The sequence below is a fragment of the Peromyscus maniculatus genome, chromosome 1 (assembly GCF_049852395.1).
Source record: "Peromyscus maniculatus bairdii isolate BWxNUB_F1_BW_parent chromosome 1, HU_Pman_BW_mat_3.1, whole genome shotgun sequence".
In the NCBI taxonomy this organism is placed as follows: Eukaryota; Metazoa; Chordata; class Mammalia; order Rodentia; family Cricetidae; genus Peromyscus; species Peromyscus maniculatus.
In genome coordinates this window covers 152181011-152241314 of record NC_134852.1, presented here as the reverse complement: position 1 = coordinate 152241314, position 60304 = coordinate 152181011, and the positions used below count along the sequence as shown (strand labels likewise).

The 60304-nt window shown below is 50.9% G+C and overlaps 2 protein-coding genes across 3 annotated transcripts in view; one reads left to right on the top strand and one right to left on the bottom strand.

Moving 5' to 3' along the window:
• The window catches only part of Tollip (toll interacting protein), a 22704-nt gene extending 7232 nt beyond the window's left edge, over positions 1-15472 (top strand). For both annotated transcript variants that reach the window (XM_006977241.4, XM_042257624.2), the window contains 5 exons: positions 3944-4093; positions 4663-4845; positions 5937-6089; positions 7069-7159; positions 12499-15472. In XM_006977241.4, the coding sequence (XP_006977303.1) occupies positions 3944-4093; positions 4663-4845; positions 5937-6089; positions 7069-7159; positions 12499-12713 (792 nt within the window). In that variant the 3' untranslated portion in view covers positions 12714-15472. The remainder of the gene's footprint in view (positions 1-3943; positions 4094-4662; positions 4846-5936; positions 6090-7068; positions 7160-12498) is intronic.
• Positions 15473-26497: 11025 nt separating this feature from the next.
• Positions 26498-59928, bottom strand: LOC102919988 (mucin-5B). The gene is made up of 49 exons (XM_076555278.1): positions 59827-59928; positions 57618-57707; positions 57197-57265; positions 56523-56784; positions 56255-56366; positions 55711-55801; positions 55319-55425; positions 54029-54230; positions 53434-53559; positions 52934-53051; positions 52710-52848; positions 52283-52393; positions 51928-51997; positions 51448-51585; positions 50908-51072; positions 50628-50722; positions 49685-49811; positions 49179-49434; positions 48385-48440; positions 48000-48100; positions 47612-47763; positions 47171-47309; positions 46958-47071; positions 45604-45783; positions 44967-45206; positions 42968-43124; positions 42365-42493; positions 42055-42199; positions 41885-41928; positions 41610-41807; positions 35138-41182; positions 34725-34906; positions 34267-34435; positions 33337-33593; positions 32885-33071; positions 32554-32779; positions 32276-32454; positions 32122-32191; positions 31868-31968; positions 31394-31425; positions 30981-31158; positions 30555-30659; positions 30389-30426; positions 29814-29930; positions 29127-29213; positions 28910-29032; positions 28716-28761; positions 28032-28146; positions 26498-27240 (listed from the first exon to the last, which is right to left on the bottom strand). The coding sequence occupies exons 1-49, from the start codon at positions 59894-59896 to the stop codon at positions 27051-27053; spliced, it is 12450 nt and encodes a 4149-aa protein (XP_076411393.1). The 5' UTR covers positions 59897-59928; the 3' UTR covers positions 26498-27050.
• Positions 59929-60304: the final 376 nt, after the last annotated feature.

Sequence of the window (60304 nt, the reverse complement as noted above, 5' to 3'; positions counted from 1 at the left end):
AGCATTGTTAGTGCATTCAAATTGGCTACAGGCCTAGAGTATCTGACAGACCATTTTCAGAAGCAGGATTTCTGAAAGACCATCTTACCCTGTCTTGGCAGAGTACAGTGGTCGCTTTCCTTGTGTCCCGCTTGTCCAGAAAGGACAGCATTGCATTTGTACTGTCAGCCATCAAGGCAAGGGCAGTTCTTTGCCCAGTAGGCCATTTTGTGACAAAAAGATAAACTTCCAAATGGAAATGTCTTAGAAGCCCAACATTCTCTCAGGATCAATTGGTGCAGCCTGGAGCAATTGTGTCTCACGTCAACAGAATTCTAAGTTATTTAAATGCCATATTCTCTAGGTCTATGAAGTGTTTGAAGATTACCTGCCCATCTGACCTATGTATCTGTAAATCTCGATAACCTAACTAACGTAACTATAGAGATGACAGGCATAGGTGACTATAAGCAAATGTATGGTGAAGAACGATGACTTCAAAATTGTGACAATACACAAGATATTTATAACAGAGGTAGGAATATATAGTGCGATATGCAATGTGACAATAACCTTAAATATATATCAATATACCGAATATCCTAAACAGAAGTAGAACATATATAAAGTATGACAGATATAAATTTACATTTGTATCAAAATAAATATGTTTCAAATGAGAGTAGAAATATATGTACATTATAACAAATATAGTTCTGTATTTGTATCAATATACAAATTATCTTAAACAGGAGTATAAAAATAGTTAACATTTGTATCAACATATAAGAATCTATAACAGTGCAAATTATCTATCTACCATTTCTCAGGTACCATTATGTTCCTTCTCAGGTCTTTGATGTGGTTGAAAACTAGATAGTTGTAATTTCCTCAGTTATGATAAAAGATAAGTTAGATATAAAACCTTAAACTCACAAATATAAGATAGATAGGACATCTTCTTTAATATTGTAACTATAATTCTTGCTCGGTAATTGTTTTGTTATATGTAATTTTACCATGTTAAAGTTAAAACCTTCCTTTTAAAAAAAAAGAAAAAAAAGGGGAAGTGCTGTGGATATTGCTCTATATAAATAAAACACTGATGGCCAGTGACCAGGCAAGAAATAGGTTGCCAGGCAGGAAGTAGGTGGGACAAGGAGAGAGGAGAATTCTGGGAAGCGGAAGGCTGAGGGGAGAGACACTGCAGCCACCGCCAGGACAAGCAGCATGTAAAGACGCCAGTAGGCCACCAGCCACGTGGCAAGGTATAGATTTATAAAAATGGGTTAATTTAAGATAAAAGAACAGTTAGCAAGAAGCCTGCCACGACCATACAGTTTATAAGTGATATAAGTGTCTGAGTGATTATTTTATAAGTGGGACTGCGGGGCTTGGGGAACCTGGAGAGAAGCTCTCCAGCAACACCTTGCCTTGCCTTTGACCATCTCTCAGGCTACCCTTTTTTGTTTTGTTTTTTGTTTTTTGAAAAGGTTCATTATTCAGGGTGTTTTTTCATATCCTTTGCTTGAATGATGGTTCAACTGGCTAAGGCAGGGTGAGTTAGCTTTCTCTACCGTAAGGTCGTTTTCCTACTCTTTAGTAACATTGTTAAACTCACATTGTTAAAAATTTCCTTTCCTATTTATAATTTTTATGGCTAAATCCTTATTGAAAAATAGCACATTTGAATTTCATCTTTTTAGGGCAAAGGTATTAAACCTTTGAACCTAGTGCATTGTGCATGTTTGGCAAGTGCTCTACCACAGAACTATACCTCTAACCACATTTTGTCTTAACTGTCCCCCACCCCCAATAGTCTCTTTCTCTATGAAATAGTCTACTATGAAATTTTTGTGTCTGAAGCTTCTAGTCCCAAGAAGGGGACAGATAAGAAACAAAATAAAAAATAGCCCTGACTTGCTCCACATGACCTTTCTTGACTTCTATGTTTGAAGCTGCCCATGACTGCCTATCCTGACCTATCACTGTAATACCTACTGGCCTGTCTGCCCTCCTGGGTGTATCCCTAGGAGACACAGGTGTGCCCTGCTATGGCCCTAAAGCTGTAATACGTGACATACAATTAGTAGTTGTTCCTGTGACAAGTAAGAACTTGACCTATGTAGGTTAACCCCAAGAACCTGACTGAAGAAAGTTTGGTTTTGCTAATAACCCATTTATGATGCGTGGATAAAGCTGGTTATGCATCTTGGAGGTGCACCCTCTAAATTCATTCACTGCAACTAGCACAGGTATGAGCCAGGAATTCCTCTAGGAGGGACCCAATGTTTTCTGTATACCATAGACACTGGTTCTTGGCTTCTTGTGCCACAGCCCTTTCTTGGCTCTTCCTAGACTCTCTGGAAGTCTGTGTGATATGCCTTGGGAAAAGCTGTCTGTCCCAGAGAGGCTTTGGCCTTTGGGAGCTGTGCCTCTCTTGGTAAGAGAGGGTGTTACTGGCCATAGCTACTTTCCAGGACGCCTCTGCCTGTGATAGCCTGGCTCTGGACTGAGTGACCCCAGAGGTGCAGAGGGGCATGCTGCTGAGTAGTTACCACTCACAGACATGTCCCTTACTAGACAGTGTGATAGTGGTGTTTTCAAGTTAGAGGAGAGCAGTGGGAACATCATCAGGCCAACTGTTTAAGGGTACCCACGGAGAACTCTGGGCTATAGTCTTGGTTGGTTCTGAACTTCTGACTAGTCTGTATTTTCTGGAAACACAGAAATGGGGAAATGGTAAGGGGCCAGACTCAGGGATCCAGGAACTTTTGCTCGTTTGTTTTATTAATTTGTATTTGACACAGGGTCTTGGTGTATAGTCCAAGCTGGCCTGGAACTCACTTTGTAGCCCAGATTGGCTTTGAACTCACAGTACTCCCCTGCCTCTGTCTCCCAAGTGCTGAGATTGCAGGAGTGAGCTATCATACCTGCCTTTTTCAGGGACCTTTGAAAAGAGCACCCTTGGAACAGGTGCTTTCCAGGTGCTGTGAGCTGAAAAACCTGCAGAAACTGGAAGTCTATGGGATGCATATCAGTGGGAGACCACAGCTGGGTGGGCTAGGCAGTAGTATATGCAGTGGAGATGTGGTCAAGGCCACAGAACCTGGTTACCCAGAAGCTCTCAGTAAATTCACTTTGCCACAGCTCATATTTATGACATTGGTGCGTCTTTGAAAGTATATGTGCTGGCCTGGAGAACTATGCCTGGTGGGACCATCTTAGGCACCTAGGTGGTTTGGTGCTCGATCTCTTCCCCCAGTGGGTTTTTCAGCCTGCAGAGCTTCATCAGCTGTTCCTTAATTGTGAGCATTTCCTCTGTGTAACCCTCAGACCTGTACCCACTGGCAAGGAGCAGTTCTGCCTTCTGTTGGGTCACTCTGGTTGAAGCTATAGATGCTTGCTCCCAAGGCTGCCCTCACTGGTCCTTGGCCCTCCCATCTTGAGTCCCAGGCAGGTATGCCATTTCCAATTGGTGTTTTCTTGCTAGGAAGCCCTGGTTCAGCATGTATTCCCGTGGTCTCCCTCTGTGGTAGGTTCCTATGGTCCTCTCCAGAATGTGAACCTTAGCTAGGGCCACTATTAGAAGTTTTAGATAACCTTTCCATTGCTCTCCTATTTTTCTTGAAAAACTTTATTTTCTCAGAGCCCTTCAGGTCTCCCTCCAGCCCTGGTAGCCAGCCTTTTCAGTGACTGAGACATGTTCTAAACCTTCCAAGGGCTTTGCCTTGAGCACCCCCTGAATAAGAAGATGTGCATCTTTAGGGGAAACAAGTTCAGATGAGGGCTGGCTGGAAACTCTTGTGGGTGAAAAAACAGGCCAAGCACTCTCCAGGCCTTGGTGAGGTGAGGGTGAGCTGGACTGGGCTTGAGTGAATACTGGTCCAAGGCAAGTAGGATAGTACTGTGAGATTGCTCGGCTACATGCTTTGACTCTACTCTTTTGCATCCTCACTGGAAGGTGTACATTGGTGAACTCCCCCAAGACTTCCTCCGTATAACACCCACACAGCAGCAGCAGCAGATCCAGCTGGATGCCCAGGCAGCCCAACAGCTGCAGTATGGAGGAGCAGTTGGCACTGTGGGCCGCCTCAGCATTACTGTAGTACAGGTGGGTCTGTTTCTTTTTGAAGATTGGTGGGGCTGAGGACAAGAGGTAGTAGGCTGTGCTTAGGCATGAAAATGAGAATTTCAGCCTTTGCAACTCATTTCCCATGTGAACAAATAGAACTTTTTTGATTCTAGTTACTCCTGAAAATATCTGATGATACTTGTTGATTTCCCAGAGATCTGCCTAAGATACTTACAATCACTATTGGTCCATGCTGGGTACTGTCCTCCATGAGCATGGTTTCCCTAATCCCCTTATAGCAGCTGGGGTGTACAACTGCCCTGCAGACCATGGTTCTAAGGTCTAGGATGTACACAGTCAGTGCACAGTTAGATTAGAGACTTTATCTAAGTTGCTCCCTGCCAGGTGTGGCCAGGTTCCCAGAGTTGTGTGAGTCCAGCAGTGACTGGCACCATGTCCAGGAGCCAGTTACTGATGTGGTTAGGTGAACTTGAAGGCTATTTTTTTCTTACACTGGGAAATACCTGTGAGGTAAGCAGTTTAGGTAAGCATATCCCTTCTTCTCTGCTGATGGATACCTCATTTTTCTAAACTTGGTGTTATTTCAGGCAAAATTGGCAAAGAATTACGGCATGACTCGCATGGACCCATACTGCCGCCTTCGTCTGGGCTATGCTGTTTATGAAACTCCCACAGCACACAATGGTGCCAAGAACCCTCGCTGGAACAAGGTCATCCAGTGCACGGTGCCCCCAGGTGTGGACTCGTTCTACCTTGAGATCTTCGATGAGGTGAGGGATGCCCCAGTGTCACAGATCTGCCAAGTTTGGGATCCGATAGATTTAGATGTGCTGCAGTGTGCCTAGCAGTCATGAGATTGCTCTACTGGTGCTCAAGCCTGTGTACCTAGCATTTAGTGGCAGGGTAACAGGGTGTGACCTGCCTGGACACCTGGTATTTAGTGGCTGAATGACAAGGTACAGCTTTTTTCTCTCTCAGCTCCTTTGACAGTGTCCATTGGGAACCATCACCAGTGATAACAAGTGTGGGCAGAGTGTGAAAATAGCTGTTCATGGGTAGGTCAAATTTCAAGCAAATCAGGCTCCACTAGTGGTGGGAGCACTGTTCTTGCAGGCATGAGTCACAGGCTCTGCCAGCAATGTCCCATGGCCATACCAGCAGTTAGGCATGCAGCTTTTTGAGGGCAGTCAGGGCAGGTGGCTGAAGTTATCTCCTGGTAGCTTAGTTCTAAAGACCATGTACCTGCCTCCTTAAATGAGAGCATAGGGAAGTGGAAGAGAATGAGAACAGTGTAGGCCAGAGAGGAGCTGGGCGTGGGCAGCCCACCCAGGAGGATGCAGCCTCCCCCTTGTATTGTCCCTGTGCCTCTTCCTCTGTTTTTTGTGTTTTGTTTGTGTATTGGTTTTGGTTTTTGTTTTGGTTCCTTTCTCCTTCTGTGCCCTCAGAATAGTAGGACCATGTGAAAAGGAGGTTTAGGGATGTGGATGGTGGGTTGGAGCTCTTACCTCTTCTGTACGTTTTTGGCTTGAGACTTGCCGTTCATATCTGGTGGATTAGGAGTAGGGCCACAAGGACTGGGGAGAACAATGCCCATCCCTGAGCCAGGATGACAGCCCAGAGTCCTTTCCTGTCCTTTGGCCTGGCCTTATATGGTTACTCAGAAAGTGCAGAAGTGGTGGTCAGGTTACAGATGATCCATGGAGGTCTGGGATTGTGGTGTGATGGGAAGCTCCTTGAAGGAAGCTGGAGCAGTGGGGAGGGTGGAAGAGTCCAGTTGGAGTTACAGCAGAGGGAAAGCTGGTCTCTAGAACATGGGTCATTGTGGGCCATGACAAAGTCACTTCACTCTTGCCCTCCTCAGAGAGCCTTCTCCATGGACGACCGCATAGCGTGGACCCATATCACCATCCCTGAGTCCCTGAAGCAAGGCCAAGTGGAGGACGAGTGGTATAGCCTGAGTGGGAGGCAGGGCGATGACAAGGAGGGCATGATCAACCTGGTCATGTCCTACACGGTGAGTCCACTGTCGGGAGAGACCACACTCAGAAGAGTTTGTGGAACCTCCCTGAGAGAGCTATGGCGTCCAGAACCTTGGGAAGTCATGGGAGGCAGGGTTGGGGGTCTGGGCTTCCATTGTCTCCTTGGTATCATCTAGGCCTTTTCTTTTTAGTTGCTACCAAGCCTGTGAGAACATGAGAGTATAAAGCTCCCTGTGTGCAGGCCTCATCAGCTGCATGTCTCTCCTTCTGGTGTTTAGTGTTACCTATCTTTAACATGCACTTTATGTAGCACAGGTCCATTTGGTACTAGCTCACCTACAGTTCAAGATTAGCTGGGGCTAGAGAGGTGGCTCAGTGGGAAAGAGCTTTGGCTGCTCTTGTGGAAAGTCCCAGGTTTGATTCCCAGTACCCATATGGTGGCTCACAACCAACTGTAACTCCAGTTCCAGGGAATCCCATGCCTTCATCTAACCTTCACTGGAACCAGGCATACATGTGATGCACATACATGCAGGCAAAACACTAAGACACATTAAATAAATAAATCTAAACAAAACAGTTGAGTACTTCTGTGAGAAGCTACTGATACCGATGCAGTCTCCAAAACAGACCCTGAAGTGAGCTTTGTCTGGAAAGTGGTGGTGGTGGCAGCTCATGTGAAGCCAGCGGTTGACACCCTGACTTTTGTTCTCACTGAAACTGGAGCTCATTTATTCCACTAGATTGGTGGCCCGTCCTGTCCTCGTTCACGTTTCAGTAGCTGTAGTTCTTGTCTTAGCCCAAGTCTTCCAGCCAAGGGGAAGTGGTGTGCTGGAGTGTTGGTGCAGATGGAACCAGCGGCCAGGGCCACTCCATTCTTCCTGAGGACTGCATGTTCTTGGGTGTTCATGGCTGGGCTGTGGCTAGGACTATTATTGTGAGACTGGAAGTAACAAGATTTACATATGATATGGTCCTCCTTGACCCCCATATTTTTCTTTGTTTGTGTTTCAGTCTCTCCCAGCTGCCATGATGATGCCACCTCAGCCTGTGGTCCTGATGCCAACCGTGTACCAGCAGGGTGTTGGCTATGTGCCCATTGCAGGTGTGTGCTGCTTCTTCAGTAGGCAATTCTGAGACAGAGTAGGACTGGAGCAGGGAGGGGGGCCCAGCATCCATCCCTATGAAGTTTGTATAGTGTAGAATTGTGTAAAGATGGCTACTTCAAATGAAGATCCTTTTAAAACTGACTCATAGTGTCATACTTGAATGATTTATGGATAATTAATATTTTTCCTAGTTGCCAGCAGTTTTTGGAGGTGTAGAAATGTGGTCTATGTACATTTTCACACATGAGTCACTGGAATGAGAAAACCTGGTTCCGGTTAAGCAAGGCATACTGCATCTTAAAAAAACATGGCTTCCATTAAAAGTATTTACTTATGTAAATTAACATCTGCTTGGGTCATAAAGTCAAGATGTGGCTTTTATGTATTTTTAAAAATTTTCCAGTCTTTCTGTGGCTTTCACAGTGCCTGGTGCCCAACTGGCCCTCCCACAAGAACAGGGCAAACCAGATGAGACTGGCTTGAGCCAGCAGGAGGACTGTGGCTCTGAGAGTAGGCACCAGGGAAGTACTACAGTCCCACCCTCCCTCGCCCCACATTCTCTGTCAGGGTCCAAGGGACTGGAGTCCAAGCAGACAGTGGTGGTCCTGCTACCACTAGGAGATCAAAGGCCAAGGCAGTGGGGATAGCCAGGGCAGGAGGGAATATGAGGTCCTGGGTAGGATCTAGTCCACGTGGTCCCTGGTTGCTAGTGTTCAGGGTGGATGTTGTCTCAGAGCTGGAACAGCACAGAGGTACTGTGGCTTATCAGTGTGGGGTCTAAGGGTCCCACACAGCCAGAATGGAGTGACTCATTAACCTGAGCTGAGCTAGGGGAGACAGTGAAGGACTGGGGAATGAGATCACCCACACATAGCCCGAAAACAAACCTGACAGAGCTTGGGCCTTCTGCCTGGGACAAATCTGCCTGCAGGAACTAAGGGCAGCACTCTGCAAAGGAGTGCTTCTGGGCCTCTGCAGTATTTGGAGTGGAGTAGGTTGTCACCAGTCCAGCAGAGACCAGAATATACAGCCTGCAGTAGAGAGCAAGCCAGTTCAATGGGACATGACCCAGGACCTTAAAACAGTTGGTTCTTCAAGGAGAGAGCCTTAGAAATCTGAGAGTGGGGTCTCACAATGTGTACCCTCTGGAGTCCTGACCTGTCCTGTTCAGGAACTAGATCCTGAGGTCTGAGAGTTGGGTTCCCAAAGCGGCTCCTGGGTTTCTTTTTGAACTGCAGTACCATCAGTGCTCTGTCCAGTGCATCACTGGAATGTACAAAATTTGCCATTGAACTGTCCTGAGTTGGAGGTCTGAGGAGGGAGAAACAAGTGGAATGTAGTGAGCACAAAGGGTACCCCATTGTAGTAGAGGCGAAGGGTCACAGGTGGGACCATGCAGCAGAAATCTCTTCCCCCAGTTTCTGAGGCCAGAAGTCCAAAACAAGGGCCGCAATTTCTTCTGAAGCTCCAGAGAGGGCCCTTTCTACTTTTCCAACTCTTGACGTTACTTGGTTTCTGGCTACATCTCCCCAGTCTGTTTTCATACTCCCGTGGTTACCACCCTCTTTGTGTGTTTCTGTCCTATATGATCACTGAACAAGGGCTCTACTGCTCCTTCATGGTTTCATCCTAACAAGGGTACCTTCTTTCCAAGTAAGGCCCATCTGCAGGTACTAGGGTTGGACTTGAGCATATCTTTGGATGGTGGCAGATGGGTAGGGAGGCAACAGAGACAAACTTCTATCCAGTTGCTGACACCAGAACTACTTCTAAACAATAGATTAAAAGTTGTTAACCAGCTTACTCTTTCTTGGCCCCTGTTCTTCATTCTCTGTAATGCCTCTAGACTGCTCTAGAATGTGTATGTTAGGGAAGGTTCCTCTATAAATAGACTTTAATCCTTGCTTTTGATGTACATTTTGAAAGTTAAAAACAGTCTCCTACTGACAGAAAAGCTACCACAGAAATAAAAGGATATTTTCCTTTGAAGACCAGCCTCTGAAGTCTGCTCTGTCCCCATGTAAGCATGCTTTCTGGAAGTGAGGACACTTCCCAAGGGGAACCTGCTGCAGGACTGCAGCCAAGTTCATCCCCACTTGTTCTGTGAAGGAGCTCAGGCCATGGGGCTGGTGGAGCTAGGTCTTCCGAGAACCTGTGACGGGCCCTGCAGTTTTTTGTGCTGCCCTGTCCACTGTCTGGCCAGGTGTACCCAGATACTGCTTAGAAGACTGCTCTCTTTCATTACTGCTGCTCACGCCCTAGTGTTTGGTGAAGTGACAGTGTGCCTTTTCAGTTTCTTGAGAACATCTTGGTATCTGCTCAAGGCTTATATTCAAGGTCACAGTTGCTGCCTGTGTTTTTGTCAGACTGAGCTGTCCACTGATAGCTGTAGCAGTTTGGGCTTGAGCTTTGTTTCATTTTCTGAGCTATAATTTGTTCCTATATTGTTTGTCACTTAGTGACCCCGGATTGGCCAGCCCTTCAGTCTGAATTGTGTGCTTTTTGATGTCTCACATGCTGTGTGAACTTCCTGACTTTGACACAGGAAACCTCTGGCTATCTTGTACATTTCCTTCCTCCACCCTGGAATTAGCCACTTCTCCCTGAACCCTGGCGTCCACTAATAGAGAATCAGTTCTAGAAAAGTTCTTGAATTGTTTTTTATTTATCTTAATCATTGGGAGGGTTACTAAGCATACTGCTTCATTAAAACTTGATGCCCAGCTTGGTTCTTATAATTCCTATATGTTTGTGATGACAGAGCCATCCTATAAGATTACTTGGAGTGTCCTGTGTATGGACTGACAGGGGCCGCCATGTGGTCTGTGTGGCTGCTTTCAGGCTCTCTTATGGCCACAGAAGCAGGAGCAGCGGTTCATTTTTATTCCTATTGTTCTCTGACTTCTCAAAAGTGAGGTCAAGTCACATGATGCTTCTTGCTTCATATTAGCTCCATAGCTGTCCTACAGAGTTTGCTCTCTTGGGAAAGACTCACACCCTTGACTATTTAGGGTGCTAGGTACACACATACACAGACCATGCATGAAAAAGGACTGCACTCAAGCACCTGACAATGGGGTGAAGTAAGTCTGTGAGCAATAGAACAGGAATGAGGAGACTCACAAGTTAGCCTGTTCTCATTGTCCATTGGTCCACCCCTGCCATATGCCCAGGGGGCAGTGCATAGCCAGTAGGTGCTAGCTGCCTCTGCATATCAGGAAACATAGACCCTGTTCTCTGTCTAAGGTTCTGGATTCAAAAATCACAGCTGCTTCTTTGCAGAGCTGAAGCTGAAGGTTAAGGATCAAGAGTTATCTGTGTGCTTGTGGATCCACTAGTTTGAGAGCTTAGAAAAGTCCCATGATCTGCAGCCTGCTCCTGAGTCCATGTAGTCAGCAAGGGAAGCTTCAAGGGCCTTTGGCTGTTGGTGTCAGTTCTGGGCTATTGCTGTGAGGCCATTGTGGGCCCAGACTGTCTATGCTGCCATGCTATAGCACCAGTTCTTTTTGAATGGAAAGCTCCCTTGCTTTTGTTTTCTGAGTGGCATTCTATTGGTGAAGAGGCTCTTGTTTCACTGAATTGTGCCTTCCCACTGGCTACATAGCGTGTGCTTTGTAGCTAAGTATCCTGCTGTTGGAAATGAATTGGTCCTACACCATCAGTTTGTGTCTGTTTATGAAGAGGAAGAATCTCGTCACATCACAAGATGGTGTCACTGAGTTTCCCTTATTGAACATGGTGCTTTAGAATGGGCTATGGGTTCATTTCCATCTGTATGGCTCCTCCCTGTACCCACTTGAACCTGAGAGGACCTTGTTTGGGGCCCAGTGCTGCAGGGTTCCTGTCCATCTTTTACCCACAAAGTTGGCTGGTTACCCCAAATCTACTCTCACAACTTTAAGGAAGTTTTGATAAATAGTCCACACTCAGTCATGATGACAGGTCAAACTTGGATTGGGCCTATGGTATCCACTCTGGAAGATGGAAGACACCAGCACCAGAAGTATGCATTGGCCTGCTCCCCAGGGAGCTGATTTACGAGAGCAGATGACTGTAGACGGCTCTCCTGTGCTGACCCTATGCAGTTAGTCTATAGGTTTTACGGAAGTTCCCAGTCCTCTCTTCCCTGTGCCCAGCTAGGCTGAAAAACGTTGGAACAATCTGAGCAGAACCCAAAGGGAGCTGCCTGGGCTGTTTATAGTCATACAACTTTCCTCGTGTTGCTGCAGTGACTGTGTGTGCGCACAGGCACTTTATCCATACACCTGAGGTTGTTTGAGTCCTTTTAGGAAAGGCTGCTGTCTCGGACCTGAGCTAGGCAACAGTCCACTATCCTCAGTGAAGGTGGCATTCCGTCCCCTTTTTTGTTTATCACTGAAAGGCTGAGCAGCATGACATTATGCTAACTTGTGAGGCTGTGTGGTTGCAACCTGTGCAGGTCAGTCAGGACAAAAGCACAAAGGTAAAGACCTGCCCCAGAGGGACTCAGGAAACCTTTTGTTTCTCAGTTTGTGCCCCTTCATCTAGCACAGAGTGCAGGGAGCCATGTAGCATCAGTGCTGAGCCCTCTGGCAGCAGTCTTTCGTTGCTCACATGGCTAAAGGATTGACTCCCCTGGTGCTTTAGGCTGCTGAAGACCAATGCACTTTCTGATGTGTGTATTGTCTTCATGGTGAAAGGCTAGTAGCCTTTCTGAAATGTTAATGTTTAGGGCCTGCTATATGTAGCTTTACCTTACAATGCATGCATGGTTACTGTAATGTCTTAGCTAGGCTGTGAAAGTAAATTCTAGAATGTTGACAAGCAGACTTTGGAGTGTGGGGTGTAACAAGCATAATACTTTGCTGTCCCCATTCTCAGTAAAGACTCACATCTGTGTCAAGTCTCCTAAGTTCTTGAAGTAGTACATATAGTTACCAAATTTTCATCTTGCTCCCTGTAATTTTTGATTGGAAAGATCCAACTTGGATTTTTGTTCAGAAAGGAAATATATCAGAAGAGGAGACATCAGTGGTGAGGAGGATATCCCAGCCCATCTGCCATGGGCGTACTTATTGGGTCTGTTTTCAAGTCAGACTCAAGGTAGCCTTTCCCCTTGAGGTAAATCAAATGCATTATTTCTTCCTTTGGCATTGCAGCTTTGTGACACCACTGTTTTTGTTTTTTTGGGAACAGGGTTTCTCTGTCTAGCTGTCCTGGAACTCACTCTGTAAACCAGGCTGGCCTTGATCTTAGAGATTCACCTGCTATTTCCCAAGTGCTGGAATTACAGACATGCACAACCATGCCTGATTGACCCCACTCTTTTTAACCAAACTTCATCTTTTGTTTTCAGGGATGCCTGCCGTCTGCAGCCCTGGCATGATGCCTGTGGCCATGCCTCCACCAGCTGTGGCTCCTCAGCCCCGCTGTAATGAGGAGGATCTCAAGGCTATCCAGGACATGTTTCCCAACATGGACAGAGAAGTAATCCGCTCCGTGCTTGAAGCCCAGAGAGGGAACAAGGATGCTGCCATCAATTCCTTGCTGCAAATGGGTGAAGAGTCCTAGACCCACCTGTGGCCCTTGGCTTCACACCACTGACCCTTGGACTTGCCCACCCAAGGCTCCCCAGGGTCACCATCCCCAAAAGATTCCAATGAAAGACCATCCACGTACCCCTTCCTTGGACATCTGTGCCGCCCCTTCCCACCTATTTTGGGGATGCATGTGGATTTTTGGTTCTAGGCAGGCAGTCCTCTTCATTGTTGGTGGGGGACAGCTTCCTCCTTGTCTCTAGTTGGGTGATGGTGGCATGGCCCTGTTACTGCACAGACCAGTGGTCCTGCATCTCCCTTCCTCACCCTGTTCTGGAAAGCATTCTTACAGAAAGCAGCTGCCCCTGCCAAGACATTAGAGTTTGTACAGCATCCTTCCGAGTCGATGGATGTCATGAAGTTACTCAGCCTAACTGGGGTGGTTGTTGAAGGTGCACTGAGTTCATGTGTACTTACTTGCAGGTTATTTTTAGAACTTCAAGCTGAAAGCTCCTTCTTTCCTCTGATGTCGTATGTGAACCTGGGCCCTCACCTAGTCCTGGGCCAGTGAGATATGCTTCTCAGTCATATCCAGCAGGTCTGACCTCTTGTCTAGCTCACCTGTCACTGTCTGGCTAGGCTTCAGCCACAGAAATCCAACTTGAATGCAGAAGGTATCCAGACCTGGTGCTTGGCTGGACAGGCCCCATCTTGGCCCTCACTGATAGAGGCTTTTTTCCACCTCCTTCTGTTTAGTACCAGCACTGTGGTTGTTACTCTGGGGGCTGTTTTTGTTGATAGGCCTTCATCACACAGCCCAGAGTCAAGTGAAGGAGAGAGATGGGCAGATGTGGCACTATGTGTTTACTACTAAAAGGCATTCAGGCATCATGACACTACTGACCTGCAGCAGACTCTCTCAACCCCTACTGTCGCTCGGCCTGAGTGATAAAAATCTCACGCGTAAATTAAACCTTCATGGAGGCAGAGGTGCCTGTCCCTGTCTAGTGGGTATTGTGTATTGTATTTTGGGTTGCAAACCTTTGGGCCCATGACCTGGCTATAGATCTGTTCAGGGACAGAATGGGTGACACCTGGTCCTAAGAATCAGAACCTTGAAAGCTTTCTCAGAATTGGTACACTGTACAGGCACCATTAAGAAGCTAGGGAGCATTGTCACATGTTTGTGGTGTTACAGTTTTGCCGTACGCTGCAGTTGCTTCTTGTTTTTCCAAGAATTTGCACCCAACCTTCAGTTATGTGATCCACCAATATGGGCATGAGGTAACTTCTAGAAATTGGAACTATTTGTGAAAGACTTAAAATAAGAAAGTTAGTGCTTCAGTTTTGATCTTCCCCCCTCTAAAAACACAGATTAAGTTTTAATGTCAGCTAAAATATACTACTTTCTGTCATCCATGGGGGTGCATTTTGTCAAATGTATTGTTCATAAGTATTTATTTTTGTAAGCCTGAAAGCAGTATGTGGTGATGGTGAGCATGGGATGGTGGTAACAAGCACTTTTCTTTAGCTGTAGGACTTTAAACCTTTTAACTGCAAAATGGAGAAGAAAGACCAATGTTTGTTAAATAGATTCAACCACTCACTTTAACCCAGCCAGGCACTGGAAGTCTCCATTCTAGACTGTTGTGTGGCCTTGTGCTTGGTAAGCAGATGCCCTCTTGCAGGGTGGATGAGTCAAGCAGGACAGGACCTCCTTAAGTGGTCCACTTAGTGTTACCAGCAGACTTGAGACACTGCAGAACAGAAACCTCAGCACCTGTCTCCAGGTCTCAGGTGTGGCTGTGTGCATCAGCTACTGCTTTAAGGAGGTATGGGCTGAGCAAGGGCCACTTCGTTCCTGTGAGGTTCTGGAGGGAGCATCAACATTTGCTGTCAACCCCTGAGCAGCCCCCATGGCACTCAGAGGCAGCATTCACTAACTTGTGCTTGCTCAAATGGGGAAGAGTGATGGTTTTAAGACAGTTTTAAGACTTGAGCTGAACACAGACTCTTCCCTTTGTCATGAACATTTTATTTTTTTAATAGATTGAAGAAAGATCACATTTTATAAGGTCTGAGTGAGACCCCACTCTCCTAGGTTTTGTGCTGTCTTGTCTTGGAATTTGCTTGTCAGTGCCTGTCTAGGAGCCTAGGCATTAGGACATGGCTTACCTGGCCTTCCATCCCATCCTGGGTCTTCTTGAAAGAAAAGTTGTTAGACCTGGAAGGAGAAGCTCAAAGGCAAAGCCATAGCAGATGTAGATAGGCTTCTGGGTGGGAGCCAGGCTCTCACTGGGTGTTATTGCTGCTCTGGCCAAGAATCTTTGAAGATTCAAAGTGGTAGCAGAGTTTCACAAGATGATCACTGGAGCCCCTGATCTCAAGCCAGCTCTAGGGTGGGTATGGGTCTGGGTATGGCCCAGGCTATTTTCTTCTCTGGACATACTGGTTGGCTGAAGTTGTAACTGCTGCACATCTGTGGTCTGATGTGGCCACTGGCTTTCATCTCGCCATGCGAATGACACCTATCCAATTGAGAGAAGTGTTGTGCAACTGGGTTCTGCCCTCTCCCTCCCAGTCCCTCTTTACAGATACTGGTGTCATCTGATACACTGTCTGGAGGTTGATGGGAATGGTTCTCAGAACTCTGTGTCTGTGGGATGTATCTTGGGGATGGGGTCCATGTCCAAATTTTTCTTTGATTATATGATATATTTTTACTTTTCAGCCTTCTAATTTAATAAGTGGTCTATATAAAATAGAAAAATAAAGCCCTCTAAGGAAATGTTACCATTTTGTTCCTGAGTGGTTTTTAACAAAGCCCACAATAACCCAGTACAGGGGGGCGGGGGGGGGGATGCAGGCCAGTGCTGGGACTGTGTTATTGACTCCTCTGAAAGTATCACTTCCTGCCTTTATTATACTTCTGACTTTTCTTCTCCAGGCCATTCTGGGTGTTCACCATTTCTCAGAGGGCCCATTGTATCTTTCCACATGGTCATCGATCCCCATGTGGTATCCTTCTGAAGCTGTCTTTAAACTCTGAAGGCAAGTAGGGTGCACCCAGCTTACCTGCCCCTCTCCACACTGGGCTAGGCAAGAAGGTGCTGAGGCAGCAGCTGGTACGACCTCTTTTGTCTGCACTCTGAAGTAGGTAAGTAGATGCAGAAGGTACCCTAGCAGTGAGCACCACAGGGGAGGCCACCCTGGGTAGTGAGCGTTACTGCTATATTGGCTGGGGTCTCCCACCTCATCCTGAAAGCAGTACTCTGCAAAGTGTGATCCTCAGCCCTTAATTCTGTGCTCCACACAGCTGACAGGAGTTGTGTTTCAGCACTGGACATGATGCTGATAAGGGGCATTTATTCTTAAAAGCTTTTCTATGACAAATGACACTTCCCTAAGTGCTCATCAGGAAGTGGGGGACACCCTCAGGGTAGAGTGAAAATTGCATTAGATTTGAGCAGGCCAAGAGGGTTTGACCTCTGTTGGCTGCTTCTCTTCAAGACGAGGCAGTGCTGGGCATGTGTGGATGGACACAGGTCTGCAGCCCCAGATGCGAGGTGTTTGATAGCAGTCCTGCAGCCAGTGTAGGGCCTTGGCTCAAGAATGGGACTGTTGTCAAGCTAGGATGTTAGAAGAGTAAGATCCTCATCCCCAGGTCAAGCTAGGTAAAAGCTGACCTGACAGGGACGAGGAGAAGGCAAGTGATGAACAACAGGAATTCATGATTTAGCTTCTTCCTGCTGTCTTAGGTTGTGGTCACAGTCATGTAGTCCAGAATCTGTCCAGGGTGCGTAGAAATAAAAAGAGTGTTCCTTCTAGAGAAAGGGGTTGATACAGGCCTACCAGCATCCAGCACTGACCACATGCGCGAGTGCAGTGGAAAGTTAGGAGCACTAAGAAGCAAGCTATCAGCTGGGATTAGCAGAAGCAGCAATGCCTCTGAATCCCTGCTGAAGCATGGATGCTGCTTTGTTTTTTTAAGGTTTTAAAAACAGGACAGAAACCATTGCAAGCAAAAATCAGCAGACTACTAAAAGCACACAACAGTGGCAAGAACTGAGGTGAATATTGAGAGGTTAAAAACCAAGTCTTAGGGTGAACTTCTTCATGACCAGTTCACTTATATAGGTTGGTCAAGACTGAATAATGAGCTGGAAAATGGAGCCACACAGAGGAGGCACTGTGTGAGTAGATTAGAAACCAGTGGAGGAGACCAGGTCCTTCATGGAGTCTCAGGGTTTAGGGAGGGAGGCAGCATGTCAAAAGGACAGTGACGGAGAACACTGACAAGATGCAAGGATTGCAGAGAAGCTCAAAGGACGGACAAACAAACAAAACAAAAGAGACCACCCTGTGTAAACTGCACAAAGCCATAGTATTTAATGTCTGGCAATAGTAATGTGAAAGACAGGATTCACTAGAGGCAAAGCAGAGGAGATGAGTGTGTGAGATAGCATGTTAAATTTTCAGAGCAGCTACTGAAATGGCAAGACACATACATTGCCAGGCTTCAGCATTTCAACTATAGGCTCTCAGTTATGGTCTATATAGGGACTCCAACATCTTGACTCTGGACCCTAGGCTCTTGTTTACTTTAGACCCAATGTGGACTTGATTTACCTGTTTTGGGTTCTGCGTGGCCTGTCAGCTGCAGTAGTTCCTATTGAACAGGCCAAATGGCCATGGGTACACACCAGCTGCTGAGCATCCAAAGTCATGGGAAATGATCAGGGTTCTGTTATGGGGTAAACAGAAGCAGACCTAGCATCTAACTATAAAGTCCTGCCAGGCATGGGCACAGTGGTGTGCCACATGATCCCAGTGTCAGCAATGGCCTGTCTTTGCACGGACACTCTTGAGCTGGTATTCTCACCCCATGCATACACACATACACAGCTCTGGGGAGGCTGGAAACCCAATGCCTTGTGGTACCTAAGGATGTTTCTCAAGGGAGTCCTGCCTCTCCCTCAGCTATGCTTCCATGACAGCCTGAGGCTTGCAAATGAGTAAGACTCAGAGCTTCCCACTAAGAAGGGTGGCCTCAACCTCTGCTGTCCAGTTGATGCTTGGTTCTGAGTACATGTCCTTGTCAACTTGACCTTGAAAATTATATGGTCCAGGACCAGTTGCCACAGATCCTGCTTGACACACTCCTGAAATGCCTTTGGACCTAGAGCTTATTCAGGGCCTCTGGCAGAGGTTGGCCATTTCTTTGCTAGCTGAGAGTCCTGCTGTCCCCTGCTGTTTGAAGAACCTGATCTTAGCAATACCTCTTCAAAGACCATCCCATATAGGGCAGCTCACCCCCTCGTGTTCTTCACTGCTTTCTTGAGCAAAGCATCCTCCAAGACCTGATGAAGAAAAGCTCTCTTCCCTGTTCTTTGGTCTCTCCCCTCACCATCCATGAAGCAGTTCTGGGATTTCTCCTGGGACACTGTTCGCAGCACACCAGATCAGTGCTGAGTTCATTTGCTGTGTCAGCAAACTCCTGTGTCCCCCCTGCTGTACCCCCTCAGCCAACCGCCCAGGAATTTCAATGAGGCCCATTGAGGCATGTATACTTTGTCCTACTTGCTCTCAGTTCTAGATTGGACTTGAGTCTGGCCTCTTGATCCTAGACACTGGCCTGCACTTGGAACCATCTTGTCCTGAATACAAATAGTAGCATATTTAACCCCATAGGGAGGCTTGTGGGTTTTATTGCCAAGATACCACCTGTGTCCATGGGCCAGGGAAATATGCCAGCAGCACCTCCTCATATTCCATCTTGTCCCGACTCAGCACAGGTGACCATCTCAAGAACCTGCAGGTGGAGCACCTGAGGCCCTTGTTGCTATCTGGACTGGGAGGAATCCAGGTTCTTCCCAGAATTCCAGTGCCACTACCTATTCTCTAGGACAATCCCCAGAAGCACGCCAGAGAAGGTACTCAAGCCGGTGAGGTGAGTCTTCTGTTTTGGGTTTTCAAGGCAGGGTTTCTCTGTGTAGCAGCTCTGGCTGTCTTGGAACTTGCTCTGTAGACCAGTCTGGCCTTGAACTCACAGAGATCCATCTGCCTCTGCCTCCCAGGTGCTGGGATTAAAGGTGTGTGCCACCATGCCAGGCTATTAAGGATGCTCTCCCAGTAGAAGTTAGTAAGAGACAGGGACTGCGGGGAGTGGGGGGGGGGGTGGTCAGCGACACCCAACCAAGCTGCCACTTCAGAGAAAGGCTCTGCTCAGCCAGGTCAGCAGGGACATAGTTGATCCATTTGCAGATCATGGCAAGAGACCATCCCAGCCAGTCCTTGGCGTGAGGACCACTTAGGGTAGGAGTTCTAGACATTTCCAGTTCAGCATGTGAGTGCAAAATCCCCTAAGGAAGTTCCTCCCAGGTGTGAGCCAGAAAAGTGCAGGGACCAGGTAGTGTATGAACAGTATGGGAGCTCAGGACACGTGGATCTCTGTCAAGGTCCTTAGCAGGCTGCCTTGCAGTTAGCTCTCTTGGGGCACATGGCTTCCAGTCACTTCATGTAAGCCATTTGAAGTCACTTTATACGCTGTGCATTTGGTGACATAGGTACATTTGTGGATGTTGGTTTTCAAATATTCCTTGGTTTTAGTTTGGGTTTTGTTCTGTATCGATCATGTAAACTACTATTTGATTCGAAGTCAAAGTGTAAGGGTGGGTCCACAGAGATTGAATTCTCCTCGCCACCCCCCCAGGGCATACCCTGCTATAGGTACCATCTCAGCACTGTTTTGTCCGTCCTTCCTTGATACAGTGTGTGCTGAGTATCAGCAAGCTACAGAGATTTTCCCCTCTTTTCCCTTTTCTGAATATTTTGCTTAGGTGCCCAGAAGACCCCAGCTACCATACAGGCCTCCTCCTTTCAGCTGCAGCTCACACTGCTGTAGTGGCTTGTCTCTTCCTGGGGACTTTTCTGTTGTTCCCAGTGTGGCTGTGACATGTCTGTCTTAGGGACAGATCCCTGGATGATGAGATAAAAAGTTCAAGATAGACCTGGGATGTGCATACCTCTCTAGGTTCTGTGGCTGCCTGTTAGGCTCAAGCAGCTCAGCTGTTAGGTGAATTTCTCTGACCTGGAGCAAGACTGAGCAGGTTCTGTGCATTTGAGGAACATTGCTTTCCTGTGTGAGGTCTCTTCTAGTCTCATGGAAGAGGTCATGTCTCCTTTGAGGCTGTGGTCTCTTCTCTGTTCTCAGCTTCTTTTTCTATGTTGCAGGCACTGGGCTGGTAGTGTAGCTCAGGGATAGAGTGCTTGCCTAGCATGCACAAAGCCCTCGGTTCAGTCTTCAGCACCACAAAAACCAAACCATAGCTTCATGTTGCAGGCATTAACTCTGGCAGGGGCTGCAGGTGTTTTGCCTGCCCCATCTCTTGTCTTTTTATACTGTTGTTGATTTTATTTCGTGAAAGGTTTTCTTTTTTTGTTTGTTTGTTGCCAAGTTTGCTAATCTTTCCCTGTGTTGTTTCCACATTTTTATTCAGTTAGGAAAGCGTTTTCTCTTTCCAGGTTTTAAGGAAATTTATCCATGTTTTCTCCTAATGCACATATAGTTTTTAACTTCTTCTGCCTCTGTCTAAGTTGTCTTAGTTACTGCTCTATTGCTGTGAAAATACAGTATGACCACAGCAGCTTATAAAAGAAAGCATTTAATTGGGAGCAGTTTCAGAAGGTAAGTCTATGATCATTATGGTGGAGATGTGGTAGTAGGCAGGCAGGCAGGCTTGGTGCTATAGCAGTAGCTGAGAGCTTACATCCTGATGAGCAGGCAGGAGGCAGAGAGAAAGAGAGACTGGGCCTGGCATGGGCTTTTGAAATCTCAAAGCCCACTCTCAATAATATATCTCCTACAATAAGGCAGCATCTCCTATCCTTTGTAAACAATCAGGAACCAAACATTCAAATATATGAGCCTATGGGGGCCATTCTAATTCAAATCTCCAGTTTCCAATCCAATGGCTGTTCCCCAGAGTATGTGTGGTTCATCAGCAGAGTGCTTGTCTAGCATGCATGTGTCTGTCCATTCATCACCCACAGCAAAAATGACAACAGGAAGACAGAATATGTAAACAAAATCCAGGTGTCATTTCTTGGCCATTATCCCGTTAGCTACAAATATCCTTTGCCTTAGCCTCCATGTTACTGTACTCTAAATCTCTGCATATACAGGGACTTCATCTCTCCCCTGTCCACGTTCCGTCTACAGGACCTTCACCACTTTAATCTTCTTTCTTACAGTCCCTTCCTTTTCACTTCTTCTGGGTAGGCTATTACTGTTAGGATTCGTGTACACGTTTCATAGTAGATAAGTTAGGCTTTAGGGAAAGCATGGTGACCTTGTGCTGGAATTGGTACAGTCAACATGTTAGGAGGCAAGCCCTCCTCTACAGCACTCGCTCTTCTGTTTATTAGGCTTCACATATGCTCTGAGCGTCATTGTTACCTTCCTGTCTAGACTTCATCATGCTTTCATCTTGCTGTCTTGGGGGATTTTTAAGCCCATCTTCTCTCCTAAGTGTTGACCCTTGGGGTAGATGAAAACACAGGGTGCTGTTAGCAGTATCTACATCTGCTCTCTGACCTAATCCCAAAGTCTCTCTATCTGGCTTTTCTGTAATTTTCACAACCCATGAGCTGAACCCAGAGGTGGTATCCATTTCTCACCAGTGTTCACCATTTTGGCTTTCCCCTAAAGGACATAATGACAAGTTCATTCCAAGCACCAAGGCGGGATAAGCACCAGGAGAGAGAATAGAAGACATAGTTGTTAATTGTCTCATTGCTGTGACCAAATACTTGACAAGAAGTAGCTTAAGTCCATCATGGAGAGGAGGCATAAGTGAGGATGAAGAAGCCAGCCACATGAATCTAGTCACAAGCAGACAGCAGGTCTGGCTGGAAAACCTCAAGACCCATAGCCAGTGCCTTACTTTGAAGATCTACTCCTTAAAGATTGCACAGCCTTCCGGAGTGCTAACTGCTAGGGATCGAGATTTGAGCACACGAGTCTATAGAGAACATTTTGAGTCTGTAGAGAATATTTCACATGTAAACCACAACAGTATCATAGGACTAACAAGTCTTGGGCAGGAGCAGTCACATCCAAAGGGACATCAGAGAGCATGAAGTCACATTGCATCATAGGATGCATAAATGATTCACCATGTCACTGTGTGCCTCAGGCTCCATGACAGTTGAAGTGCCAGAGAAAAAGGAGAGTCCACCTGGCCTCTAAGGTACAGAGTAGGCTCAGCAAGGTGGCAACCCAGACAGCTGGGCAGTGGAGGAACTGAGAAGAAGATTCCAGGAGGCAGGGCACCATCTGCCAGATATTGTGGAGACAGTGGATCAAGGCCATCAGCAATGGGCTGGTAGGAGAATGAACAGAGAGTGCCAGAGCACAGCAGGGAGCTAGGACAGTTCTCCCTGGGAACATCCTGTGGGCATAGGCAGAGCAAGGGCCTGTGTTAGGGTCGGGTGCTGGGTCCGCGTTTCTGTGCTCTGACAGCTGCACCCTATTCCATGCCCCACATTTGTCCTGCACCTATTCAGACAATGCCACATCCCCCATGGCCCAAGTTCCTTGTCTCTTCATCTCAGTAGCTGGCAGAGAGAAGAGAGTTGTCCTCTGACCTCCACGTGCACATGATGGCACGCACATGCCCACACTTACATATACACCATACGCTCACACACAATATTAACAAATGAAAGTTAAAACTAACTAAATGGGAGACTGGGGAGATGGCTCAGTTGGTAGAGGCCTTGCCACATGAGCAGGAGGATTTGAGTTGAGTCCCCAGAACCCGCACAGCAGCAGGATTTGGTAGTGTGTGCTTTAGTACCAGGACTGGGGAGGTGGAGACAGGCAGGCTCCTAGGACTCACTGGCCAGCCAGCCCGGTCTACTTGGTGAGGTCCAGGCCACTGAGAGACCCTGTCTCAAAAATCAAGGTGGGTAGCTCCTGAGGGACAACATCTAAGGTTGACCACTAATCTCCACATGCATGTGTATCAGCACACACACACGTATATACATGCAGGCACACACACACACACACACACACACACACACACACACACACACACACGCATACACACACATCTGCACATACATGCACACACCAAAAATAAAAATAAAAGGAGTCATGTTGATCCTTTGCCTGAACTTACCACAAATATGATCTCTCCTAAGCACTCAGGGGGGCGGGTCTCAAAGGCCTAACATGCTAAGCAGGAAGGTAAGTACTCCAGGAAAGGGCTCTCGGCAACTCTGCCTTGTGTACCTGGGGGACCTGCCCAAGGCCCTGCAATGGGAACAAGTGGACACTGTTCCTTCCTCCCACAAACAGTATTGGGGAATGTGGATGACGAGGAGACACACACTACTCTTGTGAGCTCACAAGCATGGCTGGGTAAGGTCTGCGCCATCAGGGGCAGGGAAGGAGAGAGAAGTGTCTTTGTCACTGTTCTATTGCTGTGAAGGGACACCGTGACCAAGGCGCTCTTATAAAATAAAAGAGCATTTAATTGGAGGCTTGCTTATAGTTTCAGAGTCGGTCTGTTATTATCAAGACAGGAAGCAGATAGGCCAACTGCTACAATGGAGCCATAGCTGAGAGTTTTCCATCCTGACCTATAGGCAGCAGGCAGAGAAGAAACACAGGGCCTGGCATGGACTGTTGAGACCTCAAAGCCCAGCCCCCATGACACACTTCCTCCAACAAGACCACACCTCCTAATCCTTCTCAAATGGTTCACCAGCTGGGGACCAAGCATTCAAACCTATGAGCCTATGGGGGCCGTTCTCACTCACACCACCGTGTAGAGCCAGGCAGGAAGGAGACACTTGTGGAAGGAGGAGCCCCGAGTGGCCCCACAGGGACAAGTGAACAAGTTCAAAGGCCATAAGAAGAGCATGCCAAGCACCCCCAAGAGGAGGATTGTCAGGAAGCTGGGCACTGCCTTTTTGAGACAGGGTCTCTCAGTGGCCTGGACCTCACCAAGCAGACTGGGCTGGCTGGCCAGTGAGTCCCAGCAGCCTGCCTGTCTCCACCTCCCCAGTCCTGGTACTAAAGCACACACTACCAAATCCTGCTGCTGTGCGGGTTCTGGGGACTGAACTCAAATCCTCCTGCTTATGTGGCAAGGCCTCTACCAACTGAGCCATCTCCCCAGTCTCCCATTTAGTTAGTTTTAACTTTCATTTGTTAATATTGTGTGTGAGCGAATGGTGTATATGTAAGTGTGGGCATGTGCGTGCCATCATGTGCACGTGGAGGTCGGAGGACAACTTTTAGAGTCAGTTCTCTCCTGCCACCTTCATGCAGGTTCCAGGGATTGAACTCAGGTAGCCAGGCTTGTGTGACAAGTGGCTTTACCTGTTGAGCTATGCCCCAGCCCCTCGTTTATGTTTTTAAATTTTTTATTATTTTATGTGTATGGGTGTTTTGCTTGTATGTATGTCTGTGTACCGTGTGCATACCTCATGCCCATGGAGGCCAAAAGAGAGTGTCAGGTCCCCAGGAATGGGTTACAAATGGTTGTGAGCTGCCATGAAGTCACTAGGAATGGAACCTGAGTCCTCTGGAGTTACAGCAAGTGCTCTTAACAACTGAGCCTTCTCTCCAGCCCCTCATTTAATTCTGAAGACAACTCGCCAGCATCTTTGTGGACAGCAGACCTCCACTGTGCTATCTATGGGAACAGGACCCTGCAGCCAAGATCGGTTTGAAAGCTGCAGGGTGGCTATGTGGAAACAGAAAGGAAGCATGTGGGATACAGTTTTCCCCAGGCTGAGTAGCACCCTTCCTTCCTGGTGACTGTAGCCCCAGCAAGAACATTCTGGTGTATCTCTCTCTCTCTCTCTCTCTCTCTCTCTCTCTCTCTCTCTCTCTCTCTCTCTCTCTCTCTCTCTCTCTCTCTCTCTCTCTCTCAGGATCTCACTGTATAGCCCAGGTTGGCCTTCTCATGCCTTAACCTCTAGAGTGCTGGCGTTACAGGTATGTACCACCACACCCAGCTCCCTTTCAGTTCTTTCCTTTGGGAGAACTTCCGGTCTATCACCAATAATCTTAAGTCATTTCTTTAAAACCACCCTACCTTACCTGCAAATCGGAGAGACCGGTGCTTGATCTCTTTTTGTTTACTGAACTCTGCCTCACTCAGGGACCCAGAGGCCTGGTGACTTAGGAGCTAAGTGTACATTCCCTACAAGGAAGGGTATTGGGCCTCCTGATGTGGACCCCTGGGCAGCCCTGCCATTGTTGGGGTATTGCTAATGCCTCTTCTTTCAGAGGGGTGTCTGCTTCCAACTCAATCCACTTATTGGTTGCAGTTTCTTTTTATCAGTGTCTGTGAGCAAGAGTTGCCCACTCTCCAATCTAGGAGGCAGAAATCCCTCTTGGAATATATTTAAAGTGGACCTAGAGCTGTTGGTTTGTTCCTTGTGTCTTACTGTGATTTTCCCTGGGTCTGGTCAGGCCTTGTATTTTCAGAGTGGACTCTTGAGTCTACCACCCTGGCTGGAGCAGGCCTTGTTCCTACTAAAGCAAGGCTCCTCGTCTCCTTGTGCCTGTTTCCTGACAGGTACAGTGGAGCAGCAACAGCACACACTATCTGTATGGCCTTAGTCGGGAGTGTCCCCAGACATGGAAGACCTCAACATTTGAGAGTGTCTCTGTCAAGTGATGTCCTTGACTCCAATGATGGTGCTTGGAATGACAGAGGTTGAAGAAACATTTTGCTGTGGCTTCATGAGGACAGGGACATGGAACTTTCTGACCTAGAAGCCACATCATGAGAAGCTTAGAGAAGTCGGCCCCAGTAGCCTTCGGCTGTCCCACAGCACACCTGCTGCCTCATTGGTCTCTGGACCGTGTTTCCCCAGGGGGCTGCCTGCCAGACAGACCTCAACAAGTGCAGATGAAAGGCAGCTTCACTGGGCAGATCTGTGAGGAGCCTGGTCCTTGACCCCAACGCCAGGCACAGGAGCTCGGCCACACTGGGTCTGTTTGCATTCACTTCTGGGGAGCAGGGTATCCCACAGCCCATAGCAGGCCCCCTCTGCTTACTTCTCCAGGGGCTTTGGGGGCCATAGCTAGCCACTGTGTCTGTCTTCATCTTCCTAGGTCATAGTCTCACCATTGACCGACCACATTCTGTACATTTGGAGGCCATCTTGTACCCTTCCTGCACAGTCAAGCTAGGACATTCTCTGTCCCACATCACATATAGGATCCCTCTTGACATGCTGCCTTCCTGCCACTCCTACTTCTGGAACCCAAGCCATAGAACCCCACATTCCCCACCCCTGGCCCCTGTGACTCCCTGCCATGTTTATGGAATGTTCTCCATTTTGGACAGAGGGAGGGAAAGAAAGGAGCCAAGGACAGCCACTTATATGACAAACCAACAATTGACAGGTATCTTGAATATAGTACACCTGAGGAGGCAGAACAAGACCTGGGGTCCCAGCACCACTGCATCCATAGCCTCCTGGGGTCAGAGCCGTGCAAAGCACCCTTCTTTTCTGTCCATTACAGCCAGGCCACAGGCTCCTCTGTCTAGGATGCCCTGACACTGCCCCTGGGTTATGTGGCAGCTAGGCTGGCATCTGGTTCCCTGACTGGCCTTGCCCCTGCCCATGCTCTCGGTGTCCAGCCAGTGGCCAAGTACCTCTCCCCCATTCCTCTCAGCCAGTCTCCCATCCCTCATGTTCCTGTTGATGGCTCTAGCTTCATCCCTGACAACTCCAAACCATAAACAGGGATCCATGCAGAGTAGGCAAAGCAGACACCAGGAGGAGACACAAAGTGCCAGGGTTTATTGCAGCTTCGGGCTGGGTGAGCACAGGCCCCTCTCCAACCCCAGATCCCAGGGCCCCTCCAGCAGGCAGCCACCTTGCCTGACAGCTCCCTGGTAGCTTGTCTTGCTTGGACAATCCCATCTGCCTTTGTGCTCTTGAGATGACTGGCAGAGGACTTCTTTATGTGTTGAAGGGCATACAGGCTTGCTGTGGGGAGCCTTATAGTCATAGGCTCTCTGTTTTGCTCCAAGACATTTATATGTCATCACAGAGGATGAGGCCAAGACAGCCAAGAGGCTCCTTCAAGGACCAAATCCTTGCCTGGCACCCTCTTCAAGGGGATGTTAGTTGTCCCTTCATTACCCTCCATGATACTGGTTTCACCAAGTGGCAGGCAGAGGGTGGAGCAGGGCAGTGGGAGCCACAGAGGGTTCTTGTGGGCCACATGGAGCAGGCCTGCCTAAGGTTTTCATGGTCAGTCATACAGGCTCTGCTCCAGGTGGCGGGACATGAGGGGTTGGGGGATGCAATTGCCTTCCAGCACTGGGCTCTAGGGAGTGTTCATGGAGGTCATGGGCAGGAAGCTGCAGGCCAGGGCACAGCTGCACTCATCAATGTGGCTATAGGTGTGCTGGATGACTGTACCGTTGGGACACTGCATGGTCACTGCTACATCATGAACCTTGCTCTCCTGGCAGCAGGTGCACTGATGCTCCATGGCCTGAGCCTCCATGGAGTACCTGTGGGCATGGGAGGATCAACATTTCAACTCTGTGATCCTCTTAGCAGTACACCATATATCCATGGTCCTCTGTAGGCTCTTGAAGGCTGTCTGACTGTCCACCATGGCTACTTTCTTGAACACACAGCCTTGCCCCTCCTGGACTCCCTTTAAAGCCTGCTCCATCTTGCATAGCCTCCTGCGATTGTCCTCCCTTTCCATCCTACTAATTCTGTTGAGACTCTTCCTCTGGGCAGCCACCTTAAGCCCTGAAGCTAGCCTAGGACCCACAATTGCTCAACTTTCCTGGCCACTCCTGTTCACAGCTGACCACAGCCTGGGGCCATCTGGGGACCACAGATCTGAAGCTGCCTGTCCCCCTAGACACATTCAGATTCCTGGACACAAGTCCCCAGCCAAAATCATATTCTGTGCAGCCAAGCCAGGTTTGCCTCTGGCTCGGCTGGAAGATGGGCCATATGTTTTATGCAGATAGGTGTCTATGGCCTCTTGACCCCCAAAAGGAGACAGTCTCTGTAAGACCCAAGGTGACGAGCTAGAGAGATGGCTCAGAGGTTAAGAGCACTGGCTGCTCTTCCAAAGGTCCTGAGTTCAATTCCCAGCAACCACATGGTGGCTCACAACCATCTATCCTGAGATCTGGTGCCCTCTTCTGGCCTGCAGGGATACATGCAGGTAGAACACTGTGTACATAATTAATAAATAAATCTTAAAAAAAAAAAAAGATCCAAGGTGACAAGGTAGTCACTGGTTCTGCTATACTCTTGTGGAGGCAAGATATCCACTCACTTGGACATTGCAGAGCAGGAGCCCTTGCAGAAGGGGATGTTGACTGCCACATCTGTTTCACAGCCCTTATACCGCAGGATGGCTGTGTTTATGTGCACTTGACATGTACTTGAGTCTGCAAAGAAGACAGGCCAATGCAGAGGCCCTAGACTCTAACTCAGAGAGCCTGGACCTGGTAAGACTGACTCCCCCGTGATGGTTAAGGTTGACTGTCAACTTGACAGGATCTAGAATCACTGAGGAGATGGAGCTCTGGGTGATTTTGTAAATTAAATTAACTTATGAGGAAGACCCACCCTGAATCTAGTGGTCAGGACCACCCATGGGCCGGGTACTCAGACTGAGTGAAAAGGAGAAAGTGAGCTGAGCACCAGCCTTCATCCCTCTCTGCTTCTTGGCTGCAGACATATATGGCCATCTGCTTCTGTTGCTGCCATGTCTGCCTGCCGTGGTGGGCCTGCACACTGAAACCATGAGCCAAATAAATCCTTCCTTCATTGGATTTTGTCGGGGATTTTGTCCCAGAGATGAGAGAAGTAATGGACACACATTTCATGGGTGACCAGCCCCTTCTATTATCCTGGGACTTTGGTGCAATCTGCTACCCAGTGGGAGAAACTTGGATTGCTTTTGCTGGGAACTGAATGGAGCAGGAGGACTAGATGAGAGATATCTTCAACTTACCGTTTTGTTCACAGGAATAACAGCAACCTGTTTTCCTTAGGGTTCCCTGCAGGGCCAAGAATAGAACAGAATAGGACTGGGACAGAGCCAGGGCATGGGGTACAAGCCACAGAGACACAGACTTCTTGGGTCAGAACTTTCCAGGGGCATGACAAGGGTGGACCACCCAAAGGCAGGACCTCCCAGGCACATACCGTACAGTTGGACACATCAGGGCAGTCTGGGGGCATTGGAGTCAGTATATGGATTCCATTCTCATCCGTACAGTGGTACACAGTGCAGTTGTCCTCATGACTGTTCACCCAGGTTTCATTGGGCTGAAAAGCAAGACACACAATAGAGGTCCAGACAGGGACCCACTTGTGGTTGAGACCTGCTCAGGGGAAGATCTCTTACTCCCTCTCCTATTACCTGCATTGCCTGGCCATCTGGCGTGAAGCAGGCATTCTGTACACACTCCCCACAGCACTGCTTTGGCTTCAGCATGTACTTGAAGCCCTGTGGGGACAGGAGAGGTAGTCAGGTCTCTCATTCGTCTCTGCCACCCTTCTGACTAGGGGCCCCGGGCCTCCTTAGCAGTAACTCCTGAGAGGGCATGTCTTTGCTCTGTGTTGTAGCCTCTTCCCAGGCCTTGCAACTTAGCTCACCCTGTTTCTTAGCCTCTCTGTCTACTGTAGGAGTTCTCAGCATTCCCAGAATTCCTAATGCTGTGACCCTTTAATGCAGTTCCTCATGTTGTGGTGACTCCCAATCATAAAATTTTGTTGCTACTTCATAACTGAAATTTTGCTACTGTTATGAATTATAATGTAAATATCTGATATGCAGGATATCTGATATGTGACCCCTGTGAAAGGGTCATTTGACTCCAGTGGGGTCATGACCCACAGGTTGAGAACTGCTGGTCTACTGGTACCATATTAGACCTGTTTCTAGTCAGTTCACCAACCTGCAGGGCCTGTCCTCCAGTCCTCATCATCCCCTACTTTTCCCCATAAGGAAAAAAAAAAGACTTCAAAATTATGGTGAATTGGAGCACTCTCAGTGATGGGCTGCCATGGGTAGCCCCTCAGAATGTCTGTTGGGCCACAGGCTCACCTGGGGGCAGGAGGTGGTACAAAGGATCTCTCTACACTCTACTTTGGGTTCTTGATGGCCCATAGAGAAGCAGGTGCATGTTTGGCAGGGATCGTTCCCTGAGAAGTTTGCCCCAACCTAGAGCAGGTAAGAAGAGTGATACAGAGAGAAGGTGGGGGGAGGGATGAGCATATATCAGGTCAGGACTCTTAGCTGAGTCCAAGCATGGCCCATGGGTCCAGTTCTTTTTCCCCAAGGTGTCATTGTTCCCCTAGTTGAACACAGGTATCTAGTGGGTGGGGCTAAGAGTAAGCTGGGAGACCCAGAAGCTGGCCACTCAGATATAGCAAATATGGTAGCCCCTCTTTCCACAATTCCACAATTTCACACACACACACACACACACACACACACACACACACACACACACACACACAAATGGCCTTATGACTTATGTCTTAAGGGCCCAAACCCCCTCTTCAGATCTGCCTTTCTGGCAAGGATGCTGAGACAAGGATCAGGAACTGAGGGACATGGGCTTCCCACCCACCCTTGGCCTCCCCCTGCTTTCCAACCTGCCTGGGCTGATCCCTTACCCCATAGAGGGTGTCATTGTATGTGCACATCATAGGTCCTGCAAGGAAAGGGGTTGCATATGCATCTGGGCAGTGGAGGAGAAACCCTTGCCCCTCCTCATCCCCAACCGCAGTGCAGCCGATCTCCATGCACCCTCCCCTGGGCTTCAGTTCCATTCCCACTCACGACAGATGAAGCTGGGGCAGCAGCGGCCCTCCTCATAGGTGTGGATCAGCTCGTGCCCTGGCTCACACTTGGGCTGACTCTTGGGGCAGGTGGTTGTATTGCAGACTGTAGAGATGTGACCATCAGGATGCTTCCCATTTCGCCCCACCCCTGGCCCCCATCTTCTCCCTTTCTGGAAATACTGGTCTCTAGTGTCATTTTCCCTTGGGACCTTGTGTGCTTCATAGCTTTTCTGGGTTTCAAGTCCCCTCACTCTTTCATCCCCTTGGTCCTTACCAATTCTCTGCTCTGTTAGGTCAGACCAGAGGTCACCAAACTTATTTTTAGGTCAAAAGCTGAAGCATCTTGAGACCACCCCCCACCTGAGTGGCCCAGGGTAGCTAAGCTTAGAGTATGACTCTCCTACATCCCCCAGGAGGTGCTCACCACAGACTGTCTCGGGGCAGCATGGGTTGTCAGGTTTGGACCTGGTCATGGTCACGAGGCCGGCTTCTGTGCACTGTGGGGGCTCCTGGCTCTCACACTGCACCGGCTCACACTGCACTGACACAGAGCTGGGGTCGCACACGCAGGACTGGCAGTTGCTGATCCAGTGTTCTCCCGGCTGAAACAGGCCAAATCAGGATCGCTGAAGGCTCAGAAGCACTAAAGTCCCTGGCCTGTCTGCCTGAACCCAACTCCAAGTCATTGTTTGCCCTCAGCAGGTTAGCCCTCTGCTGTCCAGAGTGAGAGCAGGAAGGAAGCCAGGAGCCTCCTGGGCTATGCAGACCCAGCCACCCTCCCTACTTCCTGCTTCTCTTTAGGTCCAGTTGGGGGGTCAGGGGAGCAGCACCACTCACAAACTTGGGTAGCCCATCAGGTCCCACGCAGGCTGGAAAGAAATGAGTAAACTTGTTACTGAAGATGCTGGGGTTCAAGGCCAGGCAGAAGGGGGTCATGGGCTGAGAGAACTGTGCTCTTAGTCCTGGCCACCTATACCCCAAACCAAAAGCTCTATCTTCTCGCAGAGTGGAACAGAAGGCCTTAGAGAATTATGAGGGTGTCAGGTCTCTAAGGCAGTGGTGAGGGTGGATGTTGAGAGCCTAGCCACTTCTCTGACCAACTCCAAGCAGCAGAGTTGAGACAGAAGGGTGGCAGGCTCACAGGAGGCCTTTAGACATCTGCAGGACTAATGACCTCACCAGGATCCTCTCACATACTAGTCAGGCAAAAGAGAGTCTGCAGATGTGTTGGATCCTGGCCCAGGAGGTGAGCACCCTATGGGGGAGAAGGGTAGGGTAGGGCTTGTCCTGGGGTAGGTGAAGGGCGCTTACGACACTCCAGCACACAGATGTCCATGCGTGAGTTGAAGAGGAGCTGATTCTCAGGGCAGAAGCAGCCCTCTGCCAGCATCTCAGTTGAAATGTTCAGGGTTCTAGTGTGAGGAGGAGCAGCAGAGTGTAGGATCAGAAATGAAGTGGCGCCTCCAAGAGCCGATTTTGGTTGGGGGGGACCCAGAACTCAGACCCTTCAGACACGGGAGGTCAGCTGCTACTTCCTCACTCCCTATCACTTAGACGGCACTCACCTAGAGCTGCAGGATGCTGGGTACAGAGGTCCACAAGGCCTGTATTCCTTAGTGGATGGACAGGGAAGGTCTGTGGGTGCAGAGAGTGTCACCAGGCAGGTTCGGAAGAACCAAGGAAACTGGGGCCCTGACTAAATCGAATGCTCCAACTTACCACAAAGCCCTCCAGTGGCATCACGCCAGTTGGTGCACACACCCCGGGCCCGGCAGAGTGTGGCATAGGCCTCCAGGCTTTGACAGGGCATGTCAGTAACATTGGTATTGCAGTAGTCATTGACACAGGAACTGAAGAAGGTGTCTGGAGGGATGAGCGTGTGGCACTCGGCGAAGACCCTATGACAGTGAGTGGTCAGGGCTGGGAGCTCAGGGCCCAGCAGGGAGGCTAGCCAAAGGGACTAATGCCCCGGCCCACCACCCCAAAGGCCGACTCACAGGCTCAGCATCAGCTCACAGAGGGGTACAGTGGGGCATGGGGTAGAGGTGGGTGGGCTGGACACTGAGGGCTGGGGAGTGGTGCTTGGGGAAGGGCTAGGCTGAGCTAAGCAGCCATTGCTGCTGTTCCCCGGCACCAGCCAGTCTTTGGCCATGTCCTGGCAGTTGGAAGCTGTGGTGCCATCTGGCCGGCGGCAGTCATCTGCCTGGCTGTTTGTGCAGGTACCTGGTGAATAGGGTAGGGATTACAATCAGCTTCTTGCTGTTTCCCATAGACCCATTCCTTCCCCTCATTTACGGGTGCAGAGTGAGCCAGGCCATGCCTACTCACCACACTGGCCCTCGGTATTGTTGCTGAAGTGTCTGTAGGGTAACCATATCTGGAAGATGTGCCCATCAAAGGTGATGCTGGTGCCAATGGTGGAAATGTTGACACTCATCGTGGTGATGCCGCTCAAGGACACTGTCACACCATTCTTACTGAAACCTGAGCTTATCCACATTTGGTCCCATATGATCTAGGGTGTCCAGAGGGAAACAGTAATCAAGGGACCAGATAGGCAGCAGTAGATGCTGCTTTGCCAAACACCAGGGACATTGCTGTTTATTACTCAATCTAGAGCTAGGCATTCGTTCTTCACCTAGGACAGCTCCTATAGGTCATTTCTGCAGAGGGGAGAGTGCTCTTGGTCCCGAGGACTTTTCATCCTTGCCTCTGTCACCCCATACCTTGACCTCATGCTTGCAGGGTGGCCTTGGGGCCCTACCTATCACGAGACTCACCAGGCCCTCCTCCTTCCCACTGGCGGTGGTGGTGGTGGTGAGGACAATCTCCATGGAGTTGTAGTACACACTGAGGGCTCGGGGACAGAAGGTGACGTTGGTGGTAGCCCCACAGTAGTAGCTGTGAGCAAGGATGCTGAGGTTGCCATGGCGAGGGAGAATTTCTCTCATGAGCACCGAGGTACAGTTGTCCAGGAAAGTATAGGAGGTGCCGTCGAATGTCAGGTAGTGTGAGCGCCCCCATCCACTGCAGAAGCCTGTGGGAGACTACAGTTGGAGGTCCACTTCCCAGCTCTGTGACCCAGCACCACCTCTGGAACTGTTCCTTCAGGGGAACACAGTTGCTTTGTCTATAAATTAGGTGTCTCCCAAACCATATCTACCTTGGGAACTATGAATGTGACATTGGTCTTAAAATGGGACCATCTCAAATTACCTGGGTGTCCCTTGAGCCTAATGACAGTGTACCTATAAATGTCAGGAGAGATGGACATGGAACAGAAGGCCATAAGATGGAGGCAGAATCGAGTGATGAAGCCACAAGCCAAGGACTCCTGTAGCCTTTAACTGGGAAGTCGAGAAGGATCCTCCATAGGGATTCATTGCCTGCCTTGATCTGACTCCAGCTTGGGAATGGGAGACCCTGAGTTTGCTGTTTAAGTCCCAAGTTTGAGTCATTTAACACACAGTAATGGAAGCTGTCATCAGGACTGCAAGAAAGGACTCCCACTGTGGCTTTTAGCACTCTACCTCTCCCTGGTCACTCAGCCCCGGCCTGTGCCACATCCATGTTCCCAGCCTCCCTGTGCACACAATGCCTGCGGGCTAGCACAGCACTTTCATGTGCTGTCTGAGATTGACAGACGTGAGATAAAATGCCTCAATCCCGTCCCATCTTGCTGAGCTCTTCCACGCCTGCCCTCTGCTCACATTCACACTCATAGTGGAAATGGCAAGGCTCCTGGTCCCACACTTGGATGGGCGAGTGCTTGTTGGCACAGGTGACATTGTCCACGGGCTCCGGCTCTAGGAGGATGATTTGGTTATTTCCCTGGCACCTGGCCACTGTGCAGTTCTCCAGGGTCCAGGACTCATTCACCTGAGGCAGAAGATGTGCAGGGTATTCACCTTGAGGTCATGTGGAGATCCAAGCCCTGCCCTTTATGTAGCCCCAGGTCCCTACAGCTATGAATCCCAGAAGGCGGCCAGCTTCTGCGGATCAAGACCCGAGATCCCCTGTGCCTCTCTCAATAGGAGCCACTGGAAGACAGGTCACTGAGATAGGCTACAGGGTTGAGGTAGTGCTGAGCACTAGCCGTGACTCAATCCAGATGCAGAACCCAAATCCATACCACATCACAGGGAGGTGAGGGAGAGGAGAGGCTCACCTGCCGGGGAGGAGTGGCATTGTCACAGCCAGGAAGTGGGGGAGGCGAAGATGCAGAGGTAGAGGGCCCTGGAGGTGGAGAGGAGGGGCAGGCACCCTGGAAGCGGTCAACATCACAGTGCTGGTTGCAGGTGGCATACAGTTGGCAGCCAGCTCCGTCAGTCTTATTGTAAATGACCTCTCCTGTAGAAGGAAAACAAACAAACCCATGAGCTGCCATACCCCAGCTGAAGAGGCAGGATGGTGTCAGGGGAAGGCATAGGGTGGGAGGGCAGCCTGCCTGAGAGAGGAGGGATACCCAGAGAGGGCATGGGCTAAACTTTGCATACATGAAATGGCCCATAGCTCCCAAGGCTGACAAACCCAGGTGGACAAGGGTCATGGGGTAGGGAGCACATGGACTTTTCTACTCACCGGGTAAAAACAGCTGTCCAAATGCCTGGCAGAAACAGGGTGACGGGGAAAATGGTCGGCTGGAAAGGACAGTAGGCCTGAGGGTGCTAGGGCCCAAGGGAGAAGCAGTAGACAGGCTGAAGGTCACCTGGCTGCTGGGGGAAACTTCAGGGGGGTGAGTGGTCTCGGAAGTAGTGGAGGGGGCCGCAGTGGGGCCCGTGGCTACAGATGAAGTCCCGGTGGTCAAAACTGGAGAGGTGTGAGTAGAGCTAGTGACCACAGGTAAAGAAGTCATAGTATTCGAGGCTGGGGAAGCGTGAGTGGACAGCAGGGGAGAGGAAGAAGGAGCAGTGGAGAGGGTGGCCATAGGTGAGGTGGTACAGTGGCTGACATTGTCACAGCAGAGGAAGCGCACATGGTAGTTGTCACAGTATTGCAAAGGTCCCGCTTGGTTGATATTCTTGCATATCAGCCCAAATCGCACATCACACTGGACCACCTGCTCTAGAGTTTCCAGGGGCCTTTCTGGCTCATTTTCAGAGCGGCACTGGATGTCCTTAGGATGCTCACAGAAGACAAAGCCAACTTCACGTAACACTGCATAGACCTCAAAGTCCCCGCCTCTGGGGCCAGGGTTAGGGAAGTCTGCATCAAACCATTCTGTCCACGTGCACTGAGGTACACATCCTGAGGCAGGATATGTGGTCCATGTGGATGCTTGAGTACTTGGTACCGGGGAGCTGAAGGGATGCTTGGTCTGAAAAGTGGACTCAGTGCTTGATGTGATTGGGAAAGGGACCAGGGAAGTGTGAGTAGACCAGGGCAGAGTTGACTTTGTGGTGCTGGAAGGGGTCGTAGGGCAGTGGCTGACACTGCAGCACAGCACACGGATCATGTAGTTGAAGCACATCCCAAATTCCTGTTGCTGGTCCCTGTTGTGACACACCAGACCAAAATTGACATCACACTTCACTTCCTGATCCAACAGGTCCAGGCTGATATCAGGGTAGTTCTGGGCCGCACACTGGATGTCCTGAGGGTGTTCACAGATATCTGCCCCGGTGGCTCTGATCCTGTCATATGTCTCAATGTCTCCCCCGTCTTTGTCAGACTTGGGGTAGTCTGTATCAAACCACTTTGTCCACTCGCATCGGGGTTGGCAGGTGGTGGAGGTCCCGGGGCTGCTGACAATGCCAGAGGATTCTGGGCTCTTGGGAGGCTGAGTTGTCTTTGAGGTGACTGTCAGAGGAGTGCTGGCTGGGGATGACACACTTTTATCCAGAATCCTAGGGGTGGGCGTCTCTGAGACATGGATGCTGGTGGTGGAGCCTGAGGGAGACCAGGTCTCAACTGGACTAGTAATGGGATAAGGCTTGGAGGACAGGGTCTGAGTGGCAGTGGTGGCAGTGCCTGGTGTGGGGGGAGACCCTGCAGTGGTGGCAGGTCCCTGGCAGTGGCTGACACTGCAGCACAGCACACGGATCATGTAGTTGAAGCACATCCCAAATTCCTGTTGCTGGTCCCTGTTGTGACACACCAGACCCAGGCTGACATCACACTTCACTTCCTGATCCAACAGGTCCAGGCTGATATCGGGGTAGTTCTGGGCCACACACTGGATGTCCTGAGGCTGTTCACAGATATCTGCCCCAGTGGCTCTGATCCTGTCATATGTCTCAATGTCCCCTCCTTCTCTGTCAGAAGTGGGGTAGTCTGTATCGAACCACTTTGTCCACTGGCATCGGGGTTGGCAGGTGGTGGAGGTCCCGGGGCTGCTGACTGACTGTGTGGAAGGTGCAGATTCTGTGTGGATAGTGTTCGTCATTATGCTTTGTTCAGTCTTCAAGGAGGTGGTAGCTTTGGTGGAGTGTCCTTGTGTTGCTGATGAACTGGTGGCCATGGTGGAGACCTCACTGCTGACTTTAGGGCTGTTCATGGTGGATGTAGGTGGTACAGCAGTTGTGGTAGGGCAGTCACTATAATCATCACAGCAAAGCACACGTATATTATAGTTGAAGCACATTTTGAAATCATCTGTCTGGTCCTCATTTCTACAGACCAGTCCTGTCTCCAGGCTGCAGCTTACTACTTGGCCAATCTTATCAATGCTCACTGCAGGGTAGTTCTCTGCCTGACACTCAATCTTCTCTGGTGTCTGGCATATCTTCTTACCAGAAGCTCTGATGTTTTCATAGGTCTCCATGTCCCCTCTTACTTCTCCTGAGGTTGGTGAGTCCACATCAAACCATTCAGTCCACTTACACTTGGGCTGGCAGTGGGTTGTGCCCTGGCTGGTGGTGGCATTAGTCGCAGTGACTGGTAGTGTCTGTGTCCTTGGTGGACTGGTAGACAGTTCTTTTATGCCTGTAGTCAACCCCAGGCTCGTGGGTGGGGGTTTTGAGGAGACAGTACCAGCTGTACCAGTAAGTATTGTTGTCCAGATTTCAGTTGAGGAAGTTTGTTTTGTTGTCAAGGCAGGAGTCGAAGACTGTAATGTTGTAGGCAGGATGTTGACTGTTGTATGGATAGAGGTCTTTCCTGGGATGCTAGTTTCCTTGACATTAGAAACATGTGGGGAACTACTGCCAGAGGATGTAACAAGAGGGACTGTGGTGGGAGCTGAGTGAGTCCTGGTTACAGTCAGAGTAGTGTTGGGCTGAGGAATGGAGGACAGGGTCTGAGTGGCAGTGGTGGCAGTGCCTGGTGTGGGGGGAGACCCTGCAGTGGTGGCAGGTCCCTGGCAGTGGCTGACACTGCAGCACAGCACACGGATCATGTAGTTGAAGCACATCCCAAATTCCTGTTGCTGGTCCCTGTTGTGACACACCAGACCGAGGCTGACATCACACTTCACTTCCTGATCCAACAGGTCCAGGCTGATATCGGGGTAGTTCTGGGCCACACACTGGATGTCCTGAGGCTGTTCACAGATATCTGCCCCGGTGGCTCTGATCCTGTCATATGTCTCAATGTCTCCCCCCTCTTTGTCAGACTTGGGGTAGTCTGTATCAAACCACTTTGTCCACTCGCATCGGGGTTGGCAGGTGGTGGAGGTCCTGGGGCTGCTGACAATGCCAGAGGATTCTGGGCTCTTGGGAGGCTGAGTTGTCTTTGAGGTGACTGTCAGAGGAGTGCTGGCTGGGGATGACACACTTGCATCCAGAATCCCAGGGGTGGGCGTCTCTGAGACATGGATGCTGGTGGTGGAGCCTGAGGGAGACCAGGTCTCAACTGGACTAGTAATGGGATAAGGCTTGGAGGACAGGGTCTGAGTGGCAGTGGTGGCAGTGCCTGGTGTAGGGGGAGACCCTGCAGTGGTGGCAGGTCCCTGGCAGTGGCTGACACTGCAGCACAGCACACGGATCATGTAGTTGAAGCACATCCCAAATTCCTGTTGCTGGTCCCTGTTGTGACACACCAGACCAAAATTGACATCACACTTCACTTCCTGATCCAACAGATCCAGGCTGATATCGGGGTAGTTCTGGGCCACACACTGGATGTCCTGAGGCTGTTCACAGATATCTGCCCCAGTGGCTCTGATCCTGTCATATGTCTCAATGTCCCCTCCCTGTCTGTCAGAAGTGGGGTAGTCTGTATCGAACCACTTTGTCCACTGGCATCGGGGCTGGCAGGTGGTGGAGGTGACGGGACTGCTGACTGGGTGTGTGGAAGGTGCAGATCCTGTGTGGATAATGTTGGTCATCATGCTTTTTTCAGTCTTTAAGGAGGTGGTAGCTTTGGTGGTGGAGGCAGCTGTGGCTGAGCTCATGGTGGTGCTTCCAGGAGAATAGGATGGTCCAGGTGAGGTCAGGGAGGTAGAGGAGTATGACTTGCTGACTTGGCTGGAGGTGGTAGAGAGTGAGCCAGTTGTGCTGAAACAGCTAATGTCTTCCTCACAGCAGAGCACACGGATATGGTAGTTGAAACAGGTTTGGTTTTTGGCCTGTTTGCTGTTCCTGCAGATGAGTCCAAAGTCCACATTACAAACGACCTCCTGGCCCAGCTGCTGGAAGGACATGTTGGGGAAGAGGACGGCTTCACATTCAATGTCCACAGGTTTCTCGCATATCTGGATACCTGTCTTGTTTCTAATATGATAGTAGGTCTCAATGTCTCCCCCAAAGGGACCAGGTTGGGGTTTGTCACTGTCCAGCCAATCTGTCCAGGTGCATTGAAACGTACAGCCTGTAGAAGAGGTCCTCCTGGTTGTAAGGGCTGAGGAGGGACCAGTGGTTAGCCGTGACGAGGTTTGGGCCTCCCTGGGTGTGGCTGTGGAAGAAGCCATGGTGAGGCCAGTGGTTTTTCTGGGGGAAGAAATAGACTCTGTGGTGCTGGTGCTGGTGGGCATGTTGGACACAGGCCAGGAAGTATGTGTGAGTGACCTGGAAGTAGCAGTGGTGGCAGTGCCTGGTGTAGGGGGAGACCCTGCAGTGGTGGCAGGTCCCTGGCAGTGGCTGACACTGCAGCACAGCACACGGATCATGTAGTTGAAGCACATCCCAAATTCCTGTTGCTGGTCCCTGTTGTGACACACCAGACCGAGGTTGACATCACACTTCACTTCCTGATCCAACAGGTCCAGGCTGATATCGGGGTAGTTCTGGGCCACACACTGGATGTCCTGAGGGTGTTCACAGATATCTGCCCCGGTGGCTCTGATCCTGTCATATGTCTCAATGTCTCCCCCGTCTCTGTCAGACGTGGGGTAGTCTGTATCGAACCACTTTGTCCACTGGCATCGGGGTTGGCAGGTGGTGGAGGTCCCGGGGCTGCTGACAATGCCAGAGGATTCTGGGCTCTTGGGAGGCTGAGTTGTCTTTGAGGTGACTGTCAGAGGAGTGCTGGCTGGGGATGACACACTTTTATCCAGAATCCTAGGGGTGGGCGTCTCTGAGACATGGATGCTGGTGGTGGAGCCTGAGGGAGACCAGGTCTCAACTGGACTAGTAATGGGATAAGGCTTGGAGGACAGGGTCTGAGTGGCAGTGGTGGCAGTGCCTGGTGTGGGGGGAGACCCTGCAGTGGTGGCAGGTCCCTGGCAGTGGCTGACACTGCAGCACAGCACACGGATCATGTAGTTGAAGCACATCCCAAATTTGTGTTGCTGGTCCCTGTTGTGACACACCAGACCGAAGTTGACATCACACTTCACTTCCTGATTCAACAGGTCCAGGCTGATATCGGGGTAGTTCTGGGCCACACACTGGATGTCCTGAGGCTGTTCACAGATATCTGCCCCGGCGGCTCTGATCCTGTCATATGTCTCAATGTCTCCCCCCTCTTTGTCAGACTTGGGGTAGTCTGTATCGAACCACTTTGTCCACTCGCATCGGGGTTGGCAGGTGGTGGAGGTCCCGGGGCTGCTGACTGACTGCGTGACCACACTGGCTGTTGAAGTGGACCCTGTCTGAGAGGTGAATACTGATGTTGGCTGGGAACTAAGCGTTGTGTGCAAGGTGGTCTCTTTCACTATTGTAGTCCACGTAGGGCTGGTCATGGGGAGGCTGCTGACTGAGTGTCTCGACACAGTGGATTGTGAAGCTGTTCTTCCTTTTGAGGTGACTGCCACTGTTTTCCTTGAGTTGTGAGTTGTATCCAGGGATGTCTCTTTCCTTTTTGTGGTCCTGGAGGGTGTGGGCTTAGATACTGTGAATGTTGTCTGAGTACCGGTCTCAGGCTGGGAGTGAGTGGTACTTCCGCCTGAGGGCATGGGGGAACTACAGGGTACATATTCACAACACAGAACCCTCAGCTCATAGTTGTAGCAGAGTGGGGGGTTCTGCTCACTGTTGAGGCATTTCAGCCCCCAGGAAGGGTCACAGTCCACCTTCTGACCCAGCTCCTGTAAGTCCGCGCTGGGGAAATTCTTTGCACGGCACTCAATGGCAGCAGGGGTTTGACACACCTGATACCCTTTGCGCCTCAGGTCCTCAAATGTTTCAAAGTCCCCACCTGCCATGCCAGGCTGTGGATAGCTCTGATCATACCAACTGGACCAGTGGCAGACCTCCCGGACACACACAGTGGACACAGGGGACACAGTGGACACAGTGGAAGCTGAGCCTGTGTGAAAGAGATAAAGGCCCTGCTCAGCTCCTCTTGTCTCAGGGTGAGGGAACAGATGAGTCTTCACATTCACACAACATTCCTGACCTGTTCCAGGACCTAGCTAATAGTCTTGAGACAGCTCACTAACTGAGGTGGTGCACACCAAGGACAAATGGAACCTGAGAATTTCTGGGGTCCCTGATGGCAGTTCTGCCAGTTGTGCTAAGGCTTCCTGGGGAATCATAGAGGGGTAAGGGCCATGGACCCCAGGCAGGGTCTGGGCAAGTGGACAATGGCTCAGGACTCAAGACACCTCTGTAGCTGGAGTTCCCTGCATCGACAACTTGTCATCTTCCTTTGTCCTAGATGTGGCCAAGCCTCTCCCTGGGTTAACATAATAGCTTAGAGCTCAGGGGCTTCCAGAGAACCTGGTAGGTCTTACCTGTTGTGGCACTGGGTGCCAAGGTACTGGTGAATGTGAATGGTGTGGTAGACAAGACTTCAGGGCACTCTTCAGCTGTGCGTATTATAGTCCCATTGTCTTTGCAGATGGCCACTAAGCATGCACCAAGGCCATCCGTGGTGTTGTAGACAACATCATTGAAGTGGTAGGTACGGCCCTCATAGGTGCATGTGCAGGCTGGGGGTTATATGTATCGGCTCAGCTTACTCAGCATCCAGCCTTCCTCCAACCCCAAACCCACAGCCTTTGCTTACCTGTAAGGTTGTGAACACAGCTGAGGCCACCAGGGGTGCAGAGACTGGAGGGAAGAGAGGGCTCTGAGGACCTATGAGCACCCCCTAGCTGACACATGCTTTAGCCCTCCCCTGCCCTTTCCCAACCACTCTGGGTCTCTATCCTCTTCCATCCCTAGCTCCTCTCTCACCAACTCTGGCAGTTCTCAGCTGTAGGAACCTCTGTGCCAATGTTGTAGTAGTTTCCATCATCATCATAGCATCCACACTGGTCCACACACTTCATCTGGTCCTCATTGAAGAAGGGATGGCTGGGTGGGCATTGTGGGTAGCAGCCTAGAGCAGACAAGGGCATCATTGACTTTCTATCCTCTTGGGCACATATCCAGCTGCCCAGCTCCCAGTCAGTGGCAGAGAAGCCCTAGGACACTGTGTCTGCCCTAGTGGTACCATGCATGGGTTATGGGCCCGAAGGCCACTACTAGCACATTCCACCCTCACCTTCCAAGCCTGGCAGTTCAACAAGGCAGTGTCCAGCAGGGTTTCGACAGGTCTTCAGACAGGGGGCTCCACAAGGCTGGTAATGCCACTCACATTCCCCGTGAGGGTTGTAGTAGTCACAGAAAAGAGCTGAACACAGAGGACAGAGCTAAGCAGGTGCCTACTAGGCCTCATGCTGGATTATACCCAGACATATCAGCCTTGGGCTAGGCAGATGGTCTCCTTGGGTTCATTCCCTAACCCAGATCCTGCAGTCCCCATCCTCAACTGCCTCATAACAGGTGTCAAAAACCCACATGTATATATAGATGTGTGTATACATGCACGTGCGCGTGCGCACACACACACACACACACACATACACACACACTCACATCTGAGTCCCCAGCCTCAACTACCTCATAACAGGTGTCCAAAAAACACATGTATATATATAGATGTGTGTACATATGTACACACACAGGAGAGAGAGAGAGAGAGAGAGAGAGAGAGAGAGAGAGAGAGAGAGAGAGAGAGAATCCAAGTCAGGAGGGAAGTACAGAGGCTGCCACCCACCTCATTCACAGTCCCACCCTTTAGTACCATGGACAGAGCTCTACTCACGGCAAATGTCTGGTGTTCTCCAGGACAAGCACACACCCATATCACGGCAGGCCTGGGCATAGGCAGCCACAGCAGTGCAGAAACACTCACAGTCACCCCCTGAGTCGCAGGCACACACATCATGCACACAGGCTTCATAGTACTTGGTAGAGTCAACCTAGAATGGAGGGGACAAGGTACCACTCAGGGAGGACAGCCATGTCTGCCCAGGAGGTAGGTGAATGTGGGGGCGGATATGGAGTTAGCTGTAGTCCAAACCCCACATCATGGGAATCTTGATCTGGTACTGTGGCTGCTATTAGAGTGTCCCAAATGGGAACTGTTCAACACTACCTTTCCCATTCACTAGTACACCCACATACTTGTGCACCCATACACCTGTACACCTGCTCACCTGACAACTTGTATACCTGCCTGAATATATAGCTGTGTATCTATCCATATGTATAACTATCTATTTGGCTGCCTGTGAACTTGCCTTTATGTCTATCTGCACACCTGCATACCCCCATCTGCCTGTACAGCTGCACATCTGTGTACCTGCACACCTGGAAAACTGTGTACCTGCCCACCTGTACACATGCCTCCCTGTGAACCTTCACACCTGTCTGTATGTGCACCTGCCTACCTACTTGTCTATCTGCCTGTCTGTTGACCTGTGCACTTTCCCTCCTGTCCTTTATGTGCACCCATCTATCTGTCTGCTTGCACAGCTGCGCATCTGCACAACACTGTAGCTGCCTACCTACACCTGCACAAATATCTACCTGCCTGCCTGTGTGCCTACCTGCATATTCACCCATACAACTGCATGCCTACACATCTGCCCCACTTTTACTCCTGCTTACCTTCACTAATACTCTTTGGATCCTTTTACTTGGATCTGGTCATATGGGAACTGGGGCATCTGGGCAAGATGGGGAGAACCTCCAGCTATTTCCAAACTCCAGCACGTCGCCCACTACAGGTTTCGTACCTGCAGGGCATTGCACTGTAGTCCCACTTCTGTTCTTATACTCTTGCTTCAGTGCGCTGGCCCCCATCCTATATTGGCCTTCCATTATCTGGCTTGTCCCCTGGATTGCTATTCCTATGACCTCTAGTAGCTCTCTATTTGGCTTTTTGGCATGAGCCCTTCCCTGGCCACCCTGCTGCCTCACTCCAGTGGAGGATCACTAGGAGACAGGAAATTTTGTTTCCCATCCATTTAAATTAGCTGGTACCCAGAACCCACCTAAACTTCCATATCCCTGAGAACATGTCCCAAGGAAATAGTGAGTGATAACTATATCATCCAACATTGTGTTAACTTCCAGACTGGTGCAGCTGTGGGACATGGAGGAGCTGGAGTTAACCAGCTCCAACATAGGAGAGTAGTCTAATTCTGTAGAGGAGAGGGCCCACCACTCACACTGTGTCAACTGGCAGAAGCCAGAGTGGACTCAAGTCTTGCTTTTACCACTAAAGGCACATCCAAGTCACCCTTGTCAGGCCACAGTGAACCAAGCCATGGAGCAGGATAGCCAGAGAGCCAGGTCATGGCCAGCAAGCCTGTGTTGTGAAGCCACTTTCCTAGGAGGTGGACACTTGAGTCTTGGTTTTAGTAACAGGATGTAGCCTTTGGAAATCTACTGAGAGCCAGTTACCACTTCCTCTGGGAGAGTTCTGCTGATGTTCCTGATGCACACTGAGCAGGTCTGGGGGTCACCCAGGAGGATGAAGAAGGTACCTGCCTCACTGAGAGCCGTGGATGAATACTGTAATCAAGGACTGGTCCCAAAATAGTGGTGATGACTCCATGCTGGGATATATGCATGAATTCTTACCCATCTTGTGGGAGATTTAGACCTAGAACTTGAAAACCCAGGGCCATGGACCATGTGCTCTGACTGGATCAAGACGGTCCTCAGAGGCCCACTGTGTCTAGTCAAGCAAGACTCAATTCCTACCAGGAAGAAGCAGGCAACTGCAAGCCCTGTGAACCAAAGCTAGGCTCTACCTGGGAGTGGCAGGCAGCAAAGGTCGCACTGTTAATGATGCTGCACTTCTTCTGGGCCCAGGACTTGCGGTAAGGGTTGGCAGTGCAGGGGTCCTTGGGAACTGGTGCATCTGGGCAAGATGGAGAGAACTTCCAGCTGTTTCCAAACTCCAGCACATCGCCCACCACAGACTGGCTGCGTGTGGTGAAGTCATTGATGGCATTGTCATCGAAGTTCCCACACAGGCCACAGACCCTTCCCTGCAGACACATGAGGGGAGAGAATCCTGGGCAGGTTAGCTAAGGTGTACAGAGCCCGGCTTGGGAGCAAAACACAGGGAGAACCCATTTCTCCTGAGTTGTACTCAGTGAATTTGCAAATGGGTATGGGAAGTGGGTCCTGGGACAGGTGAGTGAATTGAACTTATTCTATTTAGAAGATTCTGTCTCTGCACAGGCCTGTGGGCATGGCTGGTTCATCCAGTACACTCATTATTCATTGCAATTTCAAGCCATCCCTCTTGGAACCTGGTGTTGTATGTGGTCTCAGTGACTAGAGCATTTCAATGTGATCCATCCCTCAGCAGCCTTATCAGCTGCCAGCCCCAGACCTATCCTAGCTAGGCCTAGAAGCAGGGTGCATGGTGGCCACACTTGCCTTGTAATGCTGCTGCAGTCGGACAAACACACTGGTCTTCCTGTCCCAGGACACGACTATCCCACTGCGGATCTCAATGACCAGGAAGATACCCATGTATCTGATCTTGTATGGAAGCTCCCCACTTGACCCTCTCTCCACCACTTTGAAGTTCCCCTCATGAAGAATCAGCTCATAACTCTGCAGATGGAGAAAAACAGGGCCACAATTTCAGGGAGCTGGGACATCAGAAGGTTGCTTGCTACCCGTGGAGGACTCCTCAATATGAAAACTCACTGTGTGAGAAATGGGGAAAGTCAGGCCATACACCTACAGATCTCCAAAGGCTCATATGTGCAATGCTACCTTATATCATCCCCCACCCACCTCAGGTGACCTGCTGCTGCCTTCCTTGGCTCTGAAGGGGATGCATCTTGTACTTTGTGTCAACTTGACACAAGCTAGAGTCATCAGAGAAGAAGGAGCCTCAGTTGAGGAAATGCCTCCGTGAGATCCAGCTATAAGGCATTTTCTCAATTAGTGATCAGTGGGGGATGGCCCAGCCCATTGTGGGCAATACTATCCCTGGACTGATAGTCCTGGGTTCTATAAAAAGCAGGCTGAGCAAGCCATGGGAAGCAAGCCAATAGGCAACACCCCTCCATGGCCTCTGCATCCTCCATGACCTCTGCATCAGCTCCTGCCTCCAGGTTCCTCCCTGCTTGAGTTCCTGTCCTGACTTCCTCCAGTGAGGGACTATGATCTGGAAGTGTAAGCTAAATAAATCCTTTCCTCCCTAACTTGCTTTTTGGTCATGGTGTTTTATTGCACAATAGAAACCCTAAGACACATCCCAAGCCAGCAGCTCTGCTTTGTGCTCTGTGAATTCTGACTTCCCTTTGCCAGAAGTGGGGTACTGAGTGTAATATCACTCCCAAATATACCCATAATTCCCATGACTTTAAAATAACACTTTACTAGAAAAAGAGCCTTTGGAGGATCTTGAGGTAGGTTTTCTAAATTACCTGGGTGTCCCCTAAGCCCAGTGACTGCCCTTACAATGACCAGAGACATACAGACACAGAGCAGAAGGTCATGAACAGACAGAGGCAGACTGGAGTGATGCTGCCACAAACCAAGGACTGCTGGAACCCCTAGTCCAGAAAGGCAGCAAGGATCCTCCTGAGCTGCGGGGAGCATGATCCCATTTGCCTTGATCTAACTCTGGTTCAAGGAGGGGAGATGGTAGTCTGCTATCGTAAGTCGTAGGTTGGAGTCACTTGCTATCCTGTCCTTGAGAATAACTGATGGAGAACCAGAGGTGGAGCTGCAGAGGGAGGGCCACAGTCCCCAGTGGCTACAAGTATACTCCCACCTCCACAAAGATCTTGATGGCCTTGGAGCAGGTGGTTCCCGTGGTCCCACAAGGGACATTCTCAGTGACAATACGGAAGGTCCCATCAGTACTGGTGTTGCCTCTGCAGTAGTCCTGAGGAGGGAAAAGATGAGGCTCTGGTCACAGCTCAAAAATAAGTGGTGGGAAGAACAGAGATGGGTGACATGGTGGGAGAGGGCAGAGACCACACACCTGAGCTAAGGTATACTCGCAGCTGCCTTCAAAGATGTAGCGCTCACCATCAAAGGTGACAAAATGGCCATCCCCATAGGCCACACATGCACCCATACAGGGCTGCTCCGTACACTCCCACCGGCGGTTCCTGCAGGTACTGTGAAAGGAGAGAGCATTGCTGACAAGGGTATCATCCATCCTCTGAGCCTGGCTGTCCCAGTCCTGTGCTAGCAGGGCCACTTCACTTGAATTAAGCTCAGAGTACATCAAGCTTTGGTCTTGTGTGGGTATGCATCCAATCACCCCCGGCTGGAGAAACAGCCTCTCCTCCACAGAATGGGGTCTGATGAGGACCTTGGTCCCCGAGATACATGCTGAGGCCTCTGAAATACCAAGGCCAACTCAGACCAGTGTCCCTGTAGATACCTCCTGACCCCCTCTGAGGGTCCCGCAACCTACCAGTTATTGCAGTCTACCCGGATGATCTCCCCAGGTCTGTAGGTGGCCTCATTGTGTACGCAGGGGCAGTCCTCCTCAGCAATGCAGCCCCCGTTCCCATCTGCTACCAGCCCTGAGGGACACACACAGCCCGAGACACAGTGTGTGCTGAACTGTGGGTACAGGTAGCCTAGTCAGGGACTGAAACAATAGCCTGTTCCCTCATCCCTATTCAGGTGCCCAGGAACCAAGCAAGTAGACCCTGTCCTGGGAGTGCCCAGGAGGAGGCCATCCAGGGTCAGCAAGACCCAAAGCCACTGACCTTCCAGTGACATTCTCCCCCACCCCCGAATTTCTCTGTAGCTTAGGATGATGGATGAAGGTTGCTGTTGCAACCAAGAGGACTCACACAGTCCACATCCAGTGTGTGGCAGCTTCTGAGGCATTCAGCCCCTTGGTCACCCACTGAGGCATTGTTACAGTCTAGATATACCATAGGCGCCTGGCACTCTGAGGAGAAAAAGCAGGTGAGAGAGGCCTGGAACGGGACACTCCTGGTCCCTACAGTCTTCTGACCCTGTCTTGCTGCTCAAATTGTAGCAACCTTGGGTCTTACATGGCTTCAAGCTATGTCCCAAGCATCCAGGCTGTGTGGACCTGCCCCAGGAGGGTATAGCCCACAGCCCCAAGAGCTCTATGACCACACTGTCAGAAAACCCATGGGCCCTCCTCCCCTAGAGCATCTTGCCACAGCAGCCATGGCAAAGTACAGGCTGGTCAGGGGGGAATATTACCTGTGCTCCTCTGCATCAGGGCTCCAAGACAGGTCAGCTTCCCATTTTCACACGAGCTAGAAGATAAAGTAGTGCCCCTGCTCTAAGCCGACCAAGGTCTGGGCCTCCTCGCCTCCTCCCAATGTCCAGAGGGTGCCAGCTGTTGGGGGTCCTTGGGAAGACCCTGAACCCCACATTCCCACACATTAAAGGTTTAGTCACCAGCCTATGCTAATACTAGCAAGTGGTAGCGCCCTTAAGAAGCAAGGCCAACTGGGAAGAAGTTAGGTCATTGAAGGGGACAGTGGGACCTTAATGCTATCCTGCGCACTCTCTCTTTCTTGCTGTGAGGTGAGTTTTGTTTTCCACAATCTTCCATCATGAAGTGCTGCCTTGCAACAGACCCGAAGCCATGGGACCAGTCAGCCATAAGCTGTCATGGGCTGAACCTCCAGAACTGTGAGCCAAGACAGGCCTCTCTATGTCTTGTCTCGGGCTTTTGCTACAGTAATAGAAAGCTCGCTTACACTGTGAGTTGTAAGGAACTGCCTTGGAGGCCAAGGAGGGGTAGGACCTCAGCTGAGAGCTGCTTGTCAGCACTTCTGCCCTGACATCATAGGACCCTCAGAATAACCTCCCTGCTTTTTCTCAGGGGATCTGAAGGGTGCCCCCAACATCCAGCATGCCCAAAGTGTGTCTTGAAACCATCAATGAGGAGGCCACACAAACTTCCGGGTATAAAAGGACCAGCAGCTAGCGAGCCCACTGACACAGGTTTGTGAGGATGGGGGATGGATGAGGGTGGTCTTCCTTACCACACCACACCATTGTCCGTAACAAACTCTCTAGGAGCCACCACAGTTCCATGGAAGAAACAGGGGCACTCCTCATCAGGCACACAGTGACCCTTGTCATCCAGGAAGGTGCCTTCAGGACAGGTGCAGCCATCCACGGGCACAAAGGAGATGCCACAGGTGACGTCAGCCTCACTCAGAGAGCGGCAGGTAGGCTCACAAGTACTCACAGCATAGGAGTAGCTCTTGGTTTGGGGACAGTTGTTCATGTACTTGGCTGTAGGAAGAAGAACAGGGGACAGGGAGGTCAATGGCTGGGTGAACTGGCCCAGGCTTTGTTCTTCCTGCCTTAGATTGGTGACACCATTGTAGACACAACAGAATGCAAGGTTCTTGTAGACATGGGACAGGAGACTGGTAGATCCTGTTATCAAGGGTCCCATGTGCCCCTTGTGCCAGAGTGACAGGTTATACTGTGGGGAAGTATAACCTGTGATGAGGAGCCCAGCTGCCCACAGAACACTCACTGCAGACGCTGTCCCTCCAGCCACTGAGCAGCACGCCTTTGGCGGCACAGGCACGCACGTAGGAGGACAGGGCCGCGCACATGCAGTCCTCGCTCTTCTCACAGTTACACGTGTCAAAGATGCAGTTCTGGGAGACAAGATGTCAGGAAGTCAGGTGCCTCTGTCTCCTAGGGTCCCTGATTGCTCTGTTGACTTGCCCATCAACATCAGCCAAACCCTGATCAAGGCCTGGGCCTGTGGCTTTCCCGCAGGAGCCACCACAAGCAGGGTCTTGGAGTAGTGGCCTGGGATTCATGTTAAGGACAGTGTCAGAGGCAACAGGGCAAAGTGGCAGCCAGAATGGAGAACAGACTTGGGGTCTGGGCATAGAAGCTGGAAGGCCTGAAGTCTAAGGCAGGGGATCTAGGGAAGAATCTCCACAAGACAAGGGCAGGTTCAACTTGTATCTGAGGTGTTGATCTAACTGCACATAGGTGGCCTGGATGGAATAGACAGGGTATACTGAGACAAAGGCCAACGATGCTCAGGAGGGTATGTCCAGCAAGGTGTCATAGAAGTGGGTTACCTGGAGACTCACCCTTGAAAATGGAATGATGTGCTAAGGCTTAGGGCTTTGGAGTGCTATTTAGGGTTAAGGTGTGTCCCCCAAAAGGTGCTCTGAGTGCTCTGTCATGTGTGAATGGGGCCAATATAGAAAGAAGCCTTTAAGGGGGAGCCCATGGAGACAAGACAATGCTCCAGCACCAGTCCTTGCAAGAATGAGGATGGACACACACTAAGACTATTGAGGACCCTTCTGAGCCCCCCGCCCAGAGCCTTTTTTTTTTTAGCTTCTCAGTTGGTGAACCCTTGGAAAAGTAAACACCAGAGTGGGTAGTGGTGGGAGGGCCTTGGGAGTCCAGCCTTCAAGGGCCCACCCAGGCCTAGCAGATCATGGTCTTACCGAGTAAAAGGGCGCTGGGCTGACGGTGGCATGGCAGGCTGAGAAGACGCCTGAGCTTTTAGTGAGCATGGAGCACCACTCCTGGGCATAGTTCTCTAGGGAAGGGAGAAATGTGGGCTGGCCCTCACCTGCTTCCCAGAGCCTGCTCCCCCCTTCAGCCCTAACCCCTCATGCCTTCCCGCCCACATAGGGGTTCTCTGAGCCCTTCCCCCATGGTTCATGTGGCCCCAGAGGTCAGAAAGGGCTGTCAGGGTGGCCAGAGACTAGAGCAGGTGGTTACCAGCCTCCACGCTGTACGAGCAGGGGTCCTCAAAGATGTTCTTGGCGTTGGGGCAGGAGACTTGAGTCTTCCAGGTATTGGAGAAGGCAGCTCCTGTGCCCTCCACCACCCCACTGAGGGCTGTGAAGTCGTCGGCCTGGTTCTGGTTGTAGTTCCCACACAGGCCTAGGGACCGGAGTTAGGGGGTCAGCAGGTTGTTCAACCTGGCCACTCTCCCCAGGGCCGTCTCCCCTCTAGCACTATCAAAAGAGGACTGGGAAGAAAGTCCCTTCCTAGTGTTTGACTCCAGAACTACCCACAGATAAGCCCCTAACAGGGCTAGCCCAATCGGGGCAGCACAGCCAGATCTGTCTTCCCAGGCCACTCGACAGGTTACTGGTTAGATGTCAGGTGTGCTGGGTGGTGCTGGGGTCTCGGTGGAGCCCTGGAGCCAATGCTTCCCGACCCCCTTCTGTTGGTGATTCTACAGCTAGGGCAGGCCTGACCCCCAGCAGCGCCCTCCCCCCCACGGTCCCGCCCTCAAGTCCACTGGTGCCTCACCACACATCTGGCCATGGTAGGAGGGGTCCAGGCTGACAAACACCTGCATGATGGGCACCAGCTGCACTTGCAGCTGTAGCCCCATGCCTGTGTGCACCATGATGAAGAAGGACGATGGACTAAAGATGGTGACATTGGCTGTAAAGTGAGAGGTATTAGACATGCTGGGAGCTGGCCCCACCAAACAGGACAGCGCTGGCTGGGACAGGAGGTGGGCCACCTAAGAAACCGCATGCCCCAAGTTCCTAAATGTGCATGGGTCATAAATGACTGCCAACTGTCCCTGATAGAGCGTGAGTGCCACTGCTAGCCATAGGATTCCCACAGAACCAGGGGTAGCAACTTGTCACCCCAGGGGAAACACTGGAGTTGCCTGAGGCCACAAAGAGCTCACCAGGAGCCAGCCTCTACCCAAGGGCTGAAAGATGACTGCCCACGGAAGGTGCCAGCCCTGGCTTGTTCTCCCAGGGAGCCACACACCTGCTGACAGGGGCAGCTGAGTAAAGATGGAGTTCAGAAACACAGCACCATTGGCCTGGATCCGGACGACCTGGAATATGGTGGACACGGTCAGTACCCATGGGGCCCATCCAGCCACTCATAGGAAGAATTCTGATAGAATGCCCTCCCCCAACCTGGTGTCAGAGCCAGGAAGGAAACTCAGGCCCACTCTTACAGTAGGTTCTTCCCATCTGGGAGGTGGCTGCTCCTACCTGGGGGCTTAGAGAGGGAATGGAGGCCTCTCTTTACTCTGGCTGGTCACTACTCCATAGGCTTCCCTACCTGTGTCACTCGCAGCCCATAATTTGATGGTAGTCAGAGCCCCAGTCCTCACCATGTCCCCACTGTTGAGGTTGAGTGTGACTGCTTTGAGGCAGTTCTCAGTATCTGTCACGCCACACTTCCGCAGATCGACCAGCACAGTGAAGCTGCTATCTGCACATTTCTGTCAAGAAACCCAAGATGCGTGGTTGGGTGCGGAGTTCCCTAAGGCACAACCTCTCAAGACCTGAAGGGGTTCTGGAGGTGTCTTCAGGTACCCTGGTTTACCATAGGTGGCTTGTCATGGGACCTGGGACTTCCCTGTCAGCATAGACGTTCACCACGGCCTTCACTCCTACTGTGGACCCTCACGGGACCCTAGCTGATATCTACGGACCGGGATTGTGGCTGCACCTTGGACAGGATGTAGCTGCATCACTCCTGCTGTGGACCCTCACAGGACCCTAGCTGATATCTATGGACCGGGACTGTGGCCGCACCTTGGACAGGATGTAGCTGCAGTCCCCATGCACATTGTAGAATTTCTCGTCATAGGTGAAGATGTGGGACCCGCCTTGCACAGAGCAGGTGGCGGGGCACAGCAAGTCCTGGCACTGCCACAATCCCCCGAAGCAGGTGCTGTGGACAAGTCCATGAGCAGAAGGGGTCCAGTGGGAAGAGGCAAGCCTCGCCCCGCATACCTCCTCAAGGCTGTTAAGCTTACCAGGAGCTGCAGCTGGTGTTGAAGGACTCTCCAGGGGCATACGTGTGACCACCATGGGTACAGTGGCACTGCTCCAGGGGCACACAGCCCAAGTGTCTGATGTCATCCAGCACAGTGCCTGGAGGAAGGGACGGTGAATACAGATGCTAACCCCCCCAAACAGGTATTATGGGGCAGCTTGCCTCCAAGACAACCCCAGCCCTAGGCAAGGGGAAGGGCCCCTAGTCTAGAATGCTGACCCAGCCTGAACTGATTGGGATAAGCTCCTCTGGGCCTCAGTTTCCCCACTTGACCTCAGGGACTCAAGACACCTGTTCTCTGTCTGTATGCAGATCATTAGATCTCTGCCTTGTTAATAATTAGTTTCCATCCTTCCCTTGACCATAGGATACAACCCCTAGCCAGGCCCAGTGCCATTAGGAGTGGAGAGGGTCAGCTGAGGTGGAAACTATGACCCAAAGGTAGCCATGAAGGTGGGGGGCAAAGGGCACAGGGCCTGCCTGGGGGGCAGAAGCAGCCATCCATGCAGTGGTCCTCGCAGAGCTGGGAGCGTTGGGGGTTGGAGCAGGTATCCACACAGGGCGAGCTGCACTCCTGGTGTTCCATGTTAAAAGGGCATGTCCGGTCTGTAACAAAGACAGCACTTGATCTAGGAGAAGTGAATCCTGACCTCTGCAGTCAGTGGGAGCCATGCCCACTCCCTGCTCCCATGTCCACTGAGGTCCCAGAAAGCCACCTGCTAGGTAAAAGCAGTAGGCTAGCAAGCAGGGGCCCAGCACTTCTCACACATCCTTCTCTGCCTATGGCCACCTGAGGCCACTGTTCTCCAGGAGAGCCTACCTTGAGGTTCTGGAGCAATATCTTCTTGCTGTGCCCAAGAACAGCCCAAGATCCCCCCTCTGGGACCAACAGGTCCACCAGAACCCTCAAGCACATCTTCCCCCTCAACTTCCCTACTACCTCTTCTTTCCCTGACATTCACCCTTTCTCAGTGGCCCTTAAGTGGCTCTCTCTACCTTGACTTCCCAGACAGGTTTGAAGCTCAAGGCTGGCCCTTAGAAAGACCCTGGGCTATACTCTAGTGAGGATACTCACTGCACAGATCAGAACTCCTCCAGTTCTGTGGATGGCCCCCTGCATGGGCACACTGGCGGGAATATTCAGCAAAAGTGGCACATGGGCATGTGGGGCAGAGGCACAGGTCCTGGACACAGGCATCCAAGTACATGCTGACATCGACCAGGGCATGGCACTCGGCAAAGGCAGGGCCAAGCAGGACATGGCGACAGATGTCCTCCTGGCAAGCACAAAGAAGTTAAGCACTTTCTGACCCTCAAGCAGGATTGTCATGAAACTTGTAATGGGGACCCTGCCCCTCCGAGGCCATGCAGGAAGCCCCTTCTTCCCCTGGAGGCTCCTTCCACCCACACATCCATTCATCTGTCTGTCTGTCCATCATTTATCCATCCATCCATCATCTATCCATCATCCATCCACCATTCATCTATCATTAATTCATCACTCATCTACCCATCCATCCATCCATCAATCACCTACTCCGTCCATCCATCCATCCATCCATCCATCCATCCATCCATCCATCCATCCATCCACATCCATCCATCCACCTTCCTTATACATTATTCTACCCAAATACTGTGCTATGTCTGGGTATAGAGCTCTACTTGGTTCTGAGGGAGTGACCCAGGACTCTCTTCCTCCCACCTTCTACTTCAAGGCTCCAAGACACGCTGACTTGTGGCTTGTGCACCCAGGAGCATGCAGAATGCACCCCTGTGTGGTAACTCAGAAGAGAGGGAAATCAAGATAACACCCACCCTTAGGTGGCCCCCATGGACTCAGGTAGCTACTCAATATCTTCCTACCCTAGCACCCCGGAGAGGCCAGGATTTTACAACATTCTCATTCACTTCACAACTCAGGTAGACTCAGGTATTCTGCTAGTTTCAGGGATTCTGGAATAAGAGCCAAAGGATGAGTCCTTCCTGCTCACAGGAGAGGCTTCTTGAGGGTCCACCTTGGCCCTCTGTGTGGTGGTAGACACACATTCCCTCCACACACATTACCTACACACAGAGAATATGTGTTTTCTGATGAATGAATTGTGACTTGCATCAAAAATGCAATCCATTTTGTCCCACCAGGGAGAGCCAACCTGGCCTGCCTCCCTCAGGCCCAAGCAGCAGCCTCCTGGGAGCTCAGAGGCCATTCCCTGACTGTTCATGAGCTGGAAAGCTGTCTCTGTCTGGTCACCAGAAGATGCTCCTCAGCCATTGGCCAGGCAGTTCTCTGCTCTTTCATCCGTTGATGTAGGTTTTGCACTGTTCCCAGCCTTGGGAACTGTGGGATTATCAAGATGCTCACCCTATCTGTGCAGTTGTTGACAGCTGAGGGCAAGGTATCCTGGCACTGCTCTGTAGGACCATCCAGCTTCTGCAGGTTTCCAAACTGCACAGGGGTCAATCTGGTGTCTGCAGGAGAGGAAGCTCACAGTCAGGAGATAGACTTCCTGAGGAGGCCATCAGGGGACTCTATCTAGAACACACACAGACACAGACACAGACACAGACACACACACACACACAGACACACACACACACACACACACACACACACACACACACACACACACACACACACACACACACACACTTCCCTCTCAGTGTCTCTGCAACACGCCCTCCCATGTCCCTCCCGGACTTCCTTGATTCTCTGGCCCTTGGGACCACCTGGCCTGAAGACTCAGTGGCACTCACTGTGGGCGTAGAACTCATTGACAGCTGGGAGCCCGTTGAAGTCGCCGCACAGCCCACACGTCTGGTTGGTATATTTGGAGTCCAGCTCGAGCTGAGGGTGGGACAGAGCAACTCCAGCCTCAGGGCTTCTGCTCTGGCTCCAGGGCCTATCTGGCAGCTTCCCACCCCGCTTGCCCAGGGGACCAGAGAAGATATTCCCCCAGCAGTCTGTAGGATCCCTATAATAGGGCCAGGGACTATAAGCATTGTGGGAGAGCTGCAAGGGGGTGTGGGTGAACTGTGAGGATATGCGGGAGGCTGTATGGGCTGTGGGAGACTGTGGGAAGCCATGAGTGACTCTGGGAGTTTATGAAATCTATGGGGAGCTTGTAGAGTCGATGGAAACTGTGGGATTATAGAGTGGAATGGGAGGCTGTGGGAGACTATGTGGGGTGGGCCTGGGGGTCTGTGGAACTGAGAGGGATTATGTGAGGCTGCAAGGGCCTGTATAAGGCCTCTATGATGTAATGGGGGACTGCAGGGAATTGTGGGTGAATCTCCTCACCAGGGCACTGTCTTCATTCCACAGGAAGGTGAGGACCAGCCGGATGCTGACCTTCACATAGCCACTGCTCTTCTCCATCAGAAGACCTGCACGGCTGTAGGGTAGCTCCACCCTAGGCAGAAAGTTCTGGTCTTCCTTCAGCAGGGTATGAGTAGGGGCTGTCTTCCCCACTCGCTCTGCTCCTGACCCCTCCCCAGAGCAACAAGTGGGAACAGAGCAAGGTCTAAAGGCCTGGCTTGAACTTGCTTCTCCTCAAGGCCCAACTCACCCCCGTCCGTCCACCAGGACAGAGCCATTGGACAGCTCAATCACCAGCCCCTGGGTCCTGAGGACCACATGGGTGACCATGGGCCTGGAACCCTCCAGACCACGGCGCAGTTGGATGTTGAAGTCCTCGTAGGTGGCCCCACAGTGTGAAGAGAAGACATAGTTACAGAGGCCAGGGAAGTGGAACATATCGCCGTCGAAGGTCTTATAGTGGAAGTCACCCCATGTGCTGCACACTCTTCCATTGTGTACCACGTTTAAGGCTACAGGGAAACCAGATGGAGTCGCCATGGAATGCTACCACTCCATGCCCAGTTACCCAAGGGACATCAGCCTGGGGCCAAGGCAATATCTTTGGAGCGGGGAAGCCAGCTACCCACAACCATGTGAGCCAGCTCTCTGCTATTCCACTCCCTCCACTGCTGGAATAAAACCTGAAGACCCAGACCCACCCCTCCTCCCTTTCATTGACCACATCCCAAGGTGGTCAGCAGGTGTTCTCAGGGTAAGTTCCAGACCCTGTTCAGAGCTGTTCAGGGGCCCCACCCTATGTCAGCTTCAACCAGACTGTCAAGTCCATCTCTACCTCACCCTACTCCCCCCACCCCAGCCCTACCTTCCACCCCCACCCCGTACACTCCTTGGCATGGCTGGCAGTAGGTATTCTCTACTTACGGCTCACGCTAGTGAAGACAGTGACAGGTGGGATGAAGGTGACATGCTGGGTGGATGAAGATGTGGGGGCTGCAGGAGGAAGGTCAGGTCATACTGGGGATGTGGCTGTGGATATCCTCCCTGGCCACCCACCCTCTTCAATGCCCACCTCAAGGAAATCAGGAAGCCCCGGAGTAATAGATTCCAGGCTATTCATTTTCTCCATGGTCACCCCTAAACCCTCTCCCTGAAACCTTCTCCTGTCTGCCTAGGAGTTCTTCCTCTCCGGGGTGCTCCTGTCTGTGTGTGCCCAGCACTGCCTTCAGGCAGAATGGACTAGTCAAGAGTCTCTATGTGATAACTGGTATGGTAAGACTACCTGCCTGTTTCACCTGAGCCCCATCCCAGTCACTACTGCCCCTGCCACCAGAACATGACTCACCAACCCGGAGCCCTAGCCACAAACCGTCATATGCTTCATGACCATCTCCCGTGAATCCTGGGTATTCCAAGCTTTGCTGGCCCTGGATCTCTGCAGGAAAGAGAAACATGTGTCAAGAAGCCATCAGACCATGGACTGGCTCTCGTTCCAGGTCAAGGCCTTCTTGTAATCTATAGAAACCTGAACAGATTTGGGCCTGGTGATCCCAACCCAGTCAGCTGAAGTACCTTTTGGTCACTAAACATCACCAAAGACCCAGGTGTCCTCAGGAGTTCTGGCCCTTCCAGACCAGTCCTTCCCCTGCAGTGGCCCTCACCACCTGCGCCTATGGAGTGACACCTGGTCTTGCCAGGGGTAGGGCAGATGTTCCCAGTGGCTCAAGTGATCATCTGTTGGGAGGTGACTGTCAGCCCCATCACTTGAGTCCCTTGGAAGTCAAAGGCTGGCTTTGTTAGGGGGAGCACAATTAGAGGTTGTCACGAGGGACACAGCAGAAAGAAACCTGTGATTAGAGTCAGCCCCAGCCTGGTTGAGAGGTTCAGTTCTTGGTGCAGGATGTCCACTCTCAGTGGCCTGGATTAGCCACTGCCTCTGGGCAAGGCCACCTCCACAGCCTAACTGCTAGAGGCCCAGGAGACAGCTTCAACCTCCACAGCTCAAGCCTCCAAAACCTGATGGCTCCTTAAGGCCAGCACTTTGCAGGAGACCATGTCCCCCAGGCCTAGACCCAGATGGCTACTTGCCCCAGTGCCATGGGCATCTCGGCTTCCTGTTTGATTTTCCCAGCGTGTCCAGCTGACATTTGGAAACCGCAGGGACCGTCCTGTGCATGAATCCTTCCTCAAGGGCCCCGCTTGACTGCATTCCCCAGAGGGCATGGCCTCTCCCTCTGTCCACCACTAACCCCAGGTCCAAAGCCTCTCCCAAGTGTTCCTGGCCCAGCCTGTCCTCTGCCATAGCCTCTACCCCAAGCACTTCGGCTCTATGCCAGTCCCCCTTGGGCTGAGATCTCTCAGTCTCCACTTAGCTAGAAAGTTGTCAACCACCCATCACAGCATCTTGGTCTGGGTTCCCACTTCTCATCCAGACAAGAACCAAATCCCCTTTATTTGAGGGCCTGGACTCTCACCCTTACCCCAAGCACAGCTGTCACAAAAGCACACGCCCCCAACCCAGGGCTTCATTTTGCCCTTCTCGAGTGGAGGGAGTGGGGAAGGAGGGCTGACTGCTCACCAGGTAGGCTCAGCACTATGATTGACAGGACCTGACACAGGAAGAGCCACATTATGGAGGGATATGGCCCAAGGGAGCAGTTACCAGCCGGCAGGTAGCCTTGGAAGTGAGAGGGACAGCCAAGGCCTCTTTGGCTCTCACAGAACGGGCTTTGGGGACACCACCCTCCCTCACTGTCTTCTCTCACAGATACAGGAAGCCTGGATCTGGGGTTCCTCCTGCTCAGCCTCCTAGTCTAGGGAGCAGAGCTTGGGGAGGTCATGGCACTTGGAGATTCAGGCCAGCTCTGCCTGCTTACTGCTTAGCCCTGTGGGGGCCATCTTTCCAATACTGTTGACAGTATTCATATTGCAGCCTTCTCAAGGGCAAACAGGCAAGGAAAACAGCTCAGCTGACAAGTCAGTCCACCTGACTCAGCCTTGGGTTCAGACTACAGCTCTGGGTATCATATCCATCTGATCTGGCTCCAGCTCGAATATCTGGAGGTAGAATCCACCTCACCAAGGAGGCCCAGCTTTGATGAAGATCATCTTGGTTCTTGTGACCCCAGCAGTGGGGGGTGGGGGTGAGGGTGGGGGGTGGGGAGCAAGGCCTGTCCTAACCAGAAGTCTCCGTCTTTGCTAATTCTGATATGACCCTCTCTGACTCAAAAAAGACCTCTGTGATCCTCACATTCCTCTCCCATTCCTGTTCACTTCAAAGCCAAGACTGACGTGGGGGTCCCACACCAAGGTTCATACATCGAGGCTTATAGGACCTAATTTCTTCCGGACACCTCCATTGAAGCCAGGCCCTTAGGTTACTGACACAGCTAGAGTGTGGGACATAGGATCCAGAGCCCAGAGAACTGCAAGGCCTGAGACCGTGGTATTGGGGACAGTGGGGGGTGCCTGTCATCTCAGGAGGGAAAAAATCCCAGGGAGAAGTCAATTCTCCAGGAAGACGGTTTTTAGAGGGCAAGGGGCTTCAGCCTTACCTGCTGGCCACACCTTGAGCAAGGCCACAGAGGCCCAGACCAGAGCCCAGCACCAGATCCTGCTGCCCATCCTGGGGGCAGCACAGAGGGCAGGCAGGAGGGACTGAGACAAGGCACTTGCTCCCTGGGGGCCTGGACTTATGTAGCAGAAGGCCTTGGCTTGGTGCCCAGTTCCTAGGCCATGTAGGGCACTGTCTACTCCCTGCACAGCCACGTGTGTTTGCTCTTGGGGAGGGGCCATGGCAGGAAGAGGCCATGGAGGAGGAAGGATTTGTAGCACTGTGCCACCAGACAGAGTTCCCCCACCCCCTGCAGCTTCTGAGAATTGGGAGGGAGTGGATGGGGCAAGGAAGGGTCAGCACTTGGCCAGGGGGTGGAGCTGGCTACTCTGGATTCAAAGCCCTGGACCTATGGAGTGGGTATTTGGTCAGACAGCCCCATGTCAGCTCTTCTGGGGGCCTGGACAGAACAGGGATCA

What these genes read in the sequence shown, in the direction of transcription:
- LOC102919988 (XM_076555278.1), bottom strand. Translation starts at nt 59,896, where the DNA reads ATGGGCAGCAGGATCTGGTGCTGGGCTCTGGTCTGGGCCTCTGTGGCC. An exon ending in TCAACAACTGCACAGATAGG is followed by an intron (nt 54,231 to 55,318) that starts GTGAGCATCTTG and finishes TGTGCTTGCCAG; the next exon opens with GAGGACATCTGTCGCCATGT. An exon ending in TGAACTGCCAGGCTTGGAAG is followed by an intron (nt 42,200 to 42,364) that starts GTGAGGGTGGAA and finishes TGTCTGCTCTAG; the next exon opens with GCTGCTACCCACAATGCCCA.